Raw genomic sequence first — 72,089 nt, 5'->3', positions numbered from 1 at the left:
CGCATTTAATGATGTCACAATCCGTCGCGTACGTCGTCCAACATTTTCCACCAAACAGTGGCACATACCCGCGGTGGGTGCGTGCCAGTGGTATGCAGCTATGTGCCACAGCTGATTGACGCTTATCATCTACCCAGGAACGGCGAGAACACACATGGGTAATTTTAAGGCGTGAGCGTTAAAAAAAAACTGACATCGGCCGGGTTGACCTGTCGAATGCAAAAAATAAATGCCAGGGTCCCAGGCGAAATCAAACCCCAGTATTCTTCTTCGCAATCATGTATTCTACCGCAAAGCCACGCCAGGTCTCGGAACTATACTTTTCAAATATACCCTAATGTTCGTGAAACGCCAATTGTGGTTGAAGTGATGACTATCCAATTTTATAAACACTACATATGTACTCCTATGATACAGCCGGCCGTCACGTCAGGTTAACGTCAATCGTAAATACGTGTCATCAGCTGAAATTGATTTGTGTAGCAGTGTTCAAGGCTATCATCTTCGCGAGCACCAGCGTTTCATATCAGCTTACCGCTTCTGGTGTTGTTGTTCCTGTTGGCATCGTTGCGCAAGTGGAAACAACTGGATATATAAACATCAGCAACTGTTCAACATATGTCTGTGCGTGCAACATTCGCACTTATATTTAGCGTCATTTCATACCGTGTCGCTCAATAAAAATTGCAACACAGTCACCTTCCCACCGCATGCTTCAGATAACGCCGATTCCCAAGGTATATGCGATCTGCCGATTTTTTTCCCAATATACTGATGAAATGAGCAGCTTCAAAAGAACAAGATAAGGTGTCGATACGATCTTGCTGATACGAGTCCGGTGTTTATACCGTTCTTCTCGCCCTTCTTGATTCTTGCTTACGTGTGGACTGTAGTAAATGTTTGCAATGCGCTTTGACGGCAGTCCATGCACACCGCCACGCATGCATTCATATGTAAGCTGCGTTTTTCGTCAAAGATTGCTTCTCCACTATAACTGTGTCCGTGCGGAGAAGCCTCTCTCAGTGACTCTGTGAATGAATTTTGCGCATGTGACACGTTAAAAACATTGCAATCGCGCGCGCGCGTGTGTGTGTGTGTGTGTGTGTGTGTGTGTGTGTGTGTGTGTGTGTGTGTGTGTGTGTGTGTGTGTGTGTGTGTGTGTGTGTGTGTGTGTGTGTGTGTGTGTGTGTTTGTGTGTGTGTGTGGTGTGTGTGTGTGTGTGTGTGTGTGTGTGTGTGTGTTTGTGTGTGTGGTGTGTGTGTGTGTTGTTCGCGTGCGATACAAACTACAAATGCGTGTTTGGTTTTCGTAAACCTTTATTCGTGAAAGTCCGAAGACGCGTGCCATTGATACACTTTATAAGAATTTTCGATGACTATAGGAATGTCGGACAAAATGTGAAAATTTTCAATACTATAACGACTCACGACTGTTTTCTAGTCGGAATAAAGAACACACCATTCGGTTAGATGCACGCACGCATTAATAAACGTTAATCGAACACAGGAAATAAATAAACAGTAAGCGTAAGGCTATTCACTGGAAATTCGAAGACGGAAACAAAAACTTAAAACAATATTTCGTATAATCCAAGGGATATTCAAAATACCTAAAGACGAGTACATACGCCTTCCCGGAAAACGTAGCACTAGATTGAATCATGATGCCCCCCTTGAACCTTTTAGCACTCGCACTGACATCTTTCGGTGGTCATTTTTCCCGGATGCTATAGAACAATGGAATTCTTTACCCCAACATGTTATTAATAGTACCGATGTGCAAACTTTTGACAGAGAAATTGATGCTTATTTTGGTAATGGTTGAAGTACTGCCCATTCTGTTTTCCTGTGTTTATTGCTTAGTGGTTTTTTTAGGTGTTCTATTTGTACTCATATTGTACTCCCCTGCTATGACCCTCAAGCGAGGGTTGACAGTATTACTAAATAATAATAATAATTCGCATGAAGTTAGAAAGCACACTAAAACCCATCGCCCAGTGATCGTAATTAGCACCCCTTGCCAATAGAATTATATGCACGCGACTCGGCGTTTCATTTCTTGTCGCATAAATATAGAGACCACGTTTCTCAATCACGAAAGGGGAGTCCCCTCGGACTCGGAACCTTGGCTCATCGCCGTTCGGACCTTACACGCTCGAACAGTCACTGCGTGACGGTGGTTGGTGGTTATCAATCAACATAAATTGCTTGTCGGCTACGGTAGGCTATGAAACGCAGTTTCGTAGCACAGTTTTAAGAAAGAAGCTGCAAACAGCCGTCGGTGGTTTCCTTGTACAGGGTCACTTATTGCCACACTGCCACGTTCTGGGCTTGAATGGTCCGCGAAATTTGCCGAAAAGAGGGGGCACGAGGACTTCACATCGTCAACAAGGTCTCGTGTCTTTTAAAACAATTGTGATGCATTGACTACGGTCACTGGCGACTGAAAGAATTCATCCGTCACGTAATGTATGCGCTTGCGCTAGAGATGGTTGTCTCTGACTTCATCGCCTAGTGCAATGATGGGTTTCAGTTGCTTCAGAAGAATAATTGTGCGCCTGCCCGTTGCATCGGGTCTGTTTAGGTCAACAATAGAAGTACGCAAGCTTATCTTAAAAATTTTGAGGCTAGCCTTGCGTCTTAAATTTAGCAAAACAGAAGGGCCCCGTTGCGAACAAAGGTGGTACTTCACGTTTACAAACGGTGATGCCAACAGTACACAGAATTTTCATTCGATTATTTGGATGTAGTAGTGTCCATAACAATTGAGCTATGTCACGTACTTGCATGACCTGCTGACGCGAGGCTGCCAAGTTTGCTCGCAGTTTTTATACGAAATAAAAACAAACGTTTCTAATTCAACGTTTATCGGAAAAGTTTGAGTGTACTTTCAGAAACGAAAGCCACATCGAGCATTTAAGCATCTAAACCTCAGTGACAGTTCGCAAGTGATAATAATCATGCATGATTATTTAAGATGTTTTCTAGACAGTTCAGACCGCTAAGGTTACATGGCGGGCTTGTTGGTTGGTGATTGATTTGATATGCTGGGTTTAACGTCCCAAAACCACCATATAATTATGAGAGACGCCGCAGTGAACGGCTCCGGAAATTTTGACAACCTGAGGTTCTTTAACGTGCACCCAAATCTGAGCACACGAGCCTACAGCGTTTTCACCTCCATGGAAAATGCAGCCGCCGCAGCCGGGATTCGATCCCGCGACCTGCGGATCAGCAGCCGAGTACCTTAATTAGCCGCTAGACCACCGCGGCAATGCGCTCTATACATCGAATAGGAGTGTCATTTTGGTTCAGTTTCGACACACATGTCCGATCGTAGATGTCAATCTAACACGTTGTATAAAGAACTGTGACGACCAATTAGCGTCCGTCCCTAACTGCGTTACAATTTTTACGTTCCTCGGCTTCTTACCAGAAGGTTGTGGGTGTGATCCCGGCCGTAGCGGTCACATTCTCGATGGAGGCAAGAATATTAGAGACGGGTGTGCTTATATTTAGGTGCACGTTAAAGAACCACTGGCAATAAGAAATTTCAGAGCCCTCCACAATGGCGATTTTCAGAATCGTGTTGCGGGTGTGAGATGTAATGGTTAAACAGTTATTAAGCGTGCAAAGCCCATAACAAACGGCCTGGCAATACAGCTGAAGTAAAATCTCCGTTACCCTGGGGATACACCTTTGGCACTTTCTTTTCTTTTTGAGTTCCGACTAAAGATTCTGCTGTAACACGACAGCAAACTGTGCGGCTAACGAGCGTGAGCGGACGTAGCACGCCCAGTTGGAAGCCAGCGGAAGCTCGCGTGATGCATGGGGAAACACCACCGAAGTAAGGTGTCGCGCCCCAGCCTTTAGAATTTGTTCGTTTGATTTGTTTTTGCTTTTCTGTAAGAGAGAAAAAAACGAGAGCGTCAGTGACCCTCCATTCCCGGAACGACTGCATGTACGCGCGGTGCGTTAACCCGAATTCAGCAACACGCGAAATTTTGCGAGGACTAGCGAGGACATTTTGGGATATCCTCTGATTCACGAGAGTCTGCGGAATCTGCGAAGTAAACACGAGCGGTAACAAGCCTTGCCAGCGGCTTCAGTAAAGCTCGCTTTTCTTTTCTGCAGTCAAGGAGTAAAAAAAAGGGGGGTGGGTGGAATGGGCCACGTGGGTAGCGCTCTCTATACCAGCTTGACAAGCCAGCGCACATGTGCTTGGCTGTCGCAAAATAGAATGAGAACTTATTGGAAAAGAAATAATAAGCTGAAAGCTAGAATGTTCCCATATGTAGCAGGAAGCTGCGACTGTGCATTATACGAGGAAGCAATGGCGATGAGAGGAGTCAGACATTGTTCGTCAGGGTAGCAAAAAGAAAGCTTACGGCACCAAGAAGAAAATAAGAAAAGCAATGGACGCTTGAAGTCAAAGATCACGTAGGCGACTCGGTGGTGGAATGGGAATACCGGCAACAATATTTTTTTTTATTTGTTTACCTCAGATGACTAAACGTGCTCTTGAGCTCATCTGTTTTGACCTTTCATTTCAAGAAAAAAAATGATAACATGCGCGCGCGAGCCCACAGAGTGTGTGGCACTCGTATTGCATCTAAGCATTGCAATAAGCCACTGGTCGAAGCTAAAATCAAATTAGTTCCTACCAAGGTTTTGTAAAGGAACGAGCTGAGAGATTTTCAGCTATCTAGAATACAACATGCAAAAAAAAGGTTGCTGTGCAACTGCGAGAGCATGTTCCGTGGAGCCAAACTTTTTTTTTTGTAGAAACGCAGAAATGACATGGCATAAAAATGCAGCAATGAGACTGGAGTGGACTCTTGTGACATGCTGTAGTATATAATAGAATCACACGCTTTTATATATATGATACGAATAAACAGTCATTTCTTAAGAGCCATGTACAGCTGACTTTGTCACATGGGCAAATCTGCCCGGTCATCCTAAAGAAGATGGCCGCACGAAAGAGCTTTGCTAGGTGGGCTGCGTGTTTGCGGCATCTCCCACACTAACCCCCCTTCACGGTATGCAACAAATCACGTGTACGAACAACCAATATGTGCGCGCTCGCGCAACCAGTCTTCTTCCTTTACTGATAAGAATCTTCGCAGCCCGCGCGGCTGGCGACGCGTTTCACGCACCTCTGGAGGTCCCGTGCTGTACGGCCTGCAGGGCACGCATTCGACGCATCGTGTGCAGACGCGCAAACACATACTGTTTGGCGCTGCTGCCTCTTCGAGAGATCGAACATTTCACAAATCGCGCCGCATGCCTGTCCGTGTGTACGGCTGTTTGTGCCATGGAGTGCACCCCCTGACAACACGTGCTACGCATGCGATCTGCGCGCGCGCGCTTTTCCCGGAAGAAGGGCTTCGCAATAACGAAAATATGGCCGCATCCCCCCCTACCCACCCTCAGCCCTTCCAACGGCTTTGTCCCGTGACGAGAGGATCGCTGTGAAGGGAGCAATGCCCGCAACGCTTCTCGACGTGTTCACGCACGCAATGTGCAGGTCTCGCTCCTTTTGCCTGCGTCATTTTTTTGTTATTGTTATTGTTTACGTTCACGCATGCATATACAAAGTCATGTTCAAAAAGAAGAAAAAAACGCGACATACGCTCTGGTGTACGTGCACGTCGAGAATAGTATAGTTTGTTGCCTGAATTTCAATGTGAATACGAAACCCGCTACGAAATATACGGCGTAGAAAAGAGTCTGCCCACACAGAGTGTATGGAATTCATACCTATTTATTGCCGCGTCCTGTCATCCTTCACGTGATTTTCATACTCAGTGGCTTTACAAGACATTGCATAAAATCTGCACCAAATGCAAGACCATCTGTGGCGTCCACCTCTGTGTTGTTCATTTATATAAATGAAGATGAAATGCGTCAACGCATGACAGTGATTGCATACGCGAGTCATTGTCGCTGTATCCAAATTAACACAAAGTCTCGCGGGCTTACGTCATATATTTTACTAAATGGCTATTCAATAATAAACGACCTCTTTTTTTTATTTAGTACAATCTATAGCGTCTCACGATTGTCTTTCCTGCTGCACACACCGCGACACCTTTATGAATCAATTGCTTTTATCTTATACGCTTCTGCATTTACATGCCGGTTTACAAGGATAATCACAAGAACATTCCTAGCTCGGGTACATATTTTTTGTATATAGGTAGCAGAAAGCAAACTAACATACATGTATTTGAGAAACAGAAGTATGTAAAAAAAGTCACAGTTCCCCCACTAGGGCGAAGCAATGAATACGATAGCAAGAAATCAGAATCACACCAAGAACGCCAAGCAGCTAGATATTTTCAGCATGCTACTACAGCACAAAGAAGGACGCTTAAAAAGAACGCATAGGTCTACACCGCACAAGTGTGAAACAAACGTCATAGTTGTTTCCGTACTTCTTATGGCCTTCTCCCATTCGGCTTCGCTTGAGAGAAGGTAAATGTTTCATTTTTTCTTGTTCTTTTAAACTGCGGCACGTGATGTGCGTAAGGTCTCTTGATCAATTGTTTTAACTGTGCCCCGTATTTTTTTCCCTCCTCTACATCACGAGTGATACAGAAGGGGGCCACTTTTTCTAGCGCGTCTCAAGGGCAGTTTTCAATTTGAAAGAAAATGTAAAAGCGTTGGTGAATGAAAATGCGATCAAGCTATAGAAGTGCTCCAAGAACCACCAATCGTCCCTCATGCTTTGAGAGCCGTTCGGCGGATAGCGGCGCGAGAACGTGTCTGTTTGCACTTTCGAACAGCTTCGCTTGGTGAACAGATGCTCCAAACACGCCGGAAAACTGTAGCGTTGAAATTATATTAAGTAATGCATCTACAGCTTATGTGTCTTGTTCAGCTTAGGTCTTCAATTTATGCCGAGCCCTCCAACTACTGTGAAGGTGGAGCTCAACGAATATATTCTGAAAGAAGGAAATCGGGCGGAGCAATAACCTGCAAATCTCGCAAGGGTGGATGCGCAGGCAATCCACAATATCATCATCGTCGTCGTCGTCTTCTTCATCATCATTATCATCATGAGCGAAGCTGTGGTTGAAATATACTCGAGTTGAGAAGCGCTTGACAGCGGCTTCACGTCATTTTTTTTGCGCCACGCGTTGTCACTTCTTCGATTGCCCCTCTTCTTCCTCCGACAGTCGTCGATCCTATAGCGAGTCTAAAGAACGCAACTGCTGATAACAGCAGCTAGCGTGATCTCTACGAGACACAGCTACACAACGATTGGTGGGAAGTGCCCCTACCGGGTGTCACGGAACTTATGAAAAAGGCATCAGCGAGCCCCGCCGCGGTAGTTCAGTGAATAAGGTACTCGGCTGCTGACCCGCATGTCGCGGGATCGAATCCCCGGATGCGGCGGCTGCATTTCCTATGGGGGCGGAAATGTTGCAGGTCCGTGTGCTCAGATTCGGGTGCACGTTAAATAACCCCACGTGGTCAAAATTTCCGGAGCCTTCCACTACGGCATCTCTCGTAATCATATGGTCGTTTAGGGACGTTAAACCCCACATATCAAGGCAACGGTGAGGGGCATCTGCGTTAGGGTGAGGGATATAGAAACCAATATACATCCACCCCTGAACACTGTTGTTCCGCGTGTCGCTTTGTCCGAGGACGTGATCCACCAGCACCTAGCTCTAAATAGTTTCACTTTTTGTTAAAATTTGTTTATTAAAGCTTACTTTTCCGCAAGAAGATGCTTATTAAGGCAAAGCCTACTTTTACCGCTGTTTTCGCTTTTGAAGGTGGTGAACCTAGACCGTTGAAGCATGAACGGGTGCATTTATAGCTGTATATCTTGCTTCATTGGCAAAAATAAAAATCATCGTTATAGTTATATGTGTCATTAACAATATATATATATATATATATATATATATATATATATATATATATATATATATATATATATATATATATATATATATATATATATATATATATTCACGATGAAAAGCGGCCACGAGGCTTTTGCTCTCGCGCTCGGCCAGCGTAAAGCAGAGGCGTTGTGTCTATTTTGTCACGTCACAATGGCGTAGTCGTCGAGTCGAAATGCTTTGGCAAACCTCAGCATCCAGCCTGAGGTCCTGCATCTTCCCGAGGAACACCACCACGCTTTCTCGCTGATGGAACCCACAAGGGGACCGTCGCGGCAAGTGTCGGTTCAACCACCAGGGTACGGCGTACATGCCTCCATTGTGGTTCCGGGAAACATGTCCGCCACCTTGCGCACGGGCTGCTCTCACCTAGGGGCGGCGTACATGCATCCTTCATACCTGGCAACCTGTCTGCGCTTGAAGCCCCGTCCGCGGACAGCACGGAGGAAGGAAACCTTCCTCCGTGACGGACGGAGTCTAGGCCTCCTCGGCGGCTCAACATCGCTTCGTTAACGCCACAGTACCAGGTCACGACGCGACATCACACGGTATCCGCTTGCCTGGGAACGCCGTTGGCGCTTCCAATGGTATGGATCCGATTGCCACAATTTTGACCAATACTGGATCTGCAAGGGAAGCCGTTTACGTGTTCTTGGTCCTGCACTCTACCACCACGAGCCTCGGAGTGGTTGTATCTTCCGAGGGTACCGGCCCTGTGTCCCTAATCGAATGATCCGTCAGCGCCGCGGAGCTGCGGCACACCATCGCACAACTCCGCGTCACGACTGACGCCTTGCTATAGCGTCCAGTTCCAAGCTGTCACCGGCCGTATTGCCGACTTTGTTCGCACTCAAGGCCATGTAGCTTGTGGCCACGTCGCAAAAACTTGTGGCCAGCCCACCCGCAAATCGTCGCAAGCTCCGGTGTTCTCTCACGGAGCTCTCGATACAACTGGGCTGCTTAACGTCGACATGCTCCGGAATTCCAGCGGCTGTATCACCATCGCCGACTGCCTGTGAACTACCACCATTCCGCGGTCTCCAGGACGACGCCGACGATTGGATAGCTACCATCAACGCTATCTAAGCTCGCAACTAATAGATAAAGCAACGGAAGTGGTGCATAGCCATAGACCATCTTCAAAATCCGGTCGCGTCGTGGCATAAGTACGAAGGCGTATGGCAACAATCGTGGGCGAAATAGAGCTGAAAGCCGATTGCTGCTTTTGACCGGACCGTCCTCCCACCTCTCTGCTACCACTCAGTCCAACCTGACCGCTACCGAGGATGAAGATCAGGCGGCGCTCCACCTCAAAGCTGCAGCTTTCAGCAGCAGTTCACCACTTGTGCTTGCGGAGTCTTCATCGGTATCCGACGCAAGTACCTCATGGCTAGTGGCCAAAACCGAAGATGACCCTCGTGAAAGGTGCCCTTCTGAGCACACATCTTCAAGGAACCATCCCGACTTCACACCTGCACCTTGCAACGCTCCTAATGACATCACGGCACAATGTCACGCAGAGACACCGAAGCAAGCTGTAAGGTGGGCTTCGTGGTTCAGCTGTCGGATTGAGCGTCGGTACCCCCTTCCCGGACTTCCTTGTCGGAGACCTCAAGGCAGTCCTTGGCCGAGACATTCCCCACTGTTCCCCAGTCACGAATCCCATCGTGTGTGAACAAACGCAAGAAAAAGCACCGGGGAACCACGACACCCATAGAGTCCTCTCGTACTAGCGTGGAGGTTGTACACAGTTCCTCCGGTTTCCAAAAGCTACGGGAAGATTGTTTGGCAGATGAAGGTCCTGAGCGTCCTCCTAAAGTTGAACAGAATGTAAACGTGGCCGACTACTTAAAACAAGCCGAAGAGAAAAGTCGAGCACCCGGTGTGTCTCTTGGTAAGCTTTTCCGGCGACCTTCTTCGAGCATGTCGAGTCTACCGCTTACTCCACGAGACAGCAGAAGGCGACAGCCAGATGTACTTTTGGCTGCTACCCACCGAAAGTCTCTTCGTGGTCGAGACCGATCACTGCGATGCAGCCAGTGTTGCCCTCCGGATATACTTCTGGCGGATGACCGCACCAAATCGCAGCGTCGCCAAAGACTGCGGCCAGAACGATCCATCCTACGTCAACCAGCGACGTACAAGTGACCGACCACCACGACATTCCCAGTGCCGCCCTCCAGAGACAATTTCGGCAGCTGCGCACACTCGCAGTCATGGCCGAGTGTGGAAAGCAGCAATGGGGCTTTTGCTCTCGCGCTCGGCCAGCGCGAAGCAGAGTAAGATGAAGGCAGATAATAAAACAACTGGCCAACAATCAGGTGTTGTCTACGTTGTCTCGTCACATCGTCACAATATATATATATATATATATATATATATATATATATATATATATATATATATATATATATATATATATATATATATATATATATATATATATATATATATATATATATATATATATATATATATATATATATATATATATATATTTCAGACTTGATTGCATACAATGGAAGATTGTCCAACCGAGCTGAAATGGTGGGGATTATTATTTATTATTATTATTTATTATTTATTATTTATTTAGTACCCACAGCGCCAAAGGCATTACAGTGGGGGAGGGGTTTACAGTCAGTCTGGACAGTTCAATATTTTGTCATATATAAAGCGTGGAAAACGGTAATAGCAACAACAACAGCTACAGCAGATCGACAACATAAGTTATTCACAGCAGTATGCAGTATATGTGAGAAACAAGAACACTACAAGGTTGAGTCACTTCAACAGGAAAAATAAGTGATTTGATATCGGAGTATAGCCACAATTCCCTTCTGCATACAGTGTGAGGACAAAAGAAAGAAGAACAAAAGATAAGAACAGTAATACATACAGTACGTCCTAAAAAGATCAAAGAAACAATCATTTCAGCAGGGCGAAAAACATCTCATTCGAAACTACGTTGACGATGTCAGCAGGTAACCTATTCTAGTCGTGGATTGTTTTTGGAAAGAAAGATTTCTTAAAAAGTTCCGTGCGGCATAGAACCTCTCTTACTTTCCGCTCATGGTCCACGCGTTGGGACCTATAGTTAGGCGGTATTATATATATGTCTCTCTGTATGTTAATCGTACCATAGTAAATGGAATGAAAAAGCTTCAGGCGCAGCTTTCTGCATCGTTCTACCAGGGTATCCCATTTGAGTTCTTCCTTAGTTCTTGTTGCACTGAAATTAATTGTGTATTGACGGGACACGTACCTCGCACCGAGATTCTGAACTCTTTCAAGTTTAATAACGTCGCGCGCCGTCGTAGGGTCCCACACTACACAAGCGTACTCGAGGACGGACCTCACGTACGTCTTGTAGAGTAGCTCACGTGTGGACTGACTGAATGCACCAGAGTTCCTGCGAATGAAGCCCAGCATTTTTCCCGCCTTTCCGGTTACGTAGTTAACCTGCTTCTGCCACGATAATTCTGGGGTATACCAAACACCTAAGTATTTAAATTCGGTTACTTTACCAATTACAATGTTATTCAGGGTGTAGCAGTAATTTAGAGGGTTCTTCTTTCGAGTGAATGTCATATTGACAGTTTTCGTGAGGTTTAGCTGCATGCGCCACCTAGTGCACCATGTGCTGATTCGATCGAGGTCTTGCTGAATCAGGTTGAGGTCTTCCGTACCGTTAGTGATCCTATAAACCACACAGTCATCTGCAAACAGCCTCAACTGCGATGTCAAACCGTCGCCAATATCATTGATGTACAATAAGAACAGCAAAGGTCCCAGGACGGAGCCCTGGGGTACACCAGATGAAACGCTTTGTGCCCGTGACCGAACCCCATTTACAACCACGAATTGCCGGCGTAACGTTAGATATTCTTTAATCCATGAGACAACCGCCGGATTTATTTTATATGTGAGCATCTTTTCAATGAGTAATGAATGGGGTACTGTGTCGAAAGCTTTCCTGAAATCGAGGAAAATACATTCAACCGCAAGCCGTTTATCTAATGCAGAAGCAATATCATTTGTGAATTCCAATAATTGGGTAACACAGGAAAAACCTTTACGAAATCCATGTTGGGCTGACGTAATCGCAGAATGAGTATTCAAGTGAGCTACAATACTCGTGAATAGAATATGCTCCATTATTTTACATGCAACGGATGTCAGCGATATCGGGCGGTAGTTTGAAACGTCGCTTCTAGGGCCGGACTTATGAATAGGGACCACAATACCTGCTTTCCAATCATCAGGAAGAGAAGCTTCGAGTAGTGACATATCAAATATAACTTTCAAGTACTTTGCTATCGATTCAGCGCATGATTTAAGCAGGAAATTGGGTAAGTCGTCAGGACCACACGCTTTAGAAGAGTCGAGCCTTCGAAGCAACGATTCAATGCCGTGTGTACATATGACAACATCATCCATGTCGCTTATCGTTTCAAGTACCGGTGGGACGTCTTCAGAAGGCATTACTGCAGGAGTGAAGACGGAGCAGAAGTAGGCGTTAAAGCATTCTGCCTTGTCAGCGTCTTCGCGAACAATGACGTCACCAGACACGAGTGGAGGGATAGTTACAACATCCTTGCCATTCTGCTTCACGTGCTTCCAGAACACTTTCGGTTTATCTTTTAGTCTTGTTTGAATAGTTCCCGAATAACTGTCTTTGGCAATGCGTGTTGCTTCTTTAACTTCACGAGTTATTTCTTTCAGTTTTTTCTCTGTCTCTTTTGAAGGTTTTCTGCAATAAGCGCGATAAGTTCGTTGTCTTTTTTGTGTGAGCTGGCGCAAGGTTTTCGTAAACCAAGGCTTGCTTCTACCCTGTCTCGCCGTCAACACCCAAGTTGGGACGAACAGCTCACGTAATTCGAGTATTTTCTGCTTAAATAACCGCCGATTGCTTACCTTCGTTATCACACTATCATTCTCAGTTATCACTCTCGGTGTCGTTCTGGGAAACAAAGAAAACGGTCTCACAGTTGCTATTACTTACCGGGGAATGTGAGCAGACCTTAGCGTGTGCCCACAGCCTACACAGGTGAGTTGGATAGCTTCGCAGGCTTACTGCGAGGGGATGCGTGCATACATTGTAAAAATGCTAGCCGATTTCAAGGACCTGTTGGTGCTGGAACATAGTTCATTGTGATGAAATCCACTTTATTACATCGTCAACAGTGTGTCTTCGTGATGACTACGTAAGATACAAAGTCCTGCTAGCAAAAAACGAAGAGTGATTTTTTTTTTTAATGGAATAGAGGGACAGTATTCCTGAGAGATTCCCGACGCCACCATACATTCAGTTCAAAGCTATACGAGCCATGTGACGGGCAAGACAGGTCTCCTCGGTTCGATCACAATTATGACAACTCAGGCACTATAACTGGCTTTGTAAGCTTCTTGCTCTACATATAAATCCAAACGACAGTCGGCTTGCTTATGTTCCGGCCTTATATAAGTACCTTCAAAAGACACCACTCGTCGCATGAAAATGCGTCTTCATCTAAACATGATGCCTGTGCTCAATGAATGAGTAAGCAAGTCGCAGATTCAAATATATTAATGATCTATGTGGCCTGTCAAAGAACCAAGCGTGTCAAGCAGCATAACAAGTCTGCGGCATGTCTCGTTATCACAAGTCTCGTTATCCATGTACATTAGCGTTCAGTATATAAGCTCCTACTTGACCAATTCGAAACCAAAGGATGCGTGCGTTATCTGTATAGGAGGCCGACGCATGTGGGTCAACTGGACATCGTTCGATATCGCCCGCACTTGTGCACGGTTACGAAAAAAATAAAAATAAAAAGAAGCTCGCCATTGCCGAGCATTCTGGGGCGTGTCCCGCCCGCGATAATCTGAATATGCGATCGGAATACCCGACTAGCGCGGAAGTACGCCACTTCCACGAGGCAATTCCGAGAACCAGCGCAACGGGCGCAGTGTATACGCGCGACAGCGAAATAAATCACTCCGGCCGACGCGGAGGGGCCTAAAGGGGGGCGAAACGAGTCGTTGCCACCGCTTCGGAACCGGAAAGGGGCTCAGAATGGCGGAGATAAAGTCTAGCGGGATAAAGTGGGGTAGGTGCGCCGTTGCTTACAGGGTCAGGGCCACGCGCATCCGAAATGAGCGCAGTGTTCTGCTGGCCGTGAAAAAAAAAAGAAAGAATGCGCCCGGGGCTAAGTCCGCGATGAGCAAAGGTGGTACGGGGACAACAGCTTCTTGCTGCGTCTCTCCTGCACGTAAACACGCTGCCACTTCGCTCTTGACCCCGTCCCGAAAAAAACGCTATATACTGGTAGTTAGGTCGTGTCTCTGCGAGTGTTGCGTGAGTGCTTATTAGACGCAGCGACACTTTCATATAGAGTCAACGCGGTTTCCTGAAATTGCCGCGTTTCTTGTCTACTTGGAGGTCGTGTTCATGCGTGTACGACTGTTTGTACGGTAAAATGCGTCTATGTCTCTGATTGTCAGTTAATACATTTGCATATCATTAAATGTATCATTAGTGCGAGGGAGCAAGGCGGAGAGAATGAACTTTCTCGAATTTTACACGTTTGCACTTTACACCTTGGCAGGTAGGGTAGGGTGGGGTAAAATGCGAAAATATATTTAATATAGTGAGTATTTATTTTTATTTCACTCGTTACAATTAAACATCAAATAAGAAACTTTCCTTTTTGTACAAGGTATGTGCTGCGTAAATACCGCAATGTTGCCACTGTTCAAAACCAATATTTTAAAAATAAATTTAAAAAATGCTCCAGATGTCTCATTTTGCCCTTACCTGTGGAGCAAAACGAGACTGTGAAAAAGAAATTAATTCATTCAGTTTCAGCAGTAGAAAGACTTTAAACTCACTGTGTGGGCCATTACGCAGTCTTAAGAAGCCCAGTCCTTGGACTCCACGCGTTGAATTTATATGGGACGCGGTGTTGTGTTGCTCCGAAACCCCTTGCATATCAAACACCGCCAGTCTTTCTTTGCGCTGATGTTGTCTTTTGTTAAACTCTCGCGCTTCATTGGTTTATCGAATAATTGGACGCTAATTATGTCCTGACGTATCTTATTCCTCTCTTTTCGTCGTCTTGATGCAGAAATGATCAGGCGTTTCATGGCTTTCAACTTTGTCCATCGGGATTTGTGAGGCAATGAATTTAAAACTGCGCTAGATTCAGACTTTCTAGTGCTTTTTTTTTTATTTGGGTATTGGAGATACGTCGTTGAAACGTGATCCCGAGACGTGTTTGTGAACGACTTGACTTGAAGATTCCACCATTTTTTATGCATCTCTTGTGAGCATTCCTGGAAACTCTGAAAAACCTCGATGCAGCGCGACTGAAGGGAATCGTGCCCTGAACGGCAATCAGCCGTTTTTTATGTCGTTTTCCTTCCAGGAAGCTCTATATGATATTTTCTTGTACGTGGAAACTATCCTAAATAACTAAATATATTATATAATGAGTTCAAGTCGATGGTTAAATTAATAAGACACTCTCTTGGGCAATTCGATGCCTTTTTGTCGCGTTTTAGCCCTCTCACATGACAGGATTGAAAAAAAAAATCGTTTTGTCCCCGGGCCCCAAACGAACTTGTTATGTAGCTCGTAGTCTGTAGTAACAAAAATATTTACTTTGCTGTATTGACGCAGGAATTGCTTCATGCACGCATCCGAAAATTTGGCCCAGCAGAATTCCGCCCCCTTTTTGACGGGTCACGAACACACTGACACCAGCCGCGTAATTTTTCAGCGAAAGCTGTTCCGGGATCGCAACTCGGGTCACGTGCCACCATAGATGTTCGTCACCGCCGCCGCCGCTGGTGTCCGTAACCACATCCACAAAATTAGAAAAAAAAAGAACACCTAGCGCTAAGGACACAGTAAGGCTCAAACCCGAGTACGCTGGGTGCCAGCCCTGTATCATACCACTGAGCCACTCCGCAAATGTTTAGCGGTTACCACGCTTCTCGGGAGAATGACGAAAAATAGCATAGCCAACGCCGGCCTACTACCAAAAAAATTATTAATAATGTCGTAGTGGGTACCAAGCAAGTGTGCTTGCAGTAGTTACTTATGAGTGTTTTGAAAATGCTCTGAAAGGCCGCTTTTCTAGCTTTCTCTGTGACTGTGCTGGGCCTTACGCGCGAGCTTGGCGGTTTTTTTAGGGGCGAAGCTCCTTATGGCGTGCGTATGTATGTATGTATGTATGTATGTATGTATGTATGTATGTATGTATGTATGTATGTATGTATGTATGTATGTATGTATGTATGTATGTATGTATGTATGTATGTATGTATGTATGTATGTATGTATGTATGTAGCAACCGATGGCACATACCCGCTCTAGAGCGGGTATGTGCCACAGGGGATGCGAGATGCGAGATGGTGGTACTTAAAGTGCTCACTAGATGGACGCATGAACGGACGGACAGACGAATTAGTAGACGAACGGACGGATGTACGCATGAACGGACAGAGAGACGGATGAACGGGCAGACGCAGGGACAGACGGGCGGACGCGTGGATTGACGCACGGATGGTCGCACGGACGGATGGAAGCAAGAACGAACGGACGGACGGAAGCACGGACAGGCTGACGGGCGCTTCGCCTCACTCATCATCATTCACTCCATGGATATGCTGTGATTTTTTTTTTTCGTGCGAAAGTTGTGAGCAATCATCGACTTTTAACATGAGAAGGTAGGCAAAGACCAGTACCTATCGCTGGTCTTTGCCTATACCCAAGAAAAGTAGTTATTGTATTAGATACAGAGGCCGGCAAAGTCAAAATGTCGCGTTTCGCCTCGTGTCTCATTTTACCCCACCCTATACCTCATGTATTCATACGCAGACACGCGCCTCTACACGCACATGGACCATCTATCCCGTTACATGCATACCATCCCTGTATTTCTGTAACTCATACAATATGTAATTGAACCGGCACGGTGGAGCAGTGGTTATGGTACTCGAGTGCCTACTTAAAAGTCCTGTAATCGAATACCGACCACAGCGGCCACATTTAGACGGATGCGATATTCTATGCGTACTTACATTTAGGTATTTCAGGTAATCGGAATTCTTGAAGCCTTCCACTACTGCGTCCTTCCAAATTATATCGTAGTTTCAGGACGTGAAGCCCTAACAGATGTGTTTTTTTTTAGGAGCGAAGCTCCTTAAGGCGTGGGCTGTGCGTCCCCTGTATGTAGCCACCTCTCGTTCAGTTCTAAGTATTACACTAGCCACCGCCCGATCTAAAGGGTACAGCCATATCCATCCGTCCATCCGTCCGTCCGTCCATCCATCCATCCATCCATCCATCCATCCATCCATCCATCCATCCATCCATCCATCCATCCATCCATCCATCCATCCGTCCGTCCGTCCGTCCGTCCGTCCATCCGTCCATCCGTCCGTCCGTCCATCCATCCATCCATCCATCCATCCATCCATCCATCCGTCCGTCCGTCCGTCCGTCCGTCCGTCCATCCGTCCATCCATCCATCCGTCCGTCCGTCCGTCCGTCCAAAAGATGCAAGATGTTATAAACTAGATGGCGGTACGTGTAGTTGATTATGAAAGATGCGAGGTGTTATAAAATAGGAATGATGCCACATATGGCGCGTGTCATCGCTCGATATAGTGCGGCGACGTACGCTAGGGGGAGCGTTGCAATAAAATCGAGTGGGCAAAATGTACGGAGGATTCATGGTTTACCAGGTTTACCTCCGGAGCTTCGCCCACTCATCATCATTCACTTCGTGGATATGGCGGCATTTTTTTCAATTTTACGTAACACTTCACATCGGCATCACATTAAGAGTATAATGAAATGGACCGTAAGATGACGTTTGTGGCATATCACAAAGCCATAAGAGTGCAGGATACACACAGCTTAAACCACACTGATCGATGCATCAAGAGGTCCCCACTTCTGAAGCTCGCTGCAGGTGTCGTCCAGGAAGCAGGCAGGTATACGCCTGTATGACTTTATCAGAGGTCAGTCAGTCACCGGATGCTGGGCTGGGGAAGCTGAAATTAAAAGGCTGGCGTACGTTAGAAAATGGCGTTTGTGCATGGTAACATTCCTGAAATACTCGTAAGTATACTGTAAGACTGTAAGTGATCGCCGGAAATTTTAGTAATTATCAGTGTTTCCGCCAATACGCAGCGGGCGAATCCCGGCATCAGCCTCTGAGGGGTCGAGGAGTAAACGCTGGGAACACCACATGAACACTTACCGTTGAAACTCTGTGCCGCCAAAACCGGCAGCACAGAGTTATCGTAAGAGCTCCAAAACGTAGATGTGGTATTCTGGCAACATTCTTATTTGAAAAGGAATTGCCTTTTGATGTGTAAATTTATACAACATAGTGCTAACACGATCACGCTGCTATTATAAACTCCTGATAAGCCGCCTTTTTTGAACGCTTGCAGTTCAGCGAGGTACAGTCGCGGCCACTGTTAGAGAGAACATGGAACGGGTGACGACCGCGCGCCGCGCAGCGCCACGGTGGGCACCGGGCGAACCATTGCGGCGCAAGCGCAAGCAACGCAACAGGCGGAGTTGGCTGTGCGTCGTCTGATACGGTACTTCCCATTTTGCCTCGAGCGTCGACAACAATACGAGAGCTTTCAGAACTACGAATCCTTGGCCTTCTGATTCACAACAGAACAAAAAACAGCACCACGCTAGACAAGCTACGGAAAATTGGAGAACAGGTAGGGCACATGATCCGCCGAGTGTCAAACAAGCGCGGGGGGCTACGAGGAAGGGACGCGATTCGGCTCGCCAATGCTTTTGTAACTAGCAGGATTCTATATTCAATACCGTACTTACGAATGACTAAACACGAAGAGGACAAAGTCGATGCTATTATTAGGAAAGTAATTAAGCGCGCACTCGATTTACCCATCAGCACTTCAAATCAGAAACTCTCTGCATTGGGAGTCTTTAACTCTATATACAAGAGCTCCAAGAAGCCCACCTCACAAATCAATATACGCGTCTTACGCAGACGCCCCCCGAGCGGCGCCTACTGGACCCCCTCTTGATCCGGCACGAATGCGAAATCGAAAACGCGGAGCGTATTACTGAACTTTGGAGAAAAAAACTCTGGGTGTCCCCGCTTCCCCGCAATATGACCAGGGAGGCGCACCAGGGTAGAAGGCAAGCGCGCGCTGAGGCACTTGAACAGCGGCTTGGCTCCCGTAATGGGGTCTATTACGTCGATGTGGCCGGGCCGTCATGTAGGGGATACTACACGGCGGCGGTATTACATCAAGGAACGCAGGTGGACGGCCTCACTTTCAAAGCCACAAGCTCAAGTAAGGCGGAGGAGGTGGCCATTGCACTGGCAGTATCCCATCCAAACTCAAAACAAATAGTTACAGACTCTCGAAGAGCCTGCGAGAGCTATCTTGCAGGAGAAATCTCTCCATTGGCTAATAGACTTAAAATTCAGCATCAGGTACCGCGATCCTACCCCAAAACGTCTTATATGGACTCCGGGACATCAGGGTCTACAGGGTAACGAGGCTGCACATGCAGTGGCCCGCGTGCTTACTTCCCGGGAAACTCCCCGTTCCCCTGTTAGACCTGAACGTCCCACACCTTTAACACGGTTTCGAGAAATCAAAGAACACTACATTGAGCAACGCCGCTTGTATCCCGCACCAGCGAAGGGACTCTCGAAAACGGAGGAGCGCATCCTGCGGCGCCTACAGACAAATACGCTGCTCTGTCCAGCCATACTAAAATACTACGACCCAAAAACAAGTGGGCAGTGCCAGTACTGTGGGGAAGTGGCCAACACTTACCATATGGTCTGGGCCTGCCAAATGAACCCAAAATTAACCCCCTTTCCCAACCCCACCAAAGAGGACTGGGAGACGACCCTACTCAATAGCTCCACACTAGAGGAACAGCGAACTCTAGTCCAGCGGGCTCGGGTGGCGGCCTCGACTAATGGCGTCCCGGACTAGGGATGTCAACCAGCCCGGTGGGGATAAGGGCTATCTGGTACAGCCAGCATCAATAAAGGTTTTTTTCTCCTCCTCCTCGAGCGTCGAAACCTAGATTGTGCGCGTGCGAAGTGGGAGGCAGCGTAGCAGACGACGTGCAGCTAACTCTGCCTCCGGCGCTGATTGCGGTTGCGCCGCAAAATTATTTCGCGCGGCGCACGCTTGCTGGCTCGAAGATAGTGGACACGCGTGCCGCGTTCCCTCGAACAGTGGCCGCGACAGTACATGTAACGTTCATGGAACGCCGTCACATGCGTCGACATCGCTACAAAACAAAGCACTTGCCGCTGTCTATGTTTGCTGGTTGGGTCGATCCGTAGCGCCAGAATTACATTTCGAACATGTGCGTGCGTGTATGTGCGTGCATGTGTGCGTATGTGCATGCGTGAATGCAAGAGTGTGTATGCGTGTGTGCGTGAGCTTGGTATAGACACATATAGAAGTACACTTCAAAAGGAAATTATTGTCGATCCCTCAGTTGTAGAGATCGTCCATGACACCAGAGTGAAACGCGTCTACATGTAAGCAGTTGCAACGGTGTTGGACTTATAAGGAACACAGTTTGTACAGTGTGTGCGGGCTGCCATGACTGACTTGCATGAGGATGCACCTATGTTTATACCCACTGCCTCCATCTCTGCCTGGCACGTTTGTGCAACTCCATGGTGTCTTTGGCAGTCCGGTATGTTGCAACGCATTCAAACTCGTGCATAATGCCTGAGTTACTGTTCGGGATGTGCATCCTAAACGCGTGAAACCGCTGTACTTCTTCTTGCGTGTCGCGCTGGTCTGAGTTCCATCAGCGGCCACCGTGATTAGCTGCGGCAGCACGCCATGAGCTCAGCCGGAGCTAATCGCGGAAGCCATATTCCAGCACAGTCATGACAGAGCCTGGCCTAGCTGAGGCGCTACCGCAGCGCTAGTTTAGTGTAGCTTCACCGCAGTATTTTGCTAGATTTCTCTTTGATGGTTGTGTGATCCCTTTTTATCCCCACGTATGCCAAAGTGGAAGGCACCTACGACGCATTCATGCCAAGTAACGTGCTTGCGTCCGTGAAGTTGCGATCAGTGCATCACCAACCTGTGCTCTAAAGTTGTGGAGTGAGTTAACTTGACTCCTCGGTGGGTTAACTCGTTTATTTTCGATTCCCCCTCCCCCTCAAGCAAATCAGGTGCCCTTTTGCTGGCGTCATTCCCGTAACAGACATGTGGTGCGTTGAATCTTGAACCCCGGAAAGCATTACTTTTTCATTTAAGTTGACCATCACAGGTCTTGAGGCAACCATTTCGAGAGTAATTTGCCGGATTTAGCAATATTACCTCTCCCCGTCTTTCGATATGGGGACGATAACAAAACAATAAGGAGTTCGTTCAACCATTGTTCGCCCGAGCATTGTTTGAAAGTACCCTTGATATCACAACTATATGTGATCACGTGTTTAGTGTGTGTTGTGCGTGGTGAAGGACAATAAAATTGGGGGAAACAAATTGCTACGTTACATAGGAATCCGGCGATTGTCTATAATGGAGCAACAATCGCGTGTCACCCATTCTTCAGATAACTGTTCATTGTTATTACTTTGTCGTAGAGCTACCTCCTTGTGAGCAACCTGGTTCCTCTTCTACTCTCTCTTTCATCTTTCTGTTCCTCTTTCTCAGCATACTGGGGTAGAGAACCGCATCTGCATTTTGCTCTCTTCCTTTTGGGTGAAGATCTCCGCAATACCCAGTCACTGCTTCTTCTGCTCCCTGACTGTCATGACGACATCACCGGAGGCAGTTGAATACCTGTATAACGCTATCGCGAATATTAGGCAGGGTAAGCTGGCACTGACAGGGCAACACGAACGATGAAGACTCAAGGAAATAAAAGACGCAAGCCAGCGTACTCGTGAATTGCTGGACTGTGTTGCCCAGCACTGCCTTCAAGGTCAGTACATGTCAGAAACTTCCGTATCGTAAAATAGTATCGACCAATCTTTTAACTTGCTTCCAGGATGGCCAATATTATAACACGTTGTCGTCTCGAAATTCGGGCTCCGGTGAGTGATTTATACACCGTTAACTGATTCCTAGCGCACAGATTACCACTGCATCGCATAAAGAGAGTAAAAGGTTAAGTCAACTTGGAAGGAAGGAAGGTTAACCAGAAGAAAATTACCCAGCTTGCTACCATGTGCCCATGCACCGGGGAAGAGGTCAAGAGGTACAGATAGCCAAGAAAGGAAGGAACGAGAGAAATGATTAAAATACGAAGGAGACACACACACATGCACACACATTCAGACGCGCGCGCGCAGGCACGCAGCCGTACTCACAAACACGGGAATGTCGTACTCACAAACACGAAGCCGATTGACCGCAGAAACTTCAGCAGCTTCTTAGTCGCTTTCTGGCTGGACGCTTGAACGTTCCGGCACTCCGAGAGTGATTGCTCGGAAAAGACAACGGGGTGTGCTATAGCGTTAGAGAGCTGTATAGTCTGCAGGAGCTGTATGGCGGGACAATGACAAAGCATCGCATTTCGTGGTCGCCTAAATTATGCTCATGGTCACAGCGACGCAATCGATTTTGAGTAAATCATGCAACGTACGACTTGGAACGCTTAATTATCTCTAGCCTAGCAGATAAAGAAACACAAGACCAATTTACGCTGGGAGGTCATAACTTTTATTACCAGATTGAATTATTGATTTTTCTGTCCTTGTTCGGAAGACACCGTGGCACTAACGTAACGCAAGTATATATATATATATATATATATATATATATATATATATATATATATATATATATATATATATATATATATATATATATATATATATATATATATATATATATATATATATATATATATATAAAGAGAGAGAGAGACAACACAGAACAAAGTTTATGTTAGGTTTTTCAGTTTCCCGAATTCTGTAATACTTTGCCTCTTAATTTAAAACAACAGACGCAAATAGCAGTGTCGAAATCTATATGGTGTCATGTGCATCTGGCACTTTAAATTTCACGCCCAGTCTTGTTGCCTACAGTTCTTGAGTGTAATTTGATCATTGGCTGTAGTGATTTGTGGCAAGTATAATTTCGTGCACCAGTTTCTGTTCCTGTGCTTATATTTCTTTTTTATTCGCATCAAATATTTCTCCTTTCTTTCTTATGCAATAAAGCTGTCTTTATTATTATTATTATTATTATTATTATTATTATTATTATTATTATTATTATTATTATTATTATTATTATTATTATTATTATTATTATTATTATTATTATTATTATTATTATTATCGTTCCTGCCGCTTTTTTGTTTCATGTTCTTTCGTATCAAAGAAATACGCGCTTGTCTAAGTTGTCTAAGTTAAGGGTAGCTAACCTGCAACAGTCACTGTTAACGTTTTTGCGTCTCTCTCTCTCTCTTTGTCTCTCTTTACGCTTAGTGTAAAACTTACCTATTAGGAATTACAAAAAACGTCATTTTTCGATCTATGTTGGCTCTATGTTGGCCTTATATTGGCTCTACGTCGGATTTATGTTGGCTCTATATTTCTCTCGGTTGTATTTTCAACCACAAAAACTTCATTACAGCCGGACCTGCCATAAAACATCTTAAAACTAAATCATCGCAGCCCTAATTTTAAATTCAGGGCGAGCGACGAGTTTTTCAATAAAGCAAACAAGAGGCCGCATAGGAGTTGCTGGGAAGCCTCAAGTTCTGCTGCGTTCGTTCCCCATCTAATGCAACTCACAATTAAAAAAAGAAGTTCGATAATGAAACCTGCTTCGTCTGCAGATGGATCGATTTTTTTACCTCCATTAACCCGTTAGCGCGTTCCCGGCATTAAACGAAGCCGGGTGAGTCAAGATTTGTATACATCCTTCCGGTCCTGCTGGCAACTGCATTCAGGAAACGGATCGTTCCAAACACGATTCCTTCCCCGGCATCTTTCTTTCTTTCTTTCTTTCTTTCTTTCTTTCTTTCTTTCTTTCTTTCTTTCTTTCTTTCTTTCTTTCTTTCTTTCTTTCTTTCTTTCTTTCTTTCTTTCTTTCTTTCTTTCTTTCTTTTTGCCCTACGAGTGGATCTCTCGGTCAACGAGCGCAAATATACTACAGGGGTCTGTGGGGCGGGCCCATTAAACTCCTTCGCGAAAATACATGTGTACGTACACATACACACTTCTGAGTCCCGCACTCCCTCGGAACGTTTGCACTGCATATGTTCGCACTTTTTTTTTCTAGATTTCGTTGTGAATAGGGTCCGTTTGTTCTTCCAGCCCGTCTCTTCGCTACAAACACGCTCGCCAGCTTTCGAGGCTCGCATGCATGAGCGTGTGTGTGCGTACGTATGAGGCAGGCTGCGACATCTCGGTTGTCCGACCGGATGAGCACTTGCCCCAGTGTCGGCTGTGCTCCTCTTGCAAGTCATGCGGGTTGAGGAGAGAGGAGGGGGTTAAACGGCTCCCAAGCGAGTGAGGAAGGGGGCGCACCGATTTCGGTCTTGTCCTGCTGTAAACAGGTCCACGTAACCCTTTCGCACCCTCCTCGGTGAAGCCAGAGCAGATGGGACGTTTGCATCGGGAGAGGGGGACGGGCGCGTAGTACGCTATAAATGTGAACTTAGGCACCGGCCACCTTCAACACGCGTTCTCGCCAGCGGGTGACTATTTGCCAAAGCCCCCCTTCAAAACGGTGATAGAGGCGCACTTAAATACTAGTCTCGCACGGAGGACGCTATCCGATCGAGCTTCATCCTCTTACAGCGCTCCGCATCCTCACGGATGCTCTGACAGCGTTCCCGCAATAGTCAACTCCGCATCTGGATTAAGGGCCTGAACGCACGAAGCCGCTGCTGCTGCTGATCCCAGCGTGTACGTAGAAGGACCGCTCAGCAAACCTTTTTAGTGGAGGTAAGTGTTTGCGAGAGGCAATTTCGCACGCGCTAAATGGGACTGCCCTGGCAATTCCTCCGCGGGGAAGTCGCAGGACCGGCACTAATTGATGTCGTTGAAGCGCGTAGATCGTTAGAAAGCTGTTAGAAAAAGAAGTCACGGTCGCAGGTTGGGTATAGCTCCGGGCTTGACGGTGTCAGCGTTTTTAGCATGCAGGTCAAGTCATCGCGTCTGTTATGCAGCGGATAGAAACACAAAAGCAATATGAAGAGGAAAAAGTTGGAGCTGCGTAATGCCGCGTAATTAAGTGCGATAAGTCTACGTACTGCTGAGTTATATATACAGCTGTGGTGGTGCAAATGAGCTTTTCAGTAAGGTTTTCGCGGTAAAGCCGCTATTCTGGCCTATTAGGAAACTTTGCAGTTGCAGCACGATGATGTGCAGATTATATGTGGAGTATCACGCGCTCCTACTCTAAGGAAAAAGAAAAGAGTATGAGTTGCTTTTTTCAATGACTCCTGGCACAGGAGGTATACATTTATGTATAGCGACTTCAACTTATTGACATAACTTCATCATAGGAAACCTTGTCCGTCTTTCAAGTCTAGTTTGACCGCATTGTTTCCTATGATGAAGTCATGCCATTCACCTTAAGTTAATACCCCTTTTTCCTACCATGCAGCACAAAGGCTCGTCTTTCTATAGTCCCATTTATGTAGCGGCCGTGGCCCTGACTTGCCGCGTAATACTCTGTCTAAAGAGATTCGTTGTGTTTTTTTTTTTGTTTCCACGACTCTTCGATAAGAATATAGTTATCTCCAAAGACAGCTCACGTGACTCCTTTAAAGGGGTCACTTGCGTGCCAAGTCAGTAGGACTCCCATAAAATAGTCAAAAGAGTTATTTTGCGTGTAAGCGGGCCAAATTTGTATCCAGCTCTTCTCGGGCACTACGATCCCGGAGAGAGATATATATAGAAATACTTTTAATGACGAGCTCGAGATGTCTGTCTGGCTTTTCGCTTGACATGCTACTCCAGGTAGGTGATGATTATAATATGTATACAGTGATACACATAACGCACACAGCCACACAAGTGGACTGTACACTATTTACAAGGTTTCATTCGGGTAACGCAGCTCCAATGCGTTACACGCCACAAAAGCGCCGCTGACTTCCCCGCGGACTAGTGCCAGGGTTTAAGCGCTCACCTCCATGTCCGCCTTCATGTGTCCGTCTTGTCGTTATTTATGTAACCTAAGGTTTAAATTTTGATCAACGCGGTGAGCGAATCGTTTCCACCTATCGAGTCCCGCGCTACCTCCATTAATTATGAGGAGGACTAGCTTTATCAACGAAGCGGATACGACATTAACAATGTTATTGGCTATTAAATGCCACCTCACGCGACGGATGCGTGCGCACCCCGTATACTATACACACACGCGACGAGACCTCGAGGAAACGGCAAAATAACGCGAAGAGAGAAAGCGAGCTACGACAAATGCAAAGACCCTCGCGTTGGAGATGCTCGAACGGAAACTGCTCAAGCGTGGACGGGCATGATGCCGCAACGACGGGCGTATTCGTGCGAACACGAGAGGGTCGCCGCGAATCTGTGTCGTCCTCGTCGCTTTCCGCATACACGCTGACGTGAGTTTCCCCGCGCGGAATTAAAGCCGCGCCGGATCTCGGGAACCTGTATAGGTATAGCTCCCCTCATCACCGTCTTCACTGCAGGAGTTTCCAAGTCAGCCGAGATGTTGGCCGGCCTGCTGTTTGCCGCGCTTCTGGCACTGATGGAGAGGACCGCTCTGGCGACTCCCATCATGGGATACTCGTACGTCCACAGGCCGCGCTACGCGGGTGAGTGTTTTATGATTCATTAAGTGCATCCATATCTACCCGTTAAAAAGGGCATTAAAAAGGGCATTAGAGGGAAGCATCAAATAAGTTTAGACTAGCAAATTATTATCACTGGACTCGAGCTTCATTATTACCGCCATCGTTTGTAGAAGAAAAAATGTATGTCAGAGTTTACTGTTCGATTTTCGCGCTGAAACTTAAGCACGCGAACGTCGATGCGACGTCTCGAATTTCGAATATTTTTTTCATATTCTGGTAACATTAGTTAAACTAAAAATTGGGGCACCGTTAAGCTTCGACTTTAAAAGTTGATCTCGATAGCGATATTGTGGTTCCAGTGCGTACTTAAAACACTTAAGTGTATATGAAATCTTTTTAGACTTGCTATGCACCTACTAAGTGGCCTCAAAGGTGCATTAACGTGTGTACCTTTTTGTGGTAAATAACTGGGTCTAAACTATGAAGCCATTATGATATTCCCATGTTCCGACGCCTGATGGCAATGCACGCTTGCACCACGCAGTATTACAGCAATGTTTCATGTTGTGATGTGAAGCATGCATACAGGACGCGCGTGTTTTTAAGCCATCAAAGTTACTTGCACTGCATTTCCAAGCAGATGAAGTTATTTTCACAGCATTCACAAGCAGAGGCGGGGCTGTGCGGTAGGATTCCCTCTCGCCACGCAAACTGAGAATTTTGTGTTATTTATTTTATATGCATCTTCCTCGATTTCTCGATCAAGCAAAGATGATTTTTTCGCTCACGACCAACGACACCGACGCCGCAATTTCTGCGAAATGAGCTCTTTAGAGCTATCACGTTAATATTGTCTGAAAGGTACAATGTTAGGGGATTATGTCCCTTAGAACGCAATTTCCCTTTAGCGATAAACGATTGCATAGGCCCTAGAAGACGCCGTCGATATCATTACGGCATGTCGGGCTGATGCGGAAACCTTAAGATATGGTTGCCCCGTATATTTTTTTGTTCGAGTTTTTTCTCACAGACCAAGCGCTTTCTCGTGACAAAAGTGACGTTTTCGTTGTTTTCATATCGTAATTCATTAACGCAAGAAAAATTGTTTTTAGCTTTGCTGCTATATTCAAAAGCCAACTTTATTGTGCTTAACTTTTGACTTAATTGTGTGGTAGGCCATTAATAACCATCCTAGCTGTGCCCCTTTAGAGTGGGACCACGATGGGCACAGAATGAATATCCAGGGGTCAAATTTGTGAAGAATTCTTTACACAGGTGCTATCAGCCAATCAACAAATATACAGCTTCGCTAATGATATGTTTCGGCGTCATGGTTTGCTGATGTTTTCTCGAACGAACATTTCCAACATAAAAGAATCTGTCTGGATTCGAGCACTCACAACAAAACCATGCAAAAACCTTTACACTGGAAATGTTTCCCGTCGGAGTTAATTCTAGCCGCTTCTGATATCGAACACCGTATAGGCGAATGAGGGTTAAGGGCAGATACATTTGTGAATGCAGAGAAGCTTCCAGAATGCGGGCCCCTGTGACCGAATTGAATAAGCAATTGTGAGTCGGTAATCAGACGGCATTTTTCGATAATGATAAGTTCAGCGAGAAGATGCTGTTACGACCAGTTCTCGCGTAAAAATTATGTGCCCTTATTCGTAAAGTGCCTTGAGAGACTATTTCAGCCAATCACGATTCGGAACGTATCACTAGCAAAGCCGGGAGACCGATGAGAAAACGCCCTTAGGAGAGAAAAGTTTTGCGAATTCAGTCCTTGGCGAATGTGGGCCTTGAGCGGAAGGAAAGTTCACAGAACTTGTTGTATTTAAAATGTTATTGTACTTTCTCTAACCAATATTCCTAATAATGTGTCTGATTTTAGGATTCGCTGAAATATTTTCTTAGAATTCTATATTGTAATAGAACTTGGTGAATGCCAACACACCGTATGCATGGACTGCTCAAACGAACGTATACCAACCAATCAGGATGCCACGTGAGTGATGATGGCCGGCTATACCCGGTCAATATAGTGACGAACGCGCGAGCTTACTCGATTAAGCCGGCACTATACGTGTAACAAAACAACATGGCTTTTTCTTATTATTATTATTGAAGTACTCGATTAAGCCGGCACTATACGTGTAACAAAACAACATGGCTTTTTCTTATTATTATTATTGAAGTAAAAGGGCCTCCCAGACTTCGTATATACTCTGCGAGGTGCAATGATGCTTGACGCACTCCAAGTGGTTACAAAATCAGCTCTGAAGTGTTTTTATTATTAATTTTACTTGGGGAGGGATATTGTCTCGCATGACTGGAGCGCAACACTTCCATGACTTGTGCAAAGCGTGAAAAAAAAGCAAGTGTTGGACAAACTGAACGCAACATTCAGAAACCGCGTGCTTGTACTCAGCGGGCGCAGTTCTTTGAAGCTCTTGAGAAGTGGCTTCTTCGCATTTCCGTTTCAAGGTGCTTGCTCCGGCGGGCTGTCGACATTTCTTTTTTTTTTCTGCCAGGTGGCCCATGTATTAACGAAAGATAGCGCCAGAGGTTTCCGTCGCGCTCGAGTTGTTTCTGGATGAACGATGTGCAAACACACTGTACCAAGAACGCGTGTTCGCCCCGCTCTTGACGCAGACTCGCACAACTACAAGGTGGTTTGCTACTACGGCTCGTGGGCCGTGTACCGGCCGGGCGCCGGCAAGTTCAACGTGGAGGACATCGACCCGTTCATCTGCACCCACATCATCTACGGTTTCGCGGGCCTGGGAAGCGACCACAAGATACGCAGCCTCGATTCCTGGAACGACCTCGCGGATAATTACGGCAAAGGTGCGTCACCCCAGAGCACGCCTTTCTTGAACGTATATTATGTTCAGCGGTTGTTGTAGGGCCTCTTGTAACCTTCGTTTGCATAGAGAGAGTGGGATGGCACACCCCGCCCTTTTGTCGCACCTGTCAAGGTCAAGTGAATGGGCCTGCGGGCTTTTTTGGGTTAAAGTTGACGGTTACGCAGCCAATAATGCATGCAGTCACGTCAATCATCTCGCATTACGTGCGCTTCGATTAATTTGAGTTTGTTAACTCTATTCGAACGTATTTTGTTCGTACTCGGTAATGCACATTCAATATGGCATGTACCCAGAAAGAAAGGGTCGACGAATGGTAAAGATTTGTTTGCCACGCAAGGTAAACTACTGAACGGTATAATTGAATTCAACAGGGTGCAAGTATATGCGGAAAAAGTGTCAAACTTTCTTCGGCTCTCATTTCTTGCGTTGTTTTATTTTAACGTTTGTAATTTATTAAAAATTTGGTGCTCTACTCGTTAACCATGTTCGCGTTTCCACGAATCTTTATTCTAATTTTATTATTTAAAGAAAGACGGGGGGGGGGGGAGTGCACCGTTAGGATTTGACCATATGTGAAGGCACGCTGCGCTTAGGTGACGCGCTTGGTTTTCTCAATTCCTGAGTGAACTAAGAGCAGTAGCGAATGTCCACTTAGTGTAATGAACACGCTTCAGGCAGGTAGGCTTGCATTAAATCACAACGCTTATATAGGTTGCAATTCAAATCCCGCAGTTCCGGTAGCGCCAACATTATCCGTTCAGGATTCACGCCATATTGCGAATACTCCGCAAGTTTCTCAGTTGCCTATCTCTCTTATTTTATTTTTTTATTTTTTAAGCAGGGGCCGTATTTGAGAACAGAAACGCAATGTAGTGAACTGTGCCAATTTTGATGTGCTAAAGCGTTATACAGCATTTATTTGGCGTTGTGGCAAAGACATATAGTTAAAATGCTGAGCATCATTCTGTATATACCTCTACGTGTCTTGCTTGTTGAAGATATTGCTTTATGGAAGTGCGAATACTGTGTTTTAATCAAGATCCGCTTCATTTTGTGCCGAACACGTAAAATTAAATAGGCGCGAGATCCGTTCTGAAACCGGTTGCTTTTTGTCAATTGGGTCACGTCGAGCAATGACGGGACATGTGATAAAACACCAAGCTTGTGTTTTAGAAAAAAATAAATCGTGTGTCTTCTTTCTTTTTTAAATGGAAGCCGGCGAGAATAGCAAATTCACAATATCCCAACCATTACAGGTTCTGAGTGAAGTCAAGGTTGCGTAGCTTGTAATTTTTGCAAATGAAGTATTGATACAGGAATATGCGTGGTCAGCAGACATACGCAGACACACAAAATAACATATATATATATTCGTTTCGAAACCGGTTGCTTTTTTAATTGGGTCACGTCGAGCAATGATGGGACATGTGATGAAATGCCAAGCTTGTGTTTTGGGAATGAAATCGTGTTTTTTTTTCTTTTTAGGAAAGCAGGGGAGAATAGCAAATTCACAGTATCCCGACCATTACAGGCTTTTCTAACAAGAAAAAAAAAACGAGCCCTCAAGTATACATTTTCTTCCGTCATTCATTAACTCGTTTTGACAGACTTGGCGCCTTTAGGTCGTATACGAGTTATTATTGGTCAGCTGCGCAGCGCACAATAAGTTGACGTGTTATACGTGCCGCCAAACAGGCTGACAAATAGTGTTTCACCCTCGCTGCCATGGCTGCTGGTGGCGCTGACTGACACTTCCACGTTTAATTCACATATATACCAAATATGTAGATGGGGGGATAGTTGCCGTGGTATCTCAGTTCGTAGAGCCTCGAACGCGTTATTCGAAGGTCACAGGTTCGGATCCCGCCCACGGCAAGTTGTCTTTTCGTCTATTTTTATTTGTTCACATCTACATTACAGTTAGGACTAATAACTTCCCCTATAGATCTCATTAATATTGGGTCTAACAAAAAAAAAATGAGCCCCTATGTATACACTTACTTTCTCTCTCTCTCCATATATATATATATATATATATATATATATATATATAGACTATTAGAGACTATGTATACTATAGACACACTATAGAGACCTCCAAATGACTCTCCCTACTTGGTGTTCTTTCACACGCACAAAATCTCAGTACACGGGCGTTTTTCGCATGTCACCCCAATCCTAGTGCAGCCGCAGGAACCGCGAATTGATACCACGCTCTCTTACTTAGGACATAATGCTATTGCCGTTGAGACACTGAGGCACGCAAGGACAAGTTCTTTCAACGCGACCCAAACATTTCGCAACCTAAAGACGCTGCCCCGTCGCGGTGGTCTAGTTATTATGGCGCTCGACTTTTTTTTTTAATTGCTAATGCGAGGGTCGCGGAGTCGAATCCAGGGTGCGGTGGCTGCATCTTCGGTGGAGGCTAGAATGTTTGAGGCCCATGCACTTAGGTTTCGGTGAACGTGGAAGAACCCCAGGTGTTCCAGCTTTCCGAAGCCCTTCACTACCGCGTCTCTCAAAATCATACAGTAGTTGTGGGACGTTAAACCCCAGACATTATTATAACCCGAAGACGCTGCCTCTAGTTTATTCATACTTTCGGTGGAATGAAGCTTTGAAAAGAACGGAGAAATTTTGCTGAATGTCGTTATGTGACGTGAAACAACGATTTATTTATACTATAACCAGAATATTATAGTTTGAAAAATCGTGTCAGGCCCATCCAAACAGACAGATTCACAAAGCGATGTTGGGGATAATTTCATGGCCTGACGTCACTCGTGTGTTCGGTCAACGACACCTTATAGGCTTATGCAGCAATTACAATGTGAGCATACACTTTATATTTTACAAGGAGCCAGTTTGAGTCGTTGGGTCATTGACTGTGACGCATACTCTTTGCTGCGTGTGTACAGGCGCGTTCAAGCGGTTCACGGCGCTGAAGAAGCAGAACCCGAAGCTGAAGGCGCTCATCGCCATCGGCGGCTGGAACGAGGGCTCGGTCAAGTACTCGGCCATGGCTATGCAGCCGGCGGCGCGGAAGGTGTTCGCCGAGAGCGTGGTGGACTTCTGCAAGAAGTACAACTTCGACGGCCTCGACATGGACTGGGAGTATCCGGCGGCCAGGGGCGGGAAGCCGGAGGACAAGGCCAACTTTGTTGCTCTACTCAGGGTCAGTCTATATATGTGGCACGCACGTGCACGGTGTGGTGGACCTTGTCGATGATACCAAGTGTAGAGAGATATTTTGATTAATTTATTGATCTATTGATTGATTGGTTCATTCATTGATTGATTGATTGATTGATTGATTGATTGATTGATTGATTGATTGATTGATTGATTGATTGATTGATTGATTGATTGAGTGAGTGAGTGAGTGAGTGAGTGAGTGAGTGAGTTAACCACGTACCAAAGTGAAACAGGAGTTGAGAGATACGTTGTAAAGGAACGCTTCGGGAAATTTGCACCTACAGAATCATGATATTCCCTACCACGCATCTAAATTGAAGCATACCAAGATTTTTGTTTTTGTCCCTTAGTTCTGTCGAAACAGGAAAATGAAACCGACGGCAGTGTGAGCGCTAACTTCCAACTTTCAAATAAAACCGCCCTCTCGAGCGCGCATTCTCAACGTTTCAGGAGCTCTAACACGTGGTGTCAATATTTAGGAGCTGACGTCACCGAAGTTTATTTTGACATTACGTCACAATATTGTACAAGGTTCATGTAGTGTAACACCGGCTCGATATGTTGACGTTTATCGCTTGAAAAACAAAATGAACGAGTGCTCCGCGGGCTGTTATATTAACTGCGCTTGCATCACCAATCCGTAGCGGTCGTTATAATCAAGCGAGTCACTGTACGATAATGTCGTAACGCAACCCACCCCTGGTTACTGAAACCGAAACTACAGGGCTAACGAAGAAGATATCTATGGGCGCATGCCAATATATCTTTCATAATAATTACAGAGATTGACCGTTCACTCAAAGGAAAAAAATTGCGAGTCGAAGGTGTTGTGTTAGTATACAGTTAAAACTCCATCGAACGAAGTGATGAGAACACTAAAATTATTTCGCTGAGTAGAGAAGTTCGTCAAGTAAAGAAAAGAACTTTTCGGCTCTTCGTAATCTAAAAGAGTAAAGCATAACGAGAACCAAAAGCAAGCAGGTCATTGTTATCGCTACCAACATACTCCTGCGCATTTCATCAGTTTGCGAGGGCGGCCCGATGGCGGTCACAACAGAGAGCATCCCATGTCGCACGGACGTAGGGGGAACAATGTTTGGCAGATGCAGGCAAGAAGAAGGGTTACGAGATCCAATGACTGGAGAACAATGTCCATAGACACGGAAAACGGATGAAGTAATTGTGAAAGCAGGCCGAACCAGAAAGTTGCAAGATGATTAGTGCCAATCAAACATGACATTGACCACCACCAGTACGTAAGAGCACTACCGACTGCCGAGTTCATTGCCCCATACATGGACCCGGCGCGCAGTATCGTAAAACTAGAGCTAGGGTCGTTAGGGGCGTCTAGACGTTTTAATTCGATATTGTCAAAGCGCACGCCCGTCTGTGCAAAATCGGAAGGACAGCACAGGCTTTTTTAGCCAGTGATTTCTGGAAAGGCTTCGTTATATCAGATTTGGTGTCCAAGCTATAGTTCGTCAATCTGTGTTAGTTACAACACTTAGCCCTATGCGTATTTGCTGGGGAATAGAAATTTCTTCGTTACACCGGGAACTTCGTAGTATCGAGTTTTGTTAGATCGAGTGTCAACTGTGCACAATAAAAACAGCACCGGCGGTATATTTACACCTGCATCAGATGCACACACAACTAGCGTCCGTTCTTAGCACCCTATTACCGGTAATGTATTACGTTATCACCGGTAATGTATTACGTGCAGTGTCAACGTATGAATGATGTATATGTCACACGACTATATACAGATGGTCAGGTGACTTGTTCAAACCTTTTGCGTGTTACATTGCTGCGTGTAGGCGGTGCTTTGTAATCTGGCCTTCGCTTTGATACGTTAGCTCATCTGATGATACAAAATCATTCGCTTACTTCGCCATGCCAATTCATTGTTAATTCATAAATTTTAGCTAAAAAATTATTGCGTATTCAGCAAACACAGATTTAAGTTTCGTTTGATGCGAACAGACCTGCACCACTAAATATTATTTATTTCATTTTATTTACTTCTTTGCCTTCAGAATTGTTATTCTGTCTTCAATCCTATAGACATCCCTATGCGAACGTTGTAGTAAGTGCGAGTTTCATCAAGATGGGGTGATACACAAATATTTAACTTCACAATGTGACTATTACATATACTACAGGAGCTGAGCCAGGAGTTCAAACCGTACGGTCTTCTGCTGACCGCTGCCGTTTCTGCGGGAAAGCACTTCATGGATGGCGCATACGACATCCCTCAAGTGTCCAAGTGAGTCCGTGAGCTACACTTCCTGCGTAAAGTGATCGCCTACAGTTCATCTGTGACTGAACTGAAGCTGAATCTCTCGCGATGAACGTCATCATTCTGTTCATTGTGCTGTTCGCAAACGTGTACTGGAAGAAGACCAGCCCCGCTTTTGCAGTTAAGTGAGCGAGTGAAAAGAATATCTAGCCATAAATTTATTTATAATACCTTTAACAATGCCGTAATCTGTGTTTAGATTTTTAAAGTGAATTACAGGGTGGCACATGAAGAATGGAGTGTTTTTGGCGCAAATGCGAACTCGTAGTGCTGTTGTACAACAGCAAAAAAAAAGTGAATCGATGCATACAAACAGTTTCTGACATTACATACATTCGCTGAATAATAAAAAAAGACGGGTACGCTGAACACATGAGAATAAATATATTGATGTTCCGGTCGGCGTCCTCGTCTTTTTATTCAATGATTTTTCCCGATCAAACGACTGTCCATCAAAGCCTTGATTTCACATACATTAGCTGCACGCACGCCATATGCATAGCCCTCGTTCTCTAAAGGAAGCCACCACTTATATCATCTTTATACGTGCTCCAGGTATCTGGATTTCATCAACGTGATGGCGTACGACTACCACGGTGGCTGGGAGACCAAGGTCGGCCACCACGCACCGATGTACTCCAGGCCTGAGGAGAAGCCCGAGGATACCATTCTCAACGTGGTAAGAATTGTTTTAAATGGTGCTCGCAGTGTATGTTCCCCGAGCATATGTTAGGATCGTAGCGCCTCCAAAATATTGAATGATACCTAGACAGCCTACGGAGGGCTGTGATAATTTCTGCATGCATTGTTTTTAATTTTAGTGAGGCACTTTATATGACAAGCGCCTTTCTTTTTTTTCTTTTTTTTTCTAGTACTTCTAGTTCTCAGCTATGAGGTACGCAGGCAGTCTACCTTACCAGAACTATCCGCGAAAAAAAAGAACGAAGACAGACCTTACAGGAAGTCCCCACGAACACACACACACTCGTTACGTTTCCAATGTCGCATAAAAGTTTGAAGTCTTCGCCGAACTTTCCTCCCTTTTGAGTATTATAGTGCGATTGGTTGTATTCTTAAACTCTTTCACCCAATTCATCGATGAAATGTAGTCAGAGGTGTATGGAAAATTTGGTTTCAGGGGAGAGAAGAGGAAGGCACGTTTCTGAACCGAGGAGGTATAGTCGGGCAGGCACGTGTGGTCGAGTGTCATTTTGTTCTCTGCCTCTGATGGAATAATGAAGAAAAAAAAGATTTCGAGGGGACACGGACTCGGTGTGCCATTCTCTCGCTACGCCACTGGTTGCAGTATTTTGGGGCATCTCAAGGGCCTGTAGCACTCATTCCAAGTACGCATGCCCCAGCTGCCCAACAGCGGTTTCACTCTTGCATCGTTCATCGCTAAATCATACTTCCACGCCTTTTCTTAAATCACCATGCAGACTTATGATCATGAAGTGATCCCCAACTACATGCAACTTTTATGTATACGTTTGTTTTTACTTGTTCACTAACTGCATTGCAAAGAGAGAAGCCAGAGCATTGTCACAAAACACCGTGTGTCTCCTTGCCGCAGAACTTCTCGGTGAACTACTGGATCCAGAAGGGCGCGCCGCGCGACAAGCTGGTGCTGGGCATGGGCCTGTACGGCCGATCGTTCACCCTTCGCCGCGCCGAGAACCACATGCCCGGTGACGAGGCGCCTCAGAAGGGTCGCGCGGGCCCGTACACGCGGGAACCTGGATCGCTCGGTTACAACGAGGTAAGAGACGCGATTTCTCTTGGGATTGCACGAAATAGTAGAACACAGTTCGAGGAGCGATCTACATGGCTCCTAAACCACTCCCAGTTCTAAGACGAGAGAGTGGATTCTTTCTGGCCTTTCGCTGCCTTTCCAGTACAGGCGCTATCTCTTCATCGCCGCTTGTTTCTTCATAAAACAAGCCCCATGCGTGGAGCCTATCAGAATTTCGCGCTGTTCAGTTGCGCAGAAAGCAACTAAAGCACTGCTACTTTACCTTAAGTCCACAAACCTGAGCGACCGCCTGTAGACTGTGTGTGCTCCCCGAGTGTGCTCGTGATTGTGTGTACCTTCTCATCTTTCTGCAACCTCTTTTCTCCCCTTTATCCCTTCCCCAGTGCAGGGTAGCAAACCGGATGTGCGTCTGGTTAACCTCCCTGCCTTTCCTTGCATCTTTATCTCTCTCTCTCTCTCTCAGCTACACGCTAGTATCTCCGCTTGTACAGTCGTTGAATAAACTTTATTTGCCCAACGGTTGTTGCTGTGCCCGGGGCTAGGCTGCCAGGGACACATCGTTCGAGGAACATCTTTGTGCAGTCGAATACGTGCAAGACGAAGCGAAATTGGTTAATTGCGAGTGATAGACGTGATATACTGAGGCATATCGGGAGTGCGACTGCGCAGCAAAGCAGGGCAGAATACAATTAACTACTGATATCATTTCTATACGGACCAATCGAAAGACGATTTCTTCGTGACGTTTGCATGAACAAACTGCCGACGTCGCGAATTGCGCCGAAAAGGTGCACAAACGCCACACGAGAACGACACGCTTGTTCTTTGTAATTTCGGGCGTTCTTAGGGGGGACAGCATCCTATAGTCACCATTCTACCATTAACCCGCTTACATTACATACCGATGACAGCGCTTGCGCTCAACTTGCACTGCATGTTTAGTTGAGTCGAGGAGGTGTCGTTAACTGCTACTGCACAACGATGACGCTTATAAATATATGTACAATAAAATTTGCTTCACGTATTCAAAAGTGTAACGTTTATGCAGCGAACCAAACGGTAATATTTCTAGGTCCGCAGAGGGCGCGTTTCGCGGTGCCACAGCCGCATATTTACGAAAACAGGTGCCGTCCGCGTTCCTTGATGACCCACTGTTCAACATAGTGCAAAGAAACAGTGAGGTTCACGTCCCTATTGTCAGCCATGATTTGAAATGCAAACAAGACCATCCACATTCTGAAAAGGGTGCGACCCGACAACCATCAGCAGGAGGTAATGCTTGATACATTCCTTCTCTATATTGGGAACACGGAACTCTAACCTATAATTTACGAACAAAAAAATGGAAGGAAACCTTTGATAAATGCCTTATCAAGATGGGCAGAGATATGTGGAGTGTCCCAAAAGATGCCCTAAAGAAAAAAATAAGAGAGAGAGAAAAAGAGAGGGAGGGAGAGCAGTCTACAGTATCCTTGTTGGTAATAACGAAGGCAAAAGTAGCGAAACATGATCAGTGGCCACAGACGCTCGCTTGCTAATTTGATATGGCTGAATCAGCCAGACGTTGGTTCCGGATATGATCCCTGTTTTTTTTTTTTGTTACTGCCCATTTGATAACAAAACGAACCTGGCCACCGATATTTTTAAGCTCATATGAGCATCAAGCCCTGATTTATGAAATTTTTAAAATTTTATTTATCGGCCACTTTAACTACGAACCTCCGACTGACAAGCCGAAAATGATCACGGTGATCCAGTCATTGTAGCGCTTCACGTAGCAATCGGTGAACTCGAATCACCCTGCGATAAGATGGTACGAGAGGAATTAAGTCCAGTACTTAAAGACTTCAGCCAGCCTCACGGTTCGTCGACTACAGTCGTTCATGAAAGAGGTCGCGCACGTGTCAATTTTTATAGTTAAACGTGAGACGCCCAAGGCACCTTTCTCTCATCGAATACCCTCAGACTGCCAAAATACGAGTCAATCTTTCACTTTTCGGCGTGCATGGGGCACAGCGGCGTTGCTTAACCTCACGCGAATTTACTCTATGCTCCCTTTTTTTCTACCTTCCTATTTTTAATCCCTTACGACCTATGCGACGCTCTTTTGTCCTGCGCTTGTGTGCGGCAGGGGTCCCGGCACGTGCGGCATGCGGCTGTGCGGATAACGCGTGGATAGGCCCTTAATTCCCTTAACACCGTTGTAGGGTAGCAAACAGGACGCGCGTCTCGTTCACCTCCCTGCTTTTTCCTTCGTTCCCTCTCCTCCCCCTGGTCTATATTTAACGTATTACTTAAGTTAAACAGTCGATTTTATCGTATTTAGATGGTCAATTTCAATGCTATGCAAAACTATAGCGTCACCACGGAGGAATGAGCATCACATGTACCACAGTCGCACTGACTCGGAGAACATCTCATCGCAGATCTGCGAGAGCTTCACGCGTGAAAAGTGGACCGTGGTCAAGGATCCATACTTCATGGCCCCGTACGCGTTCAAGGAGCGCCAGTGGGTCGGCTACGATGACTTGGAAAGCATCACGGCCAAGGTACGTTATCCGGCAGTTCGCTCGTAAGTCTCTGAAGCCATTTCGTCGATCAAGAAAGTCCTTATAGCCTTGTACAGGCTTCCTGAGGTGCAATAATGTCAGAGAGACAAGTTTCAACGAGAAAAATGAATACCAACGTTGAAGTGCTGAAGCAACAATGGTCTTTACTATAATCTGCTTCCATGTACTAATTCTAAATTACTAAGAACTATTAATTACAGATAATAGTGTGCTTTTTTGGAAATGTTTATATTAGCACGCTCTGCCGATCTTTACATATATACACAGAATCATATGTATGTGCTACCGTGAGCAATACGAGCTCCTATACGCGAGCACGTGGTTAATAGCCTCAAAACCAAGATAGCATGATACGTGGGCGGTGCTGCCGAAACAGGAGGGGAAAGGAGCACGCTGTTCTGTTGACTGTCGGCCCTCCCGCATAATCGCAGCTGATCACGTGCCATCGGCCGTTACCAATAATAACCCGAAAAGAAAATGCATTAAAATAAAATAGGCGGAGAATGCGCATCAATATGTTCAGTGAACACCACCAAGATGCGATAAAATCACGGCCTGTGCATCACAACGGGTATACGTCACAGCCGATGTCTTTGAAGGGGCATAACACGCCTGGGTCATTGGTTGTGGCTGTGCGCGTTAGTGTTAGCTCACATCACCGCTAGCAGCCACTGCCGCGCGATAAGATTTGTTTTGCAGCGACAATATCGAGGCCCGAGTGTCAAAAGCTAGCGAAAGCGCGCCACCCTTTCCACTTTGTTTCCGACAGCGGTCGCTGTAAATCAGCCGATGTAAGGTTCGAGGCTAGGCTATATGACACGCGCTCGCGTTTTCTAGCTCATATTGCTCACTAAAGTGCGTATAAGCGTGTAATAGCTACACAGACTACAACTACGGCTCTAATTATGAAGCCCAATGCCGGTGTCCCAATATCTCCTTTTCTGGGAATTGGTATGACGTTCAATCGACTCGGCGTGTAGCATACGAAATATCCTTGGTTATCAGGGGATGGGCGTGCAATATGCAATATCAGTATACACTCGTTTTCGCCGACTGCATGGGCTAAAAGTGAAAAGGAAATCCTTTGTCTACTGTTCCGCAAGGGATAAGTGTAACTTTAAGGGACAATAGAAGGGCATATAGGGCCTAAAAAATCAAACGTGTGTTAATTAGGGACATTTTAGTCTAAATCGGGAAGAAGTGGGCATGGACAGAGCATGTAACACAAATGCGAGATAGCCACTGGTCATTAAGAGAAACAAATTGAATTTCAAGAGAAAGCGGACGTGAGAGGGTGAGGCAGAAAGAAAGATATATGGCGGATGGGAATAAGAAGTTTGGGGGGCGATTACGTGGCCACAGCAAACACTGGACCGGCTCGATTGGCGAAGCATGGGAGAGTACTTTGCCCTGCAGTGAGCCTTTTCAGGCTGATAAAGATGGTGATTAACATTGACGATGACGATGATTATGTGCTTGCAGGTGGAGTTTGCCAAGGCTATGGGTCTCGCTGGCGGAATGGTGTGGTCCATCGAGACGGACGACTTCCACGGCAAGTGTCACGGCCTCAAGTTTCCCATGCTGAGCACCATTAACCAGGTCTTCGCCATGGGCGGACCGGGAGTCATAGCGACGCCCCCACCCACTCAGTCAACCCCGGCCACCATGCCTACGCCTTCCACAGAGAAGACTTGGTGGCCTCGACCAAGCACAACCCCAAGTACGTCTGGAAACGCTGTTTGGCTCCTTCACCCTAAAAACTGCTGCTATCCGCAACAATAACCACCACATATTTAGCGTGCCTATCCTTGCTTTTTGCACCGTTTTCCCAGTACTTTCAGGCCACGAATTGTGCGCGTGATACTAGAGTGACATAGCATGATTACCGAAGTGGCGAGAATAGTTTTCAAGAAAAGAAACGTGATTGTTGTTGTGGCACAAAAGGGCTGCCGACTCCACAACGGGTTCAAAGTGTTTTTGTAGGTAGTGTGATTCATTCCATGTGTCAGCGAGTACACTCAATGGAAGCCCGAAAAGATGGCTGCTCCGTTAAATAATATCAAAGCAAAATCCTCAGATTAAACGCGTAAGTGATCATCGCTCTTGGCGACGTCAGCGTGAGTGATGAAAAAAAAATTATGTAATGACGTCGCCCTATGATGTCATGAATAACGGTGTAGGTTGCCAAACATTGTGACGTCATCGTGTTGTCGCTAGAACATCATCACATGACGTCGTCGCTCGGTCGAAGGCGTGTCGGTTGTAGAGGCTTTGCAAAAAAGCACGGGAAGGGCAGAAAGACCTCCACGTTCTCCAATCTCGGAGGCTGTGTCAAACCACGTTGGGTGCGAAAGCTTTCGGGCGGAATCAATACAATCGACTGAGAGGGAAAAGAGGATGACTTTTGCTTTCGAGTCATCCGTAGGCAAATGCATAGGGGACCATGCTATTGTTTGTCTACATTGTCGCTACAGCACAGAATATCTCTTGAGTGTCTACTCTGAAGGCAGCAATATAGGGGGTACGGGTGTACTCGTACATCAGCGACCGAAAGTGATCAAAATATTTGCCAGCTTCAAATAGAGGGTTCGAAATCACTTAGCTTCCAGTCAGTGCGCTATTCGCCATCGGCTTGCCACTTTTGCTTACTATAGGCCATAATTAATATTTTTTTCACAATACGTACCTGTGTCGTGCATGCACGCATAGCCGCATTGATTGTTTTGTCAAATGCTGCGCATTTTCCGCAGCACTCAACCCAGGCAGACTGCAGTCATGCTTGAATTGTTGTGAAATCGCGTTCAGGATGGCCAAAAGTATTACCACAGCTACAAAGTTTGCGGCCGCATTCATGAAATAAAGAAAAAAAAACGCGGCGGCCATTCAAAACAAAAATAATATTGGCCGCGACAGCCTACAACGGCCGTTAGCCCTTCAAAAGGAAAAAAAAATAATTGCGATTTAGAATAAAAAGTTAACTTATAAGGGTGCGAGAACAACACAAGCACGGACAGGTCATGTAAGCAGAGAGGAAATTAGGATCATACATTGCCCACCAAGGTGACTTTATGGTGATGTAAGTCCGCTTCTAAGTAATTTGTTTGACTCCCGTCCATGGCGGCAGCATATTTGCGGAAGCAAAATGTAAAAAGCACCCGCAAACGTGCGCATTCGAAATTAATCCTGGTGGTTCCACTACCACTAAGCGCGGGCGTTGGTCCGTAGTGATAGTGGAATCATCATCAATATTAACGGTGCGCCTCGTAACCATTACGGTGGCGCGATTTCGCACACTTAAAATCAGGCAAAATTTATCTGACCCTGCACTGACGGCTTCTCCAGAGTACAAACACTTGTTATTTCCCTGGCGCAGTGAACTGACTAATTCAAGGATGATGGAAGTTGTCATCGCGAAATTTCGTTGCCGCGTTACCTCCCTCAATTTTTACTTGCATAGATCAGGCATATTGAATTCCCCTATGTGCATTTACTGTAATCAAGAGGAAACGATCAGTCATTTTTTATTACATTGTCACCGTTTCGATTTATTCAGGCAAAGCATACTAGCACCACCTCTTCAAAGACTGGGCTTGCAACTATCACAACCTGATCTTTTTTCATTTGGAGCCTCTACACTGGGTTTCAGCCACAGGGATGTTTTATTCGCCGTTCAAGAATACATCACTGCGACTAAACGATTTTCTTGCTAAATTGCTGTCTCACTATTTTTCTTCCTTTTTTTTCTGCAAACTTGATGTCGGTATTTCAAATCAAAATTAAGTTACAAAAAAATTTTGAAGGAATGACGCAATGCTGAAAGTTTAGGGCAAATTCACCTTATAATCGGCCAATCCCCTTCTTTGGGTACGAGCCATTTGCACAGGAAAAAAACAACAACAACAACAACAACCTCAACGTCGTTATGGCATGTAAAAAACACATTATTTATTGAAGTTCCACATTAACGCAGGTGTCCGACCAACGACCAGCAGACCGACCACTTCGAGCACCACCACGACCACGACTACGACCACCACGACGTGGGCACCACCACGCGCGCCATCGCCACCTTCCCAGGGGGGGTCTTCCGGCTTCAAGTGTCCGTCAGCAGGTAGCTTGCCTCACCCGACCGACTGCCAGCGCTTCTACGATTGCGTACACCAGGGTGGTCAGCTAGTGGCCTTCGAGAAGACCTGTGCCGCGGGAACAGTCTTCCACCCGCAGAACAAGTTATGTGTGTGGCCGGAATCTGTGCCTGGATGCAACAGCTACAACACCAACGAGGCCTACCAGGTGCTCGCTCAGAATGTTAGAACCTACTAGATATCATCGTATTCTTTATCCCATGGAGCTGCCCCCCAACCATACCTAGACGGACAACACTGGCTGCATAGTGCACGCATCGAAGAAAGAGAAATCAAAGGTTATGCTTTCCTGCTCAAGCCACTGGCAACCACGAAAGAACAACCTTTGTAAACATTGGGCTACCATATATTCAGCTTCAAGGCCGATGACTGTCACGCTCGTATACAGCTATACATGGAGCGTCCTGGTGGCCTTCCTGCGTTACTGGAAGGGCATCGTGCGATCTGCATTTACGAATGTACGACGCAGTTGCTTTACATCGCCGCGTGCCAAAATATGTATCTCGATATATTTTACCGACGAGGCAGGCAACACTGGCGACTGTACGAGATAGATGACTGGGGCAGCCGTGCTGCCATATGTGTTTGCTGGCCTCAATTTTGAACGTAAACTAGCTCATTTTAGAACCATTGAAGGTATCAGACCATACCCGCTGCTGTGCAGCTTCTTTAGCAGCGACAACTATTCACCGAGTTGACAAGTTGACATCGACAAGTTCTCACTGCTGAGGAACATTTAGAACGTGACAGTGCGCCACGACAATTAGCGCGGTCTGGCCAATCGGCAGTAACTTGCAATGAAAAAAGAGCTCTCTTTGTGCGACTTTCAGAAGCTCTATATAGGAAAATAAGGTGCTCGCATCGTCTTACGAACAAACCTTTATGCCACGACTAATTTAAAATGATATAGAGCAAGATCGCTTGTATGTTGCTGTACAAAATACGAGCCAGTGAGAAGTCTTATTTATGATTTATTCTACTCTTTTTATACATATATGCTTCAATTCTATTTATTTATATTTTGTGTGAGTGAGCGGTCCGATGGTTTTGTTTTCATTGCGGTAAAAGAAACCCCTATGTAGTCGCGTTGCTTAGCACATTAAATTTTCTTAAGTGCTTCCGTTAAAAAGCTAATAATTACGTCGTACACAACCTCCACAGATGTACAGAAAGTTAAGCGTTAGTTAAGTTGAGATTTCCATTTAGAACTAACATTTTTCGATCACGTACGAGTTTTGTTAAATGGAAGATTGTACAGTACCTCCTCTTCCGGCGGCCTTGGCGCGCAATGCGGCTCTAGATCTTTCTCTCTTTGTTGAGGATTCCTATCATATTCAAGCCCCTATAGGCTCGACATAGCTCGGTTACACACATATCCGTATTTACAGTGCCCGATGCTCATCACGACCCACGAATAAACTGGAAACCGGCAGCCACGTTTTCATCAATAATTTATGAAATACCATCAGGATTCATTATTTGCATATAAACCCGAGTGCATTGTATCATGTGTTTCAATGTTGTTGATGCCGATGACGAATAAAGGACATGTACGCTGTTTCAACACCGACTCCGGCTCTGCTGTCTCGTCCACACGCCATTTCACAGCGCACACGCAAGTGTTTGGTTCACGACTGAAACTCGTGGTTCGCCACGTATGCTTTGAAACAAGCCCGGCAGTGCTGTGCAGAAAGTTGGGCTAATAGTAATTTCGAAGTAACCCTGCCAACATAACTTCCAAGCTGGCTGTGTATGACACATCGCCGCAGCTGTCGACATACTAATAAAGACAGCAACAAGACTGAGAACACTTGACGCGCTGTGTGGCCATAGAAAACTCTGCCAGAACCAGCGGTATCAAGTGCGCACCCGTAAATTCGGAGGTGATCAGAATACATGGCAAACGCTACAATAATAACGAAAAAAAATGGAAATTATAATCGAAAATCAGAAAATAAAGAGGTCATTGTCGCTCAGATACCAAGTTTCTGGTCTCATAGCAATGGTAGGGCAAATCATGATATCGGTCTCTTAAAATCGGACACCGAACAAGTGGCTAGAATGATTCGGAGGATCACCCCCTCTCCCCCCCCCCCCACAAAAATGGCATGAAAGAAAGCGATACTGTGCGTTTAGTGCAAGTGCTCGTTGAGCTAATTGACATACTACAACTTGTAATGCCAAACGCTCAACTAGAGCGAGGAAGGAAAAGTATCAAATACCAGCGAGGAAGGACAAGAGCAACTAGAGAGAAGGCAGGGAGGTTAACCAGGTACATGCCCGGTTTGCTACCCTACGCTGAAGGAATGAGAAAGGGGAGTATAAAGATGAGAGGGGGGAAAGAGAGACAAAAAAAAGGATTGTCAGTCAATGGACTGGCGCGTATGCAGTGGTGGCACTACACAAAATTTGAAGGTGTTCACATAGGCCTGTAGTCCTCAAAAAGCACAAGACGGCTTTGACTGCCTTTTTAGCCAACGAAAGACGAGAATGGTGCTCCAGTAGCATCTACATAGAGAGTGGCCGATCGTCCAATTGTCGCAATGCGTCAGAAAGCTTCTGTCTTGCAGAGGCAAAACGAGGGCAACGGCATAGTAGATGGTCTATGTCTTCTTCGGTGCCGCAGACGTCGCATTCCGCATTGTCGGTCAATCCAATTAGGGTTGTATATGCTTTTGTGAAGGCAACCCCCAACCAAAGGCGACAAAGAAGCGAAGCTTCACGTCGACGAAGTCCGGATGGAGGTCGATGGTCCAGTCGAGGGTTTATTTGGTAGAGTCTCGTATGCTTTATGCTTGCGGTGTTCCACTCCAACAGACACAGACTACGTGCAAGGAGAAGAAATTGCTTAGCAGCATCTGTCCTTGACAATGGAATCGGAAAGGTGTGCTCTTTTTGGTGGGATGTGCGAGTCACGTTGTCGGTGGAATCATTGCCACTGATCTCACAGTGACCAGTTAGCCATTGAAAATTGACCTCGTGGCCTGTTTCTGTGATGTTGTGAAGAAGCTTGACAACCTCGTATGTTAACTGCTAACCTCGTCGAAAGACTGACTGCATGCTCTGTAAGGCCAGTTTCGAGTCGGAAAACACCCCATTTACTCGGTCACTCTGGGATTTGATGCACTCTAGGGCACCACGCAAAGCCGCAAGTTCTGCAGCCGTAGACTAGTGACGTACGTGTGGCAGCTTGATTCGCAGAGTGATTCCTCTAGCTGGAATCACCACCGCACCGCCAGAACCAGACGCTGTGGTTGAACCATCGATGTATATGTGCACGTGTACATTTCGTGCAAGAGATGCAAGCTCAATTGTTTTAGGGCTGACGAAGGCAAATTAGATTTTTTTTCTGGGTTCCTGGAATTGAAAGACGTACTTGCGGAAGTGTCAGGCACCATGGAGTATACGCCAATTTTTTCGCAGGCGTAAAAGCTGACGTAAGCGATGCCCGATGTGCACAGAAAATTGCACTAAATTTCGTGCGGGGCCTCTCAGTAGCGAGGGTTGTCAAGCGGTGGGGAGGATTCCTAGCACGTAGCCCGAGATACGTACGCATCGTTTCAATGGTGATGTGCGTCATGATCGAGTAGTCCTGTGCAATGGCAATGGTTTCAGCCGTCGATGCACAGCGAGGTAAACCAAGGCATATCCTAAAAGCCTGAAGCTTGAATATTTTGAAGTGTGTGCAGGTTAGTTTTGCACGTGTTGGATATAACAGGTAGGCTGTACCGCAGGAATCCAATAAATAATACCTTGTACAGTTGTAACATAGACTCGATCGACAGGCACTCCCCAACTTTTCCGGCAAGGAATCTGAACAAGTGACAAATGGCGGTCAGCCGCTTTTTCGTGTAGTTTACGTGTGGGGTCCAAGACAGGTTTCGGTCGATTATGACTCCCAAGAGCTTGTGAATCCGGCTGCATGACACCAATTGCCCGTTAATTGATATGCCGTAAGTGGACATTGGCTTTCTCGTGAAAGCCACGACTGCACACTTTCCACTTGCGATTTCGAGTCCTTAATTGTTTATGTAGGTGGTGCGATGTCACTTATGCTGCCTTCTGAATTCGAGCGCGAAGTTGAAGTCGAGTCACACCTGATGTCCACACACAGATGTCATCAGCATAAATGGAAAGTCGTACGCTACTTGGTTGCTTGCCAACTTCTCCCACGAGTGTTAGGTTGAACAAAGTTGGGCTTAGCGCTCTGCCTTGCGGGACTCCTCAGCTACAGTAATACTCGTGTGTCGGGCCATTCTCTGTCTGCCCGTGAAAGGACATATTCTGTAGGTAGCTCTGAACACACATATATATCTTGCCACCGTGTCCTCCTGCTTCTAATGCGCTGAGAATGGCTTCGTGGGTGACATTGTCGTAAGTCCCTTTAACGTCAAGAAACAGAGCAGCAGATAACCATTAGCAGGCCTTCTGGTGCTATACATTTGTGACCAAATAAACTACATTGTCAGTTGATGAGCGGCCTCGTCTGAACCCAAACATGGCATCTGGGTATATTTCGTACAACTCTAAGACCCATTCTAAATTCGTTAAAATAATTCTTTCAATAACTCTTCCCGCACAGCTCGCGAGGGCGATCGGGCGGTAAGAGGAAAGGTCCAAAGGTGACTTGCCGGCTTTAAGAAGTGGAATCAAGCGGCTTGACTTCCTTTCCCGTGGAACCGTGCCAGTTTGCCAGGAGTCGTTGTATATCAGCAAGAGTGCCTTCCGAGCTTGATTTCCTAGGTGACACAGGGCGCGGTAGGTGATGCCGTCAGGTCCTGGCGCTGAAGAACGTCTACACAAAGCAAGCGCAGCCTTCAGCTCTTCCATTGAAAACGAACACTCCATTCGGGGATCACGTGAAGATACAGAACAGTCCGGCGTCTTCGTCCCACATAAATTTGCCCTGCAGCTAGGCAATCCTTCGACAGAAAGATTCTGCGACTTCAATCGCTTCGCATCGTAAGTGAAGTGCGAGAGATTTAAATGGGTAGCGCTAAGTAATGGTTGTACGAAGACCCCGGACAGTTTTCCAGATTAGTGACATAGGCTCTCTGGGGGTCCAAAGACTCGCAAAAAGATGCCCATCGTCGCTTATCCAACTTGTTCATGTGACGCTGTATTTTCTTTTCTGTGCGTCTGGCCACTCTCAGATCATCAAATGACTTCATGCGTCTATAACATCGTTCTGCACGACGACGAATCTTTCGGACTTTCTCGAGGTCAATGTCCATATCAATGCGAGATGAGCTCACCGGAAGCGAACGCATAGTGGACTGTAGGGCACTTTTCATTGCGTCCTCTAGGTTGAAGGGTGAGCCACCAACATAGTCTTCCATGATTAACTTGCATTTTTGCAAATCGGTGCACTGGACGGTTCTGGAGGACTTGAGTCTTGGAAAACCATCAATCTTCAGATATGTTGGGATGTGGTCACTACCCCTTTTTTACAAGTCCGAAAACCAGTGCACTCTGCTGGTGAACGAGCGTGAGACGAAAGTGAGGTCCAGGCAACTGCTATAGGCTGATCCGTGCAGATAAGTAAGGCTGCCGTCATTCACGAGGATAAGTTCACATTCAGAAGCGAAAGACACTAACGGTCTACCTCTAATGTTGACCCTGGAGCTTCCCCATAAGTAGTAGTGGGCATTGAAGTCGCCAGTTATCACCCATGGTTGGAGAATCCGAAATTCCGCGCAAACGCTCGTGGTCTAGACGACTTGACGGAGGTAAGTAGGCTCCGATGATGGTGAATGTGGTCTTCTTGTTTTTTTCACTGTTAGGCAAACGTTCTGGTTTTCTTCGTCAGGGGGTACATGGTGATGAACATAAGTTAAGTCGCGCCGTATGAACACAACAACCTTGCTGCGCTCTCCGTGGGTAGAAGACATAAAGCATTCACATCCAGACAGTCTGATGGGAGCTGACAGGTTCGGTTCACAAATCACAGCTATGGAGAACTGGTTCGTGAATACATATTGCCGGAAGTAGGACATACGCGCCCTAAGCCCTCTGGCATTCCACTGAAGGACAGATGTGTTCTTGACCTCCTCTTGAAAGGATAACATGTCGCGGGCCATAGTTTTACCTTATAGCTGCAAGCACCGGACTCAAAGGGTCCAGCACCTGCAGTGCGCTCTGCGCTGACGGGGTGTTCATGTTGCTTAGGAGCATGCGCATTGCGCTCATAAGGGACTGCAAAATGTTAATGACCTGGCGATCCTCAGTTGCCTTTGCATCAGTGGTTCGTGAGGGCATCGAGGTTGGGATTCGATGCACCTCTAAATCATGTTGTGTTCGTAGAAGGGAAGGCCACTCTCCACCAGGTGGGAGTGTTGACCCTGCTTTTGTTTTCGGTGTATCCGTCTTCGCAGAGCTTGATGATGGGTGGCCAGTTGTTTTTGGGGGAGATGGCGTGCCTCTATTGGCAGATGCCACGTTTTGTGATGATCTTCTGTGGTGATGCCGACATCGCCTGACAGTAGCAGCAGCTTCTATGTGCGTTAAATTGTAGCGCACCGTGCGTTTCAGCACCTCGCGCTCATTTCACACTCGTGCGCAATATTTAGACGACGCTTTATCAGCGCCGTGGCAGTTGGAGCATTTGAACGCAGTCGCGGGGCAGGTGTCTTCTGAATGAGGTTCGGTACACCACGGGCACACAACATTGCTGTTACATACTCCTTTTACATATACAATCTTGAAACATCTCTAGCATTGTAGGGCCTTCGGTATGTATGGACGGAACTGGTGGTGAACGTGGCCAACTTTGACGTGTGGTGGAAGACTGTCTCCCTCAAAAACAATCTTCGGGCCACGTGACCAACCGAGCCTTGCGATGTGCTTGATGAGGATGTCGTCAGTAGTTGGCTTTATCAAGATAGGAAAATCGTCAGCGGGAATGGAAGTGTCCACGTCATAAATGACGCCAGCACCACCCTTACAGTCAGTGGTGATCACTGATTCAACTGTGACCCTGTCGATTTCTGTGATGTTCTGTAGGCTTTGCAGCGCACTACGGTGTAGAACATCAAATGCAAGAACATTCTTCAGTGATTTGATTCTCACGTCTTTATTATCATTTGGAGCGAGTGTCACAAAACGAGCGCTCAAAAAAAGGCGCGCCGCCAAATTCTCGCGACGAAGCGCCGAGAGGTCAACGATAAAAAAAGAAGAAAACAAGCATCTAAAGACTCCCCGCGCGTGTCCTTCTCCCCTCGGAAGCGTAGGTTCGCCGACAAACCTCCTCACCCCACATCGGCGGCCGAACAAGCCCTGGAAATTTCTGGATGGAAAGGGGCGTGGTGATGCCGGGTTGCGTCATCCGTCGCGGACGGCCTTCGAACCGTCTCGCCCTCTCCCCAGCCTTCACTGCGTATCGCGCCGACGAAATGGTGAGAACTTTCTGGAATCTCGCGCGGAAGGTATTTAATCGAGCAGCCGAGATGGGAGTTCAGGAAAAAAAGGAAGTTAACGCCAGAGTGCGTAGGGTATCCCGCCGCGTCTGTCAGTGAAGGTTTTGTCCTTAGTGACAAAGCAGGAGAAGAAGAAAGTATGCGCCAGAGTGCGTAGGGTGTTCCGCCTTGAGGGCGAAGCCTTTTGTCTTCCGTGACAAAGGAGGAGAAGAAGAGGATTTCCACCTGAGGGGTGACGACTCGAGCTACAGGCAAGAGTGTGTGTCTACCGCTATCGAGCGAAGACGCGTGGCAACAGCTGCGAGTGTGAAGCCGACGTGTTTCCGGCGAAGAAGTTTGAAGCTTGGAGAGCGGCCAAGTGAAGACGCGAGGTTTCCTGGAAGAGAAACTTCGGGGGCAGCGGAACGACAACAACGCTGGACTTGGAGTGAGTGATTCTCGGAAGAGTATCATTCAGACTTTTGTTCCAAGATCTTTGGACAGGATAAGTTTTCTAACTCTTTAGTCTTTAGGTGTCTTGGTTGTTCGATGCATGCGACTGCATTGTAGTGCGTATTGCTGCCTGTGTCCGTTGTTTCGAGTGTGGCTGATTGTACTGTGTAGTACGTTGTTTGATTGGTGACGTATTGTATGTAACTATTGTGGAGTGTGCATTCTTGTGTGTTGTTTTCGATCTGCCATTTTTGAGAATATAATATTTGTTTTGTTTATCAACTCTCGGCTCTGACTTGTTCTTTGGGCCACAGCCGGCGTCCGCTGGCGCGCCAAAAAGGACCACTTCTAAATTGACCACACTTTCGTGGTGCGGTTCGGGGGGCCGATACTTCGGCCCTTGGAATTAGCCCGGCGATCGCCTCCCTAATTAACCAGACCTGTGACAATTAATCTGGCGTCCGCGACAGGCCCTTTTGGTGCACAGTGTGTCCAAGGTAGTGAGAAAGAGCCTCGAGTGGTTGATAGTGCTATCGGAACGATTTTGTGTGTTGCGCAGTGTTCTCGTTAACGAGTGCAGGAGAGTGTTCCGATATACTGATTTAGGCAGATATTTTTTGCACGCGGCAAGGTTTTATTTGCGAGACACAATGGATCTCAAAAAGTTAGTCGCTCTTGGTGAGAAGATGGGTCTTTCTGGCGCCGAACTACGGAAGTGGGTCACCCAGAAGGAAAAAGAAGAAAAAGAGAGGGCCAAAGAAGAAAAGGCAGCTGAACTGGAAAAAGAAAGGTTGGCGGTCGAAAGAGTCAAAGCGGAAAAAGAAGCTGAGTTGGAGCGAGAGAGGTTGGCAGCTGAGAGAGCAAAAGAAGAAAGAGAGCAGCAATTGAAGTTGGAGCTGGAGAGAGAAAAGTTGGCAGCCGAAAGGGCGAGAGAAGAAAGAGAGGCAAAGGAGCGACAGCTGAAAGAAGAAAGAGAGCAGCAATTGAAGTTGGAGCTGGAGAGAGAAAGAGTGGCAGCTGAGAGGGCGAAAGAAGAAAGAGAGGAAAGGGAACGGCAGCGACAGCACGAGATGGAACTCGAGCGGCTCCGTTTGCAACAGCGAAATAAAACTCCGGTCCAAGCTAGAGCTGAAAGCAGCGAACGGGAGGACCACGGCTTCCGCTTGAACCCAAGCAAGCTACTCGTAGCGTTTGATGAAAGGAAGGACGACCTTGACGCGTACCTTCACCGATTTGAGACGATTGCGAGGAGCCAGAATTGGCCGGAACATCAATGAGCAACTGCTTTGAGTACTTGCTTGAGTGGTGAAGCGCTCAGTGTGTTCGGTAGGCTGACGCCGACCGATGCAGCCAACTATGCAAAGGTGAAAACTGCTTTACTGGAGCGATTTAGATTTACTGTGGAATGTTTCCGGGACAGATTTCGGACAGAAAAGCCAGCTGATGGTGAGACGGCTACGCAGTATGCCGCCCGACTTTGCCATTATTTCGACAGATGGATTGAACTTTCAGGGACAGCGCAGGAGTACGATGAGCTTAGAGAGCTCCTCATTAGAGAGAAATTACTTACCAGTTGCCACCCAAGCCTGTCGCTGTACTTGAAAGAGAGGAAGGCTGAGTCACTTGAAGGCATGCTTGAATTGGCTGATCAATTCTTGGAAGCGCAAGGTGGAACTAATTTGGCCAAGGTCAAGAAGGAGTGTCCCGAAGATTCGAAAAATTCGGCACCCGAACAAAAGAAGCGTGCACCGGAGAGTGTTCCGCGATGTTTTCTGTGTAACCGTGTGGGTCATCGCGCGAACAACTGTCGTACTAACTTTACGAGCCCTACGGTATTAAAATGTTTCAAGTGTGGTCAGACTGGACACAAAGCAGACGCATGTCGTAACGGAGCGAGTCAAACTCACCAGGTATCCTGTGTGCTAGCAGCACCGAAATCCGATAGTGATGCCGTCACCGACGGATTCGTAGAGTTGAAGAATGGGGAGAAACTTCCTATTGTGGGTGCTGTAATGACAAAACAGCCAACCGGTGTTACGAAGGGAATGCCAACGCTGCCTGGAAAAGTTGCGGGCAAGAAGGTTACGGTGTTAAGAGATACCGGCAGCTCCACTGTTACCGTGCGGAGAAATTTGGTACGGGAAAGTGAGTTAACACGCAAAACGAAACCAGTTTGCTTAATTGACAGTACGGTTCGGATGCTTCCCGAAGTAGAAATTGAGGTTGAAACCCCGTACTTCAGCGGGAAGGTTACTGCTCTATGCATGACGACCCCCCTGTACGACCTCGTCATCGGAAACATCGACGGGGCGCGAGGGCCGAATGATCCAGAACGTTTGGGAAAAGACCCTAAGATAGAGCCCTCGCCAACCCAGCGACCGCGAGATACAGTGGAGGAGCATCCTGTGACGGATCTCACTCGAACCCAAGGTGAAGCCGCGGTGCAAGAGACAGCGAATGAGAACGTGATCGTGTTATGAGTTCACGTGCTGGGCAGCTGGACTTACGTCGGCACGACCTCAACCGACCGACAGTGTAAAGATGACGGAGTCGGCCAGCCAGGCCAAATGTCGGGACATGAACAAGCGGGTGAATAACCGGACAGGATCGGTTAAGCGTCATGACCCGCTAACAATGTCGGAAGTGACAACGATGGCTGAGACGCCGCCTCAGATACCATCGGTGGAAAGGGCTCGCCGGAACAAACGAGGAAAAACAAGAAGAGATCGAGAGAGCACCGCAAGAAAGGACGCAAGCGCAGCTCGAAATACACAAGATAGGTGTTGAGGTCGAATCGGAATGTGTTTGGCAGTACTGAGTGCTATATGTTGTGTTAATGTTCTTGTTATCCTGTGTCACAAGTGTATGTCGAGCGAGTCAAAAAGTTTGTTACGGTGATGTGATGTATAGTATTGTACAATTGTTGTAAAGACAGAACTTTGTACATTTGTATTGTTTGGAATATGGGATGGAGTGTTGTACTCATGTACCTGTGGCTAAATTCATGTGTTGTGTGATTAAATTACAATGTACAATTGTATTGAGTGATCTATTGTGAATGTGACGTGTCATGAGCGACGGACTATATTACAGTTTTTGAGAGTGTGGGGACTGTTCGCGCTCGTTTGTGTGGTTTTGAATATTATGAGATAATATTCTTAAAGTGGGGGTAGTGTCACAAAACGAGCGCTCAAAAAAGGGCGCACCGCCAAATTCTCGCGACGAAGCGCCGAGAGGTCAACGATAAAAAAAAGAAGAAAACAAGCATCCAAAGACTCCCCGGACGCGTGTCCCTCTCCCCTCGGAAGCGTAAATTCGCCGACGAACCTCCTCACCCCACATTGGCGGCCGAGCAAGCCCTGGAAATTTCTAGATGGAATGGGGCGTGGTGATGCCGGGTTGCGTCATCCATCGCGGACGGCCTTCGAACCGTCTCACCCTCTCCCAGCCTTCGCTGCGTATCGCGCCCACGAAATGATGAGAACTTTCTGGAATCTCGCGCGGAAGGTATTTAATCGAGCAGCCGAGATGGGAGATCAGGAGAAGAAGGAAGTTAGCGCCAGAGTGCGTAGGGTATCCCGCCGCGTCTGTCAGTGAAGGTTTTGTCCTTAGTGACAAAGCAGGAGAAGAAGAAAGTATGCGCCAGAGTGCGTAGGGTGTTCCGCCTTGAGGGCGAAGCCTTTTGTCTTCCGTGACAAAGGAGGAGAAGAAGAGGATTTCCACCTGAGGGGTGACGACTCGAGCTACAGGCAAGAGTGTGTGTCTACCGCTATAGAGCGAAGACGCGTGGCAACAGCTGCGAGTGTGAAGCCGACGTGTTTCCGGCGGAGAAGTTTGAAGCTTGGAGAGCGGCCAAGTGAAGACGCGAGGTTTCCTGTAAGAGAAACTTCGGGGGCAGCGGAACGACAACAACGCTGGACTTGGAGTGAGTGATTCTCGAAAGAGTATCATTCAGACTTTTGTTCCAAGATCTTTGGACTGAATAAGTTTTCTAACTCTTCAGTCTTTAAGTGTCTTGGTTGTTCGATGAATGCGACTGCATTGTAGTGCGTATTGCTGTCTGTGTCCGTTGTTTCGAGTGTGGCTGATTGTACTGTGTAGTACATTGTTTGATTGGTGACACATTGTAATTAACTATTGTCAAGTGTGCATACTTGTGTATCGTTTCGATCTGCCATAACTGAGAATATAATTTTGTTTTGTTTATCAACTCTCGGCTCTGACTTGTTCTTTGGGCCACAGCCAGCATCCGCTGGCGCGCCACATAGGACCACTTCTAAATTGTCCACGCTTTCGTGGTGTGGTTCGGGGGGCCGATACTTCAGCCCTTGGAATAGACCATATGCGAAATTGCTTTGTGCTCTGGCAACACTGTGCACTTCGACCCCGCCGCCATTTTAATGTGGGCGAGCGGTCGACGGAAACGCGTTCGCTAGTACGGCCGTACGACTTCTGAACACCCGCTTCACTGCGCTGAGCTACTGCGATGGCCACAGCAAGACGTTTCCCAGTGCCCGAACATGTGATGTGGACCAACTGTTTAGAAAACTTGCCGCATATATCGAACGACACTGTAGCGGACTTAATAAACCAGGCGCCGACGTCATCCAAGCAGCAAACAAAATCTTATGCCTTCGCCGTGGAAGCGTACACCTTGCCGTCGTCGGTTGTGACCAACGCCTGTGACACAAGGTAGGTAAGCGACGTTTTGTGTAACCTTCTGAAAGCATGCAGTGCTTTTCCTTTTGGAGCAACGTACAAATAGTGCCGCCGATGTTAACGTCGTGCGGGCGTTCTCGGCGAGGTCGGTCATGTCACTGCGTGCTCCTTTCACTACGCGTGCTCACGTGCTTGGATAACTTGTCATTATGGCTTGGCAAGAGGAGGCTATGGTTTGGCGTTTATTTTTAGCACGTCCGATCAGCAGGCGTGGTCGCGCAGGAACTTCGCAGCTGTTCCGGTGGTGCAGTGTGCATGCCTTGAAGGACATCGCTCGTACTATGAAAACAGTTTTTTGCGCAAACAAATTTTGCGTCCGCACGTATGCATTACTGGTCTAATATTAATGTGCTGCCTTTACGAGTGCGCATGCTGCTTTGTATAAAACACGACGTACGCTAATTTGTTCACTAAACATTTAGACTAAACGGGTCTACAAGGACAGCTAGAAAGAACGGAACTGATCCACCGCAAGTGTCAACGTAAGTTAACAGTGGGACTCCTTAAAAACCTGATTCATTCAGTGCATGTTGGTTTGGAGATTTTTCAGCAGCATTGGCATGTGGTTTTCCAACTCGTCAATAAAAAGCAGTGTTTTTTTTATGTTCCACTAGAGGTTGTTCACATCGAAGCACTTCATGCAGGTTTTGTATTATTGCACTGTAACGTCAGCTGCGCAGGGGTTTTCCCGAATGACATAGTCATTACTTTGTGGAGAGTAACTTGCATAACCTTGTTGCTTTGCATAAAGCTGTCATGGCAAGTGCCACGACAGCTTTATTCGTACTTGTGATATGGCACTCTGTAAAAAGATGACAAACTTGACTGTGTGCAGCTTACAAAGTTCTTTTTTTTTGTTGTTGTTGTTGCTCTTACAGTCTCGGGATTGTCTATGCACGTGCCACGTGCTACCGAAGCCAGAAGAAGAGTGGGCGGCCGTACAAAGTCAGCTTGGCTTTGAAAAGCGACAGTGGAGCAGTGGCAGATTCCACTTGTGAGTGCCCGCTGGGGCTGGTGGTGCCTGCAGCCACATTCTTGCGGCTCTGCGCCTCCTTGTTCTGCTGAAGCAGAAGGGCTTCAAAGAGGCACCACCAGAGCTTTCATGCACCGAGTTGCCGCAGCAATGGAGGCGCCCCCGACGACAAGGCATCAGGCCTGTGGCCGTGCAGAACGTGGACTGGCGGAGTCCACGTGAGGGTGGCATGGGCATGCCAATGCCCGTGCGACTTTTTGATGCGCGGGCTGAGGAGCAAAAGGAGCAGCAACACCTTAAAGCGATCCATAGCCTGGGAGAGGACCTCCAGAGCCTCGGGACCTTCGACTTTGCTGCCATTCTCCTTGCTGCTGGGGGGCCGTCAGTGGACACAAAGCTTGGGCCTGCGCCTGCGGGGTCTGCACTGTCAACCAGCAGGCAAAACTCCCTGCAGGCTTCACCACGTGGATGTCACCCAGCATTTCGCAAGGGGCAGCCACCGTGACACCAGTGCCAGCTTTCACTCTGTTTAGTGACGGAGCCTCACAGCCACCCTTGCCCGGCAGATTCACGGCTGAAGAATGGAGGGTGTTGACTGTAAGTGCAGTATAGAAAAGATACTTCTCTCTGCACTGGTGGAGTGTGTACCATTGATGCTTTTAACTGATTAGGTGGACCTAGATGTAGAGCACATGCAGCCTAGAAATATTCTTATGCAGTCCTCTGTAAAAAGAGAAAACGAGAAAATTATGAATGCCCTATTTGCTTCCACCAAATGTTACAAATGCCAAGACAATGGCCCCAGTGATGATAGTGGTTAAGCAATTTTGAACTACAGGCAAACCCAGCACTAATTCCGTGCTTTATTTTATCAGTGCAGATCATTGCTTTATGTTCTACGCTTTGAAGGATGTTAAGCTGTGTGGTTATTAAACAGTCTCACTCATATGTGCTTCTACAGGCTAACATTTGGTATTTGCTAGCTTTACCACCCAATATCCGTATTTTGATTCATTTCAATGCATCAGTGTAACGTAAACCAAGACTTACACTTAATCGAACTTGGGGCCACTGTCGATTGCATGTCCTCTGATTTTGTCAAACCTGCATTATAACCATAGAGTTTTAGAATAGGGATGACCGGGCGCTAACGCTGTGGCGGCAGGTGGTGGAGCCCGACTCAGGTGCGCATTCATTCTGTGGTGCAAACACCGATGCCTCGGTTGGGGTGTATGCCACTCTCAAGCCCAAATCTCTAGCTACTTTTGCGAGGACGACAAACACCCCGTTGTTGTTTTTTTTCTGTGCGTGGTCACCATCCACTGCATATGCCATTTTAAACATGAGGGGACACACGTGTGGACTTCTTTTTATTGTATTGCGCTTTGAAAACATTTGCAGCCTCATGAGCTTCTATATTCAAATGCAAAAAATATATGGAACCCTAGCTATCCAAGCTTTGCTTAAAAAACCGGAAACTGTGCTCCTCTCTTGCCTGTTCTTATTAAAAAGCACAATTTCATTGCTGCTGCTGTTCTGCCATTCATGCCATTGACTCTCCTAAAAGTGGCTCCTAAATCTGTCTTTTGATGACTGGCTATTAATCTTAGTGCAGCACGGTACCGAAAACAAACATTGGCATACCAGCTAGGCTGCAGGAAAGCTGATTGGGTCTTGCTAGTAATCAAAGTACAGTGTATGCAAGCTCTGAGCCGTTAAAAGTTTCTAGCGCTTTCTCATGCTATATTTACTTCCACATTGTGCAGGAGATCCAGCTGTCACAAGAAGAAGCTCGGGACCTCGAGCTGAACTCAAGGCAGCAGCGGCTCAGTGAACGCTGGCGACAGGCACGGGCCAATCGACTGACAGCGTCAACTTTCGGCCGCGTCATCAGGCGGCAGGCATGGACGGAGAAGGGCCTCCGTAACCTCATTGAGCCGAAGGACAATATGGCATAAGGAATGAGAACATGGCCAAAGATAGGTATATAGCTGTCATGAACAGCTACGGGCACAATGTGTCAGTGCAGCATTGCGGCCTTGTGGTAGACCCTGTGTGCCCTTGGTTGGGTGCAACACCAGACGGACTCGTGTACGACCCGGAAGAACTTTCATATGGTGTGTTGGAGGTCAAGTGCCCCTATTCTCTGAAAGACTCTGAGCCAGAGGAAGCGAAGAAAAGAAAGTTTTCCTTGGTGTTCGGGGAAAATGGTGAACCGCAGCTGGACAGAGACCATGAGTATTATGCTCAGGTGCTTGGGCAGATGGCCCTCACTGGCTGCTTGTGGGGCGATTTTGTCGTGTGTTCGGAAAAGTGGATTGGCATTGAGCGCATTTGGTTCGACAGGAACGAGTGCGAGGATATGCGCAAACAGCTTGATGCCTTCTTCTTTGAGCAAATGCTGCCCCATCTTGCCAGGCGGTAATCAGTGAAGCTTCCAGATTTCGGCTGATTAGTGCGCCAAAGCTACACCTAACCTATGAGGCGTGCACAATACCTGCACACCCTAGCCAAGAGGTAACTCGGTGCTACCTTCGTGCCAGAGGATTTTTCAATACTAAAAAAATAACGCTCCGAGCTTTACTTGCCATTTGTGCATCTGGGCAATACTGTGCCCTGTAATGGATGGTTGCAAATTGTCTTGGCTGCCTGAGCATCTTAACGTGCACCAAAATCTCAACGCAGAGAAGGCAACACAACATAATACCTTGAGACAAAAAATTTTCCTTTTGCGGACATGTGGAAATAAAAACATTGGCTGCTTTATTGTGAACCAAACATACACAGGCTGATTTCGTGCAAGAATTTTTTCAGATTCACTTTTTTCACTAGACTTCACATTGCCACAGCACAAGTTGTGGAGACCACAATAAGGAAATGAAAAATCTCATGCATCATATTTTGGGTAAAGATAAAAGATTGCATGCCATACTTATTATTATTAGACTCCCATTCAAGGTTTTTTAAGCAGTGTTTAATGAATCTTAGTACATACTTGCAGCATCCAGTTGCTTGGATTCATACAGAATTTAGTGAGCCCTTAAAAGTTTTCGATACGTCTAAGAGAATATAGATATTGTACGTGAGCTCACACTCGCTCGATTTAATCTTGAATAATTTAAAATCTCGCCGATGAAAGTTCAGAAAAACACCATTTTTCAGGCATAGTGATGCTTTGTAACGCATCAGTTTGAGTGATATTGCAGGAAGAGACGCAAACACAACGTAGCAGTTTTCTTAACCACATGCTACAGAGTCACAAGGGACATGTAGTTCTGTGTTCCTGCACTTTTTTTTTTTGAAATAGAGAAATACTCCGCACGCAGAGAGTGCACCTTTCAAGCCATTCAAGGTGGACAGCTCCACATGTTTTAACACGTGATACACAGCGATACACAGAAGTGCTACGGCCTCAAAAAAAGCAAAAAAGGCAACGAAACATGCCTAAAGTGGGGGGGGGGGGGAGAAAAGCTATGATTGTGGGCCACATTGAAATGCTGCGAATTAAATTCTTATCTCATCCAAATAAGTTATAATGTACATGCTAGCACCACTCAATCCCTTTGTGAGCATTTTTTTGGACTAGATTACTTAAAATTTAGTCTGTGGTAACCGAAAGCACGTCATGACTGGACACAACCACATCTTCTGCCATTGAGCTGCACATGGACAAAACAAAACCAGTTTATAGTCAATCTTTGCAAGATTTGTTACAATGAGAGTCAACTTGAGGTAGGTTAACAAACACAACACAGTATATGAACAATAAGGAAGGATTACAAATGAGCGAAGAAATAATAATAGAGCTTGACAAAGTACTGCTGTGAATCCAGGTTCGGGAGCCTTTTGGTAGCGTGAACGGTGTTCGGAGATGACCAGGAAAAAAAATTGCACAAGTATTTACACGGTGAGTACAAGTTTGGTGGTTACGTCTTTGAACGAATCACACAGTGAGCAACAACTTAACAGCGCACAACATTGCCTTCTTGCTCAAGGCTTTTTGTTCGCGCACGTGGCGCCCCTGAGTGCTCAAGTCACACAGCTGCAGATTACCAGTTTCACGGTCCGTGCTGTCATCTCCCTTTTGATCCTGCAGTCATCCTCCATTTGTGGGCTCGTTTCCTGGCCGGAGCAGCCGCTTTTCGGACTGAGGCGGAAAGTAAAATTGCCTGCGTGTTTGAGATTTCAGTGCACGTTAAAGACCCCCAGGTGATCAGAATTACTCCGGAGCCCTCCACTACGGCGCGCTTCATCACCTGTGTAGTGTCGACACGTTACACCTCACAACCAGTCAATCATCAGTCGTCGGTGCATTAAAACGTGCCAAGTGCTGTGTGTTCTTTTAGATGCGGAGCGTAACTGCGAATGCATCTTAGGCTTGGGCTCTGTCCCTCCATAGTCCGTCGTCCGCACGCCACCTGCGCATGCGCCCAGGAAGACGCCGGCAACACTGTCGCTCCAGGAGCCATCTCATGGTCGGGGCTCGTGCCGGCCCAGGAGGACACCAGCAACACTGTCGCTTCAGAGCTTTTAAAGTGGAAGCGGGCTCGTCTCGTGAAAGCAAGTGCGTGCGCTGAAAAAAAAAACTCTTGCACTTCATTGGTGCATTGCAAAAATATATACTTTGTGATAAGTCGCAAAGTGCTGTTCAGATGGAGCCCCGTTACGCTCCGCATCCTTCGCAGGAATCCCCTCGTGGGAAAGGGCGTAATTTTTTAGCTTGCCACATCTGAGGCTCTTGTTGCGGTTTGCCACTTGACTGTTGCATGAGAGAAGACTGGAAGTTGCTCAGGATTGCCGTCACAGTCCAAATTTGGTTAATCAGTGGAGCCAAGGTTAACGGTATGGGTCTATCAAAAATGTGGAATGCCTTTATCCGCTGTATCCGCCGCTCCACGTGTATCCGCAAAGCAGCAATCTCCTTTGTAGATTTCACTTCCTCAGGTGAGAATGTGCCACCCTTCAGGAACGGCGGCAGGTTCAATTTCACTCCATTCTTTTCCAAGAGATCTTCGATGCAAAAGCCCTTATCTGCCATAACAGCATCTTCGTCGTCAAACTTCAAGTCTAAAAAACCACTCCTAATCACACACTATCTGTCTGAGCTGGATCCTGTGAAAAGCTCTGACACAAAGGCGACAAGGCCATTAGGCAGGACGCCGATGAGTCCCTTGAATGTGTTGCTCGACTTGTATGGGGAGTACGTTGTAGACTGTAGGGACAAGGATGATGGCACCTCGCACTGTATTTCCGTGGCGTCCAGGATTACTCGAGTCGATGAATACTTTTCCTTAAACTCGGGTGGCATTGTAGCATCTACAATTCTTCTAGGAGCCCACAGAGGTAACAGGCCTAGTTTGGCATACAGGAAGTTAATCCACGATGTGCATATTCGGGACACAGTTGACTGGGCAATGCAGAACCTGTGAGCCAAATCATCTTCAAACAGGCCGAGGCGCAGTCGGACTAGCACCAAAAGCAGCTCATTTTCCGTGCTTAGTTTTCTCTTCCGCCCTCGCGATGATCTGGGTTCACTGCTTTCTGTACGTTCTGAACGTAGAACGTTGCACCCATCATCACCGGGGTTCAAGTAGACCAGAAGTTTCTTGAAATGGTTGTAGCTTGGCAGCCCAGTGTAAAATAGCATGTCTTCGTCGCAGTCCTTGAACTGTTCCACTGTGAAGGGAGCCGTTCGTTCTCTTTCAGCAGCAAGTTGGCAACTCAAGGACGCCTTTTCGAAGCCCAGTTGCCCGATGATTCCTTTTGCAGCAACAAGCTGCTCCTTGATTTGGCAAAGCTCGTCTCGGAGCCGCGCGATTTCGTTGTTTTTCTGTTTTATCGTTTCGGCCAAACGTGCATTTTCACCTTCAAGTGAGCTGTTGAGCCTAGTGGGTTCCTCTAGACCTACCGGTGCTGCCTTCACTTCATCTGGGCTATGCATAAGCTCATCGCCTAGCACTCCTGGGCCTAGAACCGGGTTTTGGCTTCTTACTTGTGGTGAAGCACGTGGCTTTGGGGGCTTCCGTTCTTTCTTTTCCTTGGAAAAAGCAAAAACTGACAGAACTGCCGAGTCCCGAAGGAGGCTGCGGCCACTCACAACGCTATATAAAGTCCGATGACCTAAAATGCTTCGAGCAGACCTTCGTTGACTTGCCGACTTGAAATTCCGGGCCTTCATCCCTCTTGATCGCAACAATCCACTTCTTGTATATAATTGCATCTTTCGGAAAGCGGTGGAAGGATACCTACAAGATATAAGCAAACAAACATTCAGTGCGACGTCATGAGCTAGGTTTCTCTTAGCTGTTTGATTGTTGTTTACAAACACAGGCACTATCACAAATTCATCTCACAAAGAATAGAGGTCACACTAATACGTGATTGCAGGACTAATGATGCACTTGTAATGTGACCCACCCCCCTCAGTTTTTTCTGCGCACACTCCCCTTTTCTAGCAGCCTTTCCTAGATATGGCCCTTCACAGCAAGCCTTAAGAGGCATTAGTCACTTGTGGACACTGGGGGGAATTTAAATCAGTTATTTTTTATCTCCAGGTAGCTTCAAAGGTTTCTATGATCTGCGAGTCTAAGGCAGCCAAAAGGCAGAATCCCGTACAACTAAGTTATGGCTGCCTCCACAGCTGTATGTTTGATAATGCAACATGAAACATTTTTCAGGTGAGGTGAGTTGCAACACAACCAAACAGCTGCAACACAACTGAGCCGAAGAGACTAAAATGCAGAGAATGAATCCCGTCTCACGAATAAATGGAACTGCCGCGCTCTGAACTCATGCAGAACGTCATTCAGTCAAGCCCTGGCGATACTCATGGTGCCAGTTTTCCAAACCTACGGCAGCGCGCCCCGCTATCTTTTCAATTTTATTTCGTTGGTAAAGGAATATCGGTGAGAGAGGACCGAATGGAAAAGTTGCGTCCGCGCACGTTGGGGGAACTGAAGTTAAGCGCCTGAGCAGATACTTTTCTGTTCGAAAGTGGGCATAGCCCTCATCTTCCAAATGTCAGTTTTATTGCTGCGCGGTGACCGTACTTGGGGACACAACGGAGTCTGAACGCGGACAAGCAACCGAGTTGCCTTTCTAGGATGCGTGTACGGCATGTTACTCGGAGTAGCGGAAGCACTACACGTCTCTGTGCGCAATCACCTTCAAAAATAACATTTATACGTCGTCTACCTACATGGTGTAATCTCATCACAAAACAGCCCGTCCTAACAATTCGGTTCTATCACACTAGTTACCCCAACAGCAGCGGCGCACTCTCCACTCGACTGCAGAGAATCACCGGGGCTCTTCGATTTACCATCTCGGACTCGCCGCGGGTAGTCCGAGGATTCCCCGAAGCCATAGGGAAATTCGAATGCCGGACAGCTTCTCGGCGAGTCCGAGACGGTAAATCGAAGAGCACCACTGTCGTGGAGAGGGCCGACGTAGTGAAAACACCTAGCCGCAAAGCTGACAAACCTATAAAAACACGGCCTGTCTGAGTAACACAGAAAAATGGTTAGTCCTGCATTGCTCTCATGCAGCCCGTGCACCGCGGAGATTCATGCAACCTAGAATGTGCCCATAAAGCTTCTGCACGCCATACCCTGTTTTGCGTTTAAATGATCGTTGCAAAAACGTAATTCATGCCACATACCTTTCTCCCATCGCTGTCTGTGACTCCGCGCTGCTTGCACAGCGGTACACAGCAGTGTACTGGCATTTCGCCAGCAAAAAAAATCTGACTGCGACAGTCGAAGCGCGTACGTTCCGTGGTACGCTCGCATGCGGGTCGCCCGTGCGTAGTGGTCGAGCCTCGCCAGCATCAAAATGGCGGATAGGGTACCTGCTGCGTTCACTAGATGGCGCTGTTAATTTCGCATATTGCCTATTAGCCCGGCGATCGCCTCCCTAATTAACAGGACCTGTGACAGCGAGTCCTTCGGGATATGCAGAGAGGACTTGCCTGTTAAGCAGCCGTAGGTTGGCTTAAGGGTCCACAGCCATGAAGAGTATAATGTGCGACCAACGCTGCGGGGTAGCCTGCATGGTGCGCCGTCGACGATGTTCATATAGCAGTCTCCTTTTTGCATTGCTGCTCATGACGACTGTGTAGTCGTCATCCAATGACTCGAAGCCGTCTGAGTATAGAACTCCGTTGCTGCGCTGTCTGAGCCGCTTGAGGTGATTCCAAGTTTCCTAGCCGCTGCCGGACGTAGCGGTTGTCCACCGCGAAGATCCTGGGAGGCTTCTTCATCTATTCTCGCAAGGAGGGAGCGATAGCTCCCAGAATTTGCGGAAAAACAAATCTAAAATTTGAGACACGGGTATAAGCGTTCGGCTTGACAATATTCCTTCCGATAGAAAAACTGCGCGAGATCGGAGTGGATAACGCCTACGCCGAACTGAAGGCAGCAGCGTTAATCTCTCTACATGAACCATCTCAGTTAGACGAAGTCGAGAAGGGAGATTCTGATAAGGACGGGTATTCCACCCCGTCCCAAATACTTAAACGAGGAGCTGGACGAGGGGCTTTATCACCCGTATATCCCTAGGAACATGACCAAGGAGCGACTAAACGAAAGGCGAGAGCAGTGCATAATATGGACCAGAAAATTAGTCAGAGGCCATGAAAACGTGCTATATTAAGTTGACGCTTCAGAATATATTTGGAAGCGTTCCGTAGTCACAATTGCAACCAGTGACACGAGAAGCAAGGTGTCCAGCTCATCACTGTACACGTCATCGACCGCCAAGGCCGAGCATTTCACCATCACATTAGCGATTAAAAGTCGATATCAAAACATAAAGCGGGCGTACATCACCATAATCTCGGATTCGCAAGAGGTGTGCCGGCTCTTTATGTAAGGCCACCTTCCATTAAAATTTTGCAACGTTTTAGGGAGCGAATTGCATAACAATTGTAGGTTGCTCTGGTGCCCGCGACATGCAGAGGGTAACGAGAGGGCCCGCTAGGAGCGCTCACAAACCAACTGGAGCATCTGTCTCCCTCCCTGTTACCCCACACTGCATGCGATGCCTTTCGCGTGAAAGGAGACAACAACCCTGCTCAGATGGTTCCTCGAGAGCTTCTCACTCATCGTCGATGCACACGGCAGTAATATGGCGTACCCTACAAATCTCTTAATGGGGAAGACGCTTTGGGCATTCGTATAAACCAAACGGGAGTCTATCCAAATTTATCCCGGCTGCGGCGGCTGCATTTCCGATGGAGGCGGAAATGTTGTAGGCCCGTGTGCTCAGATTTGAGTGCACGTTAAAGAACCCCAGGTGGTCTAAATTTCCGGAGCCCTCCACTACGGCGTCTCTCATAATCATATAGTGGTTTTGGGACGTTAAACCCCACATATCAATCAATCTATCCAAATTTATTGCGATTGCACGACATATATCCAACTTTATATGGGCGCGATTGTCTGCGGTGTTGCTACTCGTCACCGACCCTCTACCATAGCTCGTGGAGTTGCATTAAAAGGCCAAATAAACTCAATCGCTAACAGTGCAAGGAAGATTATGGAGGAGAATGAAATTGCGAGATTATCAGACACGTGCGTTAACCAACCTTGAGTATCACTTTCTCAAAAAGAGCTTCATTACTTTGATTTAACACAGTGACATGAAATTTTTCCTATGTCCTGATGATGCATTGTCACGCGCTCGATTCAACGATGTGAATCCACGAAATGTTCTTTATGTTCATGTTATTTCCACTCACGCGGTGTAAAACGGATCGGTTCGTGCGAAAATGAAAGATCCATTGATAGCACTCTGTCTGTGTCAGTACTCTCCTACGTCCTCGTCTGTTCGCGCTTACACATAATTCATGAAATCATTAAGCTCCCACAGAACGCCTTAACGCCTTAATTCGAAGTGGCAGGCTAGCAGCAAGACTATTATCACGAACATAGATGCTTAAGTTTATAAACGTGTTCACCGAGACTTGTAAATTGATACCCTCGCGTATGTCAGAAACAACGCACCAAATTATCGGCTTTCCGGTTCTCAAGGGACAGCAGGCCCTGCTGTCCCGAATACTTCAAATATATACTCTTGGCCGCCAATAACCAGCGCGAAATCAGCTATTTATCATACGAAAGACAACCGGAACCCGTTCTAATTGGTGTCTCCTTCCTCGTTCTATGCATATTTAACATCCAGGACTTCAGGGCGCAGATATCCTGAGACCAAAGATATATATATATAGTTTATGCTGTTTTCCTTAGCATTATGCAAAATGAGTACAGAATCATCCCGGAACTTCTCCATGCCTTTCGCTGACTACGTCGGTACTGGGAAGCACGTACCACGGGCGTACTCCAATACAAATTCAGGATTATACACACTAACAACCACCTGCAGTAAACGTCTTAATCAGTGGGTCAACCAACTAATAATACTCGTATATTTCTCCTCAGTCTGCTCACAACTTCAGTCGTGCGTGAAACATTAAAAACTGCCCCTAAACGCGGGACGCAAATACCGCCGTTCAATCGAGCACAAATATTTACATCATAATGTGGGTGCACGACGTCGAAAATACAAATAAATAGCTAAAATAGGTTTCTGCCTTCTGTCGTCCGATTATAACCAAACATGGTGTATGTCCTGCGCTGCGCAGCCTCTGCGCAGTTACGTCCTCGAATATAGAGATGTATGCTAATTAAAACCGTGTTTCGTTACAATTAGCCGGCTCGTTTGAGTAGATGTGTTTGTTTACGTAAACCTTGCAGGTATGCGCTAGACCATCTCGCGTTTCGTCACGTTTGCATTCCTTGCTGAACACCATTAAATTTGAGAGTCCAGCGTATACCTCAAACTTGTCATTTGTTCAGTAGCAGCGGAAAGAGAGCATGCGAGAATCCTAAAAGAAACGACAGTTCAGCATTTTTCTACTTGGGGACTAACCTTAAACAATTTCCACGTGCACACGAATTCACCTGAATCTCAAGCAGGACAGGGTCTCTCAATCGGAATGTGCTGAAGGACCCTGAACAGTTCATCCTCGGCTAGCAGTCAGACCAGCCTGTTGTGCCGCCTTCTTTCTCTCACGCCTACATTCCACAAAACTCAGTTCTATATAGATAGTCTTCGACCTTAATGAATAGTCATTTTTCTCAAAAAAAATTTCTCAAATGCTACAGCACTCTAAGAAAGAAATTATTTCCCCCTTTTCTGTCAATTAAATGAAGATGCCTTTGATAAGACACCTTAACTTTTTTTCTGGGCCCTTGAGACTCTTCGAAGAGAGCATATAATTGTATCCAAAGAGAGTTCACGCGTCTCATTAAAGAGGGTCATTTACGTGGTAAGTCAGGGGTGTTTTTGTGTGTGTGTGTGTGTGTGTGTGTGTGTGTGTGTGTGTGTGTGTGTGTGTGTGTGTGTGTGTGTGTGTGTGTGTGTGTGTGTGTGTGTGTGTGTGTGTGTGTGTGTGTGTGTGTGTGTGTGTGTGTGTGTGTGTGTGTGTGTGTGTGTGTCCTGGAAACTCGCGTCCTGGCATACGACTCTCACGTGAACTCTTTTCGGATATACTCCCTTCGGAGAGTCACTCACTTAAAAGAGCCACACATACTCTCTTTTTTCCCCCAAGGCCGTATAATTCAGTTCCAAAAGATGTTCGACCTTAATGTACCTTTGTTGTTCGCAAGATTTATCAAAATATTTGTTTTAATTCTCTTTGGTTTTTTATGGTTGTTTTTCACACTCTCTCTTACTCTTCTGTAACTAATCTCAATATTCAGCTGACAAAAGAAGCAAGCACGTCAGCTGGGCGCAACCCACGGCTCGCGAGTCTCCTGTGCGAACGCGCCTTAAGACAGCCACCTGTCAGAGGAGCATGATATACTCACGGGTCTCCACGAAACGTTGATGGTGGTGGGATCGATGGTGCCGGTGGCTTGCTCGAGGCCCGTCGACAAAACGCATCATGGAAGGCGCCGCACAGAAAGCAGCACGTGCTCTTATTCACACACACACACACATACACCCTCTGCCGCGAACTTCGTCGGTAAAAGAGGGACAGAGCCACACACACACACTGCTCGACGCCGGCAAACTTCAGTGATGGCTAGGACGACGACAAATGGCGCCTCACTTGAAGAAGTGTGCTATCCTTTCTACTTGCCCGCGCGTACACCGCCCGTTGTCTGCACGCACGTGTCGACTTCGGACTGCGGCCACACGTGCCTCCTTCCCGACGGCGTCGCATTTGTTTCTCCACGCTGACTCTTGGCGGCCGTTCGCCGTTTCCTCTCACTCTCTCTTCAGCCCGCATCCCGATTCGTCAAAAGGGATTCGCGCAATCATCTACCCGCCGTCTGCTTCTCTCTATTTCTCTCTCTCCAGGCGGCTACTTAGGGAAAGGGGTTGAGTGCACACAATTGGTCGCTATGCAGGACACCGACGCGCGATTCGGCGCTCGTCAGACGGTCGGAATGACCGATTCATACATACATACATACATACATACATACATACATACATACATACATACATACATACATACATACATACATACATACATACATACATACATACATACATACATACATACATACATACATACATACATACATACATACATACATACATACATACGTACATACATACATACATACATACATACATACATACATACATATTATTACATACATAAGATTATGATGGGGAACTGACTAGGCTTGAAAGGAGCTTGAGTTCGACTCGCGAGATTTCTGCTGTTGGATGAGAGTACCCTAAAGGCATGTCATCTCAATGAAGTTCACATGAACAGATATACAGATGAAAACAGTCGCGGGACCTATCACCGCTGCCAAACTGATTTTTATTTTTTTATATGTTATAGAATGCCTGCTGGTTTCGTCACTTGCACAGTCGTTATTTCGACTATATATACAGCACAATTTTACAGACAGTCGAGTGAATAATAAAAATAAAACAAATGGCCAGCAAGTATACATAGAAGTCTTTATGATAAACAAAGCTTCTGTAACACAGATTTTAGCGTCGTACGCAATAAATAAATAAATAAATAAATAAATAAATAAATAAATAAATAAATAAATAAATGGCGAAGCCGCACAAGGCTAGCAAAAGAAGAAGGCGGACTATTCTCAAGTCTAATCTGGTTACTTCGTTGCTAAGCTTCAGCTACATGTGGGCATGGTGAAAGATCTACCGTGGCTGGGGCATGCTTATTTGTTTCCATATTGCTTCTAGGTTGTTTATGGGCTTTATATGTGTTGCTACTTTGTATCTAGATTATTGGCTGCTTTGTTATTTCAAAACCCTGCGGCTTCGCTGTTTCAAGACTATAGCGTGAATTAGCGCAATGGCTTCGCCATTTATGCTTTCTATTCCTTCAATCGCTTTCTTTCTTTATCTTTCTGTATTTCTTCTCTCTCTCTCACACGATTTTCCCGTCCTTTCTCTCTATTTCACGCGTCTCACGTTATCCGCATCACAGAGCAGAGTTTTCGTTTAACGTCGCACCTGCCGGACGTGGTAGTTGGTCTTGCCCAATTGCCGGCAGTGACGCATACCAACCTGAGGAATGCGATGCTCGCTTGCTGGTAGCACATTTTCAGTAAGTTTTGCATGACAACTTATTCTTACACCGTGTGCATGACGGAGCACAAGTTACGTACAGCTTAAGTAGCTTCCCTGTATGAAGAGAGCGCGTCATGATTGTTGACGATAGGAAATTTTTAATTTTTTTTTCTTCTGCACAGTATAGCCAGTAAAGGCTGGCTTAAACTGCTTCGCTTTTATAAGTCCGACACCCACCAGCGCAGGAAATGTAGCCCTCGAAGGTACCGCAGTTATACGCGTGCGTATATATATATATATATATATATATATATATATATATAGTTATAAACTTCGAGAATAGTGCAGTATAGGAAACAAAACAATAAAATATTTATTTAATCCTAACAGTTTCGGCTGGTGGACCAGCCTTCTTCGGAGGATGTAAGTGAAATGATACAAGTTCCCGTAGCAGAGGGTCACCCTCACAGTTTAAAGACCCTCCAAAAAAAAGAGAGAAAAAGACAAGCGGGCGAACGAGGTAGCAACAGACAACAAGAAGCAGAAAAAGGAGAGGAACTAGAAAGGAGCGACGGAGAGCCGCCGGAAACGAGCGGGTAATTCTGGCATTGTTACTGGGGCTCTCCGTCGCTCCTTTCTAGTTCCTCTCCTTCTTCTGCTTCTTGTTGTCTGTTGCTACCTCGTTCGCCCGCTTGTCTTTTTCTCTCTCTTTTTTTTTGGAGGGTCTTTAAACTGTGAGGGTGACCCTCTGCTACGGGAACTTGTATCATTTCACTTACATCCTCCGAAGAAGGCTGGTCCACCAGCCGAAACTGTTAGGATTAAATAAATATTTTATTGTTTTGTTTCCTATACTGCACTATTCTCGAAGTTTATAACTATATATATATATATATATATATATATATATATATATATATATATATATATATATATATATATATATATATATATATATATATATATATATATATATGAACACGTCAATCTTCACTTGTTACTACTAAGTGGTTCTAAGAGAGAAAGGAAGAGAAAAGTTAGCCCCATAACTGTGTGCTTCAGCGAGCGACACCTCAACAGTAGCTCACAAGGGATGGGGGTGAGGAGGGATTAAAAGGATAGGAATAAAGGTGTAGAGAGAGAAAAAGAGGCGTGAGGTGGTAAGCCAGAGAGCGCGACGACATATCGAGGGGATAGGAGAGATAGGAAAGATGGAAACACGGTCACAGGAGTTTGAGGACGGGGCACCACTTGCGAGAGCTCTTGTCGGCGTCAAAAGGTGGCGTAGAGCAAGTCCAGTTGGTCATAGCTACACTGTCGTCGGAGGTCGGCGTCAGGAGATGACGTAGGGCGAGCCCAGTCGGCCAGAGCTACGCTGACGTCGGATATCGTGAGGGCACAACCGGTCGGCACGGAATCCAGCAAGCGAGTGTTCACTTGTTGGAGTGCGGG

At 46.4% G+C, this 72,089-nt stretch overlaps 2 protein-coding genes and 1 pseudogene across 2 annotated transcripts; 2 read left to right on the top strand and 1 right to left on the bottom strand.

Moving 5' to 3' along the window:
* Positions 1 to 24,551: 24,551 nt before the first annotated feature.
* Positions 24,552 to 45,093, top strand: LOC142807163 (chitinase-3-like protein 1). The gene is made up of 10 exons (XM_075891327.1): positions 24,552 to 24,871; positions 26,593 to 26,718; positions 29,353 to 29,547; positions 32,486 to 32,742; positions 34,925 to 35,028; positions 35,617 to 35,740; positions 36,635 to 36,820; positions 39,241 to 39,363; positions 40,867 to 41,104; positions 43,355 to 45,093. Exons 2-10 carry the CDS (start codon positions 26,613 to 26,615, stop codon positions 43,705 to 43,707), a joined length of 1,686 nt encoding a protein of 561 aa, XP_075747442.1. The 5' UTR covers positions 24,552 to 24,871; positions 26,593 to 26,612; the 3' UTR covers positions 43,708 to 45,093.
* Positions 45,094 to 55,712: 10,619 nt separating this feature from the next.
* On the top strand, positions 55,713 to 59,852 carry LOC142761765 (uncharacterized; annotated as a pseudogene).
* Positions 59,807 to 67,261, bottom strand: LOC142807147 (uncharacterized). The gene has a single exon (XM_075891326.1). It carries the CDS (start codon positions 63,286 to 63,288, stop codon positions 62,161 to 62,163), a length of 1,128 nt encoding a protein of 375 aa, XP_075747441.1. The 5' UTR covers positions 63,289 to 67,261; the 3' UTR covers positions 59,807 to 62,160.
* Positions 67,262 to 72,089: the final 4,828 nt, after the last annotated feature.

The sequence above is a fragment of the Rhipicephalus microplus genome, chromosome 1 (assembly GCF_043290135.1).
Source record: "Rhipicephalus microplus isolate Deutch F79 chromosome 1, USDA_Rmic, whole genome shotgun sequence".
Taxonomy (NCBI): domain Eukaryota; kingdom Metazoa; phylum Arthropoda; class Arachnida; order Ixodida; family Ixodidae; genus Rhipicephalus; species Rhipicephalus microplus.
The sequence above is the reverse complement of the archived record's forward strand: the minus strand, read 5'-3'. Positions and strand labels throughout refer to the sequence as shown.

Coding starts and splice junctions, on each gene's coding strand:
- LOC142807163 (XM_075891327.1), top strand. CDS start 26,613: ATGTTGGCCGGCCTGCTGTTTGCCGCGCTTCTGGCACTGATGGAGAGG. Junction 26,719..29,352: donor CCACAGGCCGCGCTACGCGG/GTGAGTGTTTTA, acceptor CTCTTGACGCAG/ACTCGCACAACTACAAGGTG. Junction 32,743..34,924: donor ACTTTGTTGCTCTACTCAGG/GTCAGTCTATAT, acceptor CATATACTACAG/GAGCTGAGCCAGGAGTTCAA.
- LOC142807147 (XM_075891326.1), bottom strand. CDS start 63,288: ATGCAATTATATACAAGAAGTGGATTGTTGCGATCAAGAGGGATGAAG.